Source organism: Taudactylus pleione, unplaced genomic scaffold (genome assembly GCF_031769625.1).
Source record: "Taudactylus pleione unplaced genomic scaffold, aTauple2 ptg001095l, whole genome shotgun sequence".
Taxonomy (NCBI): domain Eukaryota; kingdom Metazoa; phylum Chordata; class Amphibia; order Anura; family Myobatrachidae; genus Taudactylus; species Taudactylus pleione.
The window spans coordinates 1,628,356-1,700,444 of NW_028285496.1; positions in this window are offsets into that span (position 1 = coordinate 1,628,356).

Genomic DNA, 72,089 nt, shown 5'->3' on the forward strand with positions numbered 1-72,089 from the left:
ACACACACACGTACATACACACCAGGGCCGTAGCTAGGGTAGTGCAGCCGGTGCCATCGCACAGGGCACCACAGGGCAGGGGGCGCTGTTTGGACCTGTCAAATTTCTGTTTATTATCATTCTTGCTTGTAGCGTCCTCTTATGTCATCCCCAGCATCTCCTGGCCTCTCCTATCTCTTCCCTGGCCCTTCCCCATGAAGCCATGGCCCTCTCTCAGGTGCACTATATTATGTCCCTATTTATCCCCAGCATCTCCTGCCCTCCTCTATCTCTTCCCTGGCCCTTCCCCATGAGGCCATGGCCCTCTCTCAGATGCACTATATTATGTCCCTATTTATCCCCAGCATCTCCTGGCCTCCCCTATCTCTTCCCTGGCCCTTCCCCATGAGGCCATGGCCCTCTCTCAGGTGCACTATATTATGTCCCTATTTATCCCCAGCATCTCCTGGCCTCCCCTATCTCTTCCCTGGCCCTTCCCCATGAGGCCATGGCCCTCTCTCAGGTGCACTATATTATGTCCCTATTTATCCCCAGCATCTCCTGGCCTCCCCTATCTCTTCCCTGGCCCTTCCCCATGAGGCCATGGCCCTCTCTCAGGTGCACTATATTATGTCCCTATTTATCCCCAGCATCTCCTGGCCCCCCCTATATCTTCCCTGGCCCTTCCCCATGAGGCCATGGCCCTCTCTCAGGTGCACTATATTATGTCCCTATTTATCCCCAGCATCTCCTGGCCTCCCCTATCTCTTCCCTGGCCCTTCCCCATGAGGCCATGGCCCTCTCTCAGGTGCACTATATTATGTCCCTATTTATCCCCAGCATCTCCTGGCCTCCCCTATCTCTTCCCTGGCCCTTCCCCATGAGGCCATGGCCCTCTCTCAGGTGCAATATATTATGTCCCTATTTATCCCCAGCATCTCCTGGCCCCCCTATCTCTTCCCTGGCCCTTCCCCATGAGGCCATGGCCCTCTCTCAGGTGCACTATATTATGTCCCTATTTATCCCCAGCATCTCCTGGCCCCCCCTATATCTTCCCTGGCCCTTCCCCATGAGGCCATGGCCCTCTCTCAGGTGCACTATATTATGTCCCTATTTATCCCCAGCATCTCCTGGCCTCCCCTATCTCTTCCCTGGCCCTTCCCCATGAGGCCATGGCCCTCTCTCAGGTGCACTATATTATGTCCCTATTTATCCCCAGCATCTCCTGGCCTCCCCTATCTCTTCCCTGGCCCTTCCCCATGAGGCCATGGCCCTCTCTCAGGTGCACTATATTATGTCCCTATTTATCCCCAGCATCTCCTGGCCCCCCCTATCTCTTCCCTGGCCCTTCCCCATGTGGCCATGGCCCTCTCTCAGGTGCACTATATTATGTCCCTATTTATCCCCAGCATCTCCTGGCCTCCCCTATCTCTTCCCTGGCCCTTCCCCATGAGGCCATGGCCCTCTCTCAGGTGCACTATATTATGTCCCTATTTATCCCCAGCATCTCCTGGCCTCCCCTATCTCTTCCCTGGCCCTTCCCCATGAGGCCATGGCCCTCTCTCAGGTGCACTATATTATGTCCCTATTTATCCCCAGCATCTCCTGGCCTCCCCTATCTCTTCCCTGGCCCTTCCCCATGAGGCCATGGCCCTCTCTCAGGTGCACTATATTATGTCCCTATTTATCCCCAGCATCTCCTGGCCTACCCTATCTCTTCCCTGGCCCTTCCCCATGAGGCCATGGCCCTCTCTCAGGTGCACTATATTATGTCCCTATTTATCCCCAGCATCTCCTGGCCTCCCCTATCTCTTCCCTGGCCCTTCCCCATGAAACCTTAGCCCTTTTTGGGGTGCATTATGTCCCTTTGAAAAATGAGGGGGGCGCCAGTGCTCTTTCTGGCACAGGGCACCAAAAAGTCTAGTTACGGCTCTGATACACACCCACATATACAGACAGGTTTGGGATAGGGTCACAGGAGATTGTTTATCATATCAGCATGTAAGTAGTAAGGAAGCTACTCAAAGACAATTACATTCCAGTTTCTGGACATTCTAATCTATTGTTCTATAAGTATTAGAAGAGTAGTCTGGATATGAGCAGCATCAGTCTGTGTCCTGATACAGTAATTGAGGGAAAGTGCTGCCTATTATTAGTCTATATGAGGAGGAGGATTTCAATGTAAAATATCGAGCGACCGCACAGTGATGAGAGTAATGTAGTAATGATATCACCATTAAACTGAAACACCACCAACAAATGATTTTTAGGTCTGCGGGAAATGAAAGGTCAATTAGATATTACTAAATATATTACGAGATAAAATGTCATTTTGATTATTTCCTTATATAGTAACTAACAGTTTAAGCCCATTTCACCACTGAACACACATCTACTGTGTGAATTACAATCAATATGATGTCTGTGATTTCTTCTTTCTAATATGCGATGGGCGTGCAAGCATGAAGCTTCTACTTCCCTTGATATATATTGAAATAGATGAGTATATAATCTGAGCGAGCCCTACACTGTGCCCCTATAGTATGACCCCCCCTCTCTTCTCATGCCAGCAAAATCTGATGGCTAGGTGATTGCTCATAATATAAAACCTAGTGGGCAGAGGGTGGCATGTGATAGTAACATCTGGTGGGCAGAGGGTGGCATGTGATAGTAGTAACATCTGGTGGGCAGAGGGTGGCATGTGATAGTAACACCTGGTGGGCAGAGGGTGGCATGTGATAGTAACATCTGGTTGGCAGAAGGTGGCATGTGATAGTAACATCTTGTGGGCAGAGGGTGGCATGTGATAGTAACATCTTGTGGGCAGAGGGTGGCATGTGATAGTAACATCTGGTGGGCAGAGGGTGGCATGTGATAGTAACATCTGGTTGGCAGAAGGTGGCATGTGATAGTAACATCTGGTGGGCAGAAGGTGGCATGTGATAGTAACATCCTGTGGGCAGAGGGTGGCATGTGATAGTAACATGTGGTGGGTAGAGGGTGGCATGTGATAGTAACATCTGGTTGGCAGAAGGTGGCATGTGATAGTAACATCTGGTGGGCAGAAGGTGGCATGTGATAGTAACATCTGGTGGGCAGAGGGTGGCATGTGATAGTAACATCTGGTTGGCAGAAGGTGACATGTGATAGTAACATCTTGTGGGCAGAGGGTGGCATGTGATAGTAACATCTGGTTGGCAGAAGGTGGCATGTGATAGTAACATCCTGTGGGCAGAGGGTGGCATGTGATAGTAACATCTGGTGGGTAGAGGGTGGCATGTGATAGTAACATCTGGTTGGCAGAAGGTGGCATGTGATAGTAACATCTGGTGGGCAGAAGGTGGCATGTGATAGTAACATCTGGTGGGCAGAGGATGGCATGTGATAATAACATCTGGTGGGCAGAGGGTGGCATGTGATAGTAACATCTGGTGGGCAGAGGGTGGCATGTGATAGTAACATCTGGTGGGCAGAGGGTGGCAGGTGATAGCTGTTGGAAGAAGTGTGCCCCTACGCTGCCTCCCTCCAGCATCCTGTTAGTTACAGTTAGTGGGCAGTCACGAGGACCCACCAGAGCTCATTCAGAAGGCATCTGATCTAAAACATCTCTACAACCCATGAGGACAGGATGGACTCTGAGACTCTCACACCAGACAGTCACTGATATATAGAAGGACACCAGGGCTACCATCAATATGTGCATTTACCCAACTCATGCCCAGCCCACTACAACGCCCAGCATTACCCAAACCTCCAGACTGCTATATACCACACAGATTACATACCACTGTTACACCTGTGACATCCCTATGTCATTTGTTACTTGCTGTTCTACCTGAATACAGAGCTGTACCACGTGTGGTCTACCTGCCACCAGCTCCAACACCCGCATTACACACACAGTAGAATCAGTACCTTGGCCAATACATGTGTACATGGGTTTATCTACTTATCTTGTGGACTACTGCACAAAACACATTCCACATCTGCATATCTGTGACAGCTTTACTCTGTTACTACTATCTGCTGTTACTATAGTACTCTGCTACTGCTATCTGCTGTCACTATAGTACTCTGCTACTGTTATCTGCTGTCACCATACTACTCTGCTACTACTATCACCATACTACTCTGCTACTATCTGCTGTCACCATACTACTCTGCTACTATCTGCTGTCACCCTACTACTCTGCTACTACTATCTACTGTCACCATACTACTCTGCTACTATCTGCTGTCACCATACTACTCTGCTACTACTATCTGCTGTCACCATACTACTCTGCTACTATTATCTGCTGTCACCAAACTACTCTGCTACTACTATCTGCTGTCACCGTACTACTCTGCTACTATTATCTGCTGTCACCCTACTACTCTGCTACTACTATCTGCTGTCACCCTACTAATCTGCTACTACTATCTGCTGTCATCCTACTACTCTGCTACTACTAACTGCTGTCACCATACTACTCTGCTACCACTATCTGCCCTACTACTCTGCTACTACTATCTGCTGTCACCCTACTACTCTGCTACTACTATCTGCTGTCACCATACTACTCTGCTACTATTATCTGCTGTCACCCTACTACTCTGCTACTATTATCTGCTGTCACCATACTACTCTGCTACTATTATCTGCTGTCACCCTACTACTCTGCTACTATTATCTGCTGTCATCCTACTACGCTGCTACTATTATCTGCTGTCACTATACTACTCTACTACTACTATCTGCTGTCACCCTACTACTCTGCTACTATTATCTGCTGTCACCCTACTACTCTGCTACTACTATCTGCTGTCACCCTACTACTCTCCTACTACTATCTGCTGTTACCATACTACTCTGCTACTATAATCTGCTGTTACCCTACTACTCTTCTACTATTATCTGCTGTCACCCTACTACTCTGCTACTATTATCTGCTGTCACCCTACTACTCTGCTACTACTATCTGCTATCACCCTACTACTCTGCTACTGCTATCTGCTGTCACCCTACTACTCTGCTACTACTATCTGCTATCACCCTACTACTCTGCTACTATTATCTGCTGTCACCCGACTACTCTGCTACTACTATCTGCTGTCACCCGACTACTCTGCTACTATTATCTGCTGTTACCATACTACTCTTCTACTATTATCTGCTGTCACCATGCTACTCTGCTACTACTATCTGCTGTAACCCTACTACTCTTCTACTATTATCTGCTGTCACCCTACTACTCTGCTACTATTATCTGCTGTCACCCTACTACTCTGCTACTATAATCTGCTGTTACCATACTACTCTGCTACTATTATCTGCTGTCACCCTACTACTCTGCTACTACTATCTGCTGTCACCCTACTACTCTGCTACTATATTCTGCTGTTACCCTACTACTCTGCTACTATTATCTGCTGTCACCCTACTACTCTCCTAATATTATCTGCTGTCACCATGCTACTCTGCTACTTCTATCTGCTGTCACCCTACTACTCTGCTACTATAAACTGCTGCTACTATACTACTCTGCTACTATAATCTGCTGCCACCCTACTACTCTGCTACTGCTAACTGCTGTCACCCTACTACTCTACTACTGCTATCTGCTGTCACCATACTACTCTGCTACTTCTATCTGCTGTCACCCTACTACTCTTCTACTATTATCTGCTGTTACCATAGTACTCTGCTACTTCTATCTGCTGTCACCATACTACTCTTCTACTATTATCTGCTGTTACCATACTACTCTGCTACTATAATCTGCTGTTAACATACTACTCTGCTACTATAATCTGCTGTCACCCTACTACTCTGCTATCTGCTGTCACCCTACTACTCTGCTACTGCTATCTGCTGTCACCCTACTACTCTGCTACTATTATCTGCTATCACCATACTACTATGCTACTACTATCTGCTGTCACCTTACTACTCTGCTACTACTATCTGCTGTCACCCTACTACTCTGCTACTACTATCTGCTGTCACCCTACTACTCTGCTACTACTATCTGCTGTCACCCTACTACTCTGCTACTACTATCTGCTGTTACCATACTACTCTGCTACTATAATCTGCTGTTACCATACTACTCTTCTACTATTATCTGCTGTCACCCTACTACTCTGCTACTATTATCTGCTGTCACCCTACTACTCTGCTACTGCTATCTGCTGTCACCCTACTACTCTGCTACTGCTATCTGCTGTCACCATACTACTCTGCTACTGCTATCTGCTGTCACCCTACTACTCTGCTACTATTATCTGCTGTCACCCGACTACTCTGCTACTACTATCTGCTGTCACCCTACTACTCTCCTACTGCTATCTGCTATCACCATACTACTCTGTTACTACTACCTGCCGTCACCACACTACTCTGCTACTACCATCTGCTGTCACCCTACTACTCTGCTACTACTATCTGCTGTCACCCTACTACTCTGCTGCTATTACTATCTGCTTTCACCCTACTACTCTGCTACTATTATCTGCTGCCATCCTACTACTCTGCTACTTCTATCACCATAATACTCTGCTACTATAATCTGCTGTCACCATACTACTCTGCTACTACAATCTGCTGTCACCATACTACTTTGCTTCTACTAACTGCTCTCACCATACTACTCGCTACTACTATATGCTGTCACCCTAGTACTCTGCTACTACTAACTGCTGTCACCACTCTACTGTTACCATTGTCTACTGTCACCATACTACTCTGCTACTGCTATCACCCTACTACTCTCCTACTTCTATCTGCTGTTAGCATACTACTCTGCTGCTACTACTACCTGCTGTCACCCGACTACTCTGCTACTACTGTCTGCTGTAACCATACTACTCTGCTACTTCTAGCTGTTGTCACCCTACTACTATGCTACTACTATCTGCTATCACCATACTACTCTGCTACTACTATCTGCCATCACCACACTACTCTGCTACTTCTTTCTGCTGTCACCATCCTACTCTGCTACTACAATCTGCTGTCACCATACTACTTTGCTACTACTAACTGCTGTCACCATACTACTCTGCTACTACTAACTGCTGTCACCCTACTACTCTGCTACTACTAACTGCTGTAACCCTACTACTCTGCTGCTACTATCTGCTGCCACCCTGCTACTCTGCTACTGCTATCTGATGTCACCCTACTACTCTGCTACTACTATCTGATGTCACCCTACTACTCTGCTACTACTACCTGCTGTCACACTACTACTCTGCTACTACTGTCTGCCGTAACCATACTACTCTGCTACTTCTAACAGTTCTCCCCCTATACTATGCTACTACTATCTGCTGTCACCATACTACGCTGCTACTACTGTAACCATACTACTCTGCTCCTTCTACCTGTTGTCACCCTTCTACTATGCTACTACTATCTGCTGTCACCCTACTACTCTGTTAATACTTCCTGCTGTCACCATACTACTATTCTACTACTATCTGCTGTCACAATACTACTCTAGTACTACTATCTGCTGTCACCCTACTACTCTGCTACTACTGTCTGCTGTAACCATACTATTACGCTACTATTATCTGCTGTAACCATACTACTCTGCTACTATTATCTGCTGTAACCATATTACTCTGCTGTTACTATCTGCTGTCACCATACTACTCTGCTACCACTATCTGCTGTAACCATACTACTCTGCTACTACTATCTGCTGTCACCCTACTACTCTGCTACTACTGTCTGCTGTAACCATACTACTCTGCTACTATTATCTGCTGTAACCATATTACTCTGCTTTTACTATCTGCTGTCACCATGCTACTCTGCTACTACTATCTGCTGTCACCCTACTACCCTGCTACTACTATCTGCTGTAACCATACTACTCTGCTACTATTATCTGCTGTAACCATATTACTCTGCTGTTACTATCTGCTATCACCATACTACTCTGCTACCACTATCTGCTGTAACCATACTACTCTGCTACTATTATCTGCTGTAACCATATTACTCTGCTGTTACTATCTGCTGTCACCATGCTACTCTGCTACTACTATCTGCTCTCACCCTACAACTCTGCTACCACAATCTGCTGTCACCATACTACTCTGCTGTTACTATCTGCTGTCACCATACTACTCTGCTACTATTATCTGCTGTCACCATACTACTCTGCTGTTACTTTCTGCTGTCACCATACTTCTGTGCTACCACAATCTGCTGTCACCATACTACTCTGCTGTTACTATCTGCTGTCACCATGCTTCTCTGCTACCACAATCTACTGTCACCATACTACTCTGCTGTTACTATCTGCTGTCACCCTACTACTCTGCTACTACTATCTGCTGTCACCATATTACTCTGCTACCACAGTCTGCTGTCACCATACTACTTTGCTGTTACTATCTGCTGTCACCATTCTACTCCGCTAATATTATCTGCTGTCACCATACTACTCTGCTGTTACTATCTGCTGTCACCACTAATGATACTGGATTAGGACCTCTATACACTCCTTCCTATACCTTCTAATATCCTGCCTATACCTTCTTAGGATGACGCTAATTTGCATACGCAGTTTATACAGTAAAGAAAGACTCCAGACTTGGAACGTGTGGTTCCGAAGCACAAAGTATTATTCAAGTAAAAGTACAGTCAGTTACACGCTATTGATCCATACACAATTCGGCGCAAAGGAATTATACAGACCCAAGTACAGTATACATACAAAGCGCTTCTGGACCGGATGTTAGGCATCAGCAAGAAACCCCCGTCTATCAGCATTCAGCACAAAGACTAAAGACCCAGCGTTGGAGGACACATATTTATACCCCCCAGAAATAGACAACACAATAGAGAAGTTTGTTGCTGATGCCATTGGTCCTCAAGGGGGATGCATCTGTTACAGAGCATTTAACAGGCTGATTCAAATAGACAACCCAGCCTCCAACAACTGAGGGTCTCTGGTTTCCCGCCCCATGCAACATTCTAACAGTTGTTCATATAATATACATTTTGTTGCTTGAAGTCTCTGCGGTCCATAAGTTGAGAATGCATGATGCGATCTCCACACCGATAATACCGGAATTCTGTTGAAAGAGTACGCATCAGTACAAAACCAAACATGGCTTACTTAGCATGTATAAAACCTTAGTTACCAAATAATCTTTATTTTACAGCATTTATACTAAATGCACAAACTTAAATCTTATACCTTAAAGCTTATGGAACCTTGTATGTGAATATGTAATGTGTGAGTATGCGGGGTTTGATGTAAAGACGCTAGTTAACTTGTAGCAGATGTGTGCGCATAAAGCTAATGAACAGTGTTTTCATATAGGATCTTATGCATTCGCTAATATGCGATTAGTTACCAGCGCAATTGTGCGTATTAATGTGTGTATGAGAAATGGTGCACTTAGATCTCACTTAAACCAAGTGAACACCTAGCAGTGTGGAATGCTGAGCCTTATAGTTCCACACGCCCCCCTCTCTCAGCAGCCCCCACCCTTCCCAGGCTCAAAAGTAAAGTCCTTTGTTCTCCCAGGCTCTTGTGTAGATGCTAATTAGCCCAGCTACAAGACCCAAACCTAAGATAACACTCTTGGCTTTGAAGGTATTTTATTGCAGGAAGCCTGCTAATGTAAGGTGTGTATTCGAGCAGGGCCACCTGGAGTGAGAGCAGACATTATATTCAGGAAGCTTGTCTACACCGGCTAGTTGTCACGTGGCCATTTGCTCTGTTTAGCTAATGCAATATATCCTTTAGGGGAATTATAATAATATACACTTTATCCAGAGCACCCAAACTACGTAAAGTCATGAAATGGGCTTTTGGTGAATCGCCGTAACTTATGGCGATGGTCACAGATGCAATCGCATGATGCTAATTTTATTATCGCCACATGTACTAAAGTGTGAGTTTATCTAAAATGGCGCTTAGGCGGCCATTCGCAAAATGGCGTCTTGCGGCCAGTCGTAAGATGGTGTCGCTGCAATTCAATTTTAAACTGATCTTGTCTCAGCCAATAATCCAGCTTCGACACCATACTACTACATCTGCTGTTACCCTACTACTCTGCTACTGCTATCACCGTACTTCTCTACTACTGCCATCTGCTATCATCCTACTAATCTGCTATCTGCTGTCACCATACTATACTACTACTGCTATTTGCTACACAGACTCCAGAATCCCGACAGCAAATATTAGGGTTATGGTTAGCTGCGGGAAGGGACAGTTAAGGTTAGGCTGTGGGATAGGTGGATTAAGGTTAGGGGGAGGGTTAAGGTAAGGGTTACAATACTCACCAACATGCGTCAGGATGCTGACATTTGGGTTTCTGGAGCCAGCATTGTCATCATCAGGATTCTGACCCCCTGGGATCGTGTATCCAACCCCACCTGTGAGTGGGTAACTGGGCTGTAATAAGGAGTTTTCACATAAACAATGTTGAGTAAGGACGTTTCCATGCAACTGCGGGCTAAGCTTAACTGGACGGAAGTGTAAATAGTATACGCATAATTCAATGTACAGATAGCGGGCTGGTCCTGTCAACACTGCATGGGGGGAATTTTACACATTTACTTAAACATTACATGCTAGCTATCTGGTCAAGCATGGATATCCTTAAAACCTGGTCTGTTAGGGTGCTTTGAGGACTGCGGGGCCTATCCCACATCTGTATGGCCTCCGATGATAAAGTATTCCTCACAGCGAGATCAATACTTTAAGTATCCAACTCGCAGCGGGGTGAAATGTGACACAGGAACAATTCATCATTACTCCGGTGAGGGGACAGCTGCTCAGAAAAGCAGCTGTCCCCTCGGTTAGTATCGCAGCTACAGAAGTAGCTGCGTTACTTACCTCCTACCAGTCGGCCTGGCTACGCATGTGTGACCCGAGGTCAGGCATGCGCAAAGCCGCCGGGGAGGTAGTGAGGTGGCGGCGGAGGGATCTGCTCAGATCCCTCTTCACAACCCCGGAACTCCTTCCCACGTGAAGGAGCCGGGATCCGAGAACAAGCGTCGTCTGAAGATGGCGCTTGTTCTCGCTTGCAAACTCCGAAAACTGAAAGTTTTTGGAGTTTGCTGAATAGCAGGGGTCCCTGATGATGAATAGGGCGATAACTAAAATATATGGAAACTAGCGTTTCCGCATGGTTACCGGGCCATTTATAGATGATGAGTAGGCCCCTGACTTTGGGAACCTCTGCTCTATACTCTGTACCACTTTATAAATGTACAAAGCCAGTAAGAAATGACTGTACAGTATGTAAGGACAGAATAATCATTGTCACAGAGAGGAGTAGTGAGGATCAGGAGTGAAGGGACCTTTGATGGAAGGGAGACGCTTAGTCAGCTCTAAGGCCGAGTGACATCTGACCTCATAAATCCAGTAAATTGAAAATGTCTGGCATAGGCTGAATCAATCCAAATGAAATACTTGTTGTCAGTGAATTTATCATCAACATCTTCAATATATCAGAACAAAGGAAGAACGTGAGCTCTTATGATGCAGTTTACAGTCCAGACGCGGATTCTTAAAGGGGTACACGCCTCCAATGGTGACAGCGTCCTGGCCAAACACTTACATTGTATCATGTTTTGTGTTTGTGCTTTTCAGTAATATAAGATCATGGTGACGATGCCTGTCTTATGGAGCATACACACGGTCAGATTTGTCAGATTTAACGATTTTACCAAAGTTTTGAACGATTGAACGATTTTTGACTGCATTAAAATGAATGGAATCGTCCAAGTCTGACTGCAAACACATCAGATGTCAGATATCGTTATCTGACCATCGGGAATGCGCATCGTTCAAATCGTTCATCTGACAGATCTGACAAATCTATCAGATATGTCAGATTTTCCTTCAGATATGAACGACTGAACGATTTTTAAATCATTATCGTTCAGATCTGAAGGAAAAATCTGACCGTGTGTACGCACCATTAGTTTGCCCAGTTGCATAGACACGGAATTTGGCATGTTGCAGGAGGCGGCAGAAGCTCAGGAATTACATTGTGCACATGTCAGTCTGTATGGCTCAGAGACACAAAGGGCTCTATTTGCTACAATCCGCATTTTGAATGCAGATTGTAGTGTGATATTACCGGCAATATCACAGGGATTTACTGAAAATCCCTTGCAGGGACAGAGCTTGCGATACAGCTCTGACCCTGCCAATCCCCTCCGCACACTTATCATGGTTTTTTCGCAAAAAATACAGTGACAAGTGCCCGCACATGCGCCGACCGGCTGCCGTTAGTCCCCCGTAGCTAAGCCCCACAACCGCGACCCCCCTTCACTTAATTGCACTTACCTGCAGTGATCAGGGCTCCAGTGATGTCCTCCATGGCACCGGTCAGCAGACATCCCATCCTGCACTGGGACCCAGTCACCTGATGACCGGGTCCCAGTGCATGATGGGAGACCAGCTGACCGGAGGGAGGACATCACCGGAGCCCTGATCTCCGGTCCCTGGATTCAGGTCGTTTTTTTTCACTATATTTTTTTTTTTTTCTAGCAGTGATCAGCGTGTGATGTGTTTAGACCACACAGCTGATCACTGGGGCCGGCTCCAAGCTCTGATCTGCCTGTTAGAGCGGAGAAGGAGTCCAGTAATCGGGGGAGACCGTGGATAACACCATCATTATTATCAGAGGGCTTCCCCCGGTATTTTTTTTAAAAATAGTTTTTAGCAACTACCAGGTAGATTGTGTTTCCCATTACAATGATGGGAAATGTGATCTGATTACTAAAAATAAGTGATAATTAGGGCTTGGAGTAGAATTTTATGAATTCTACTCCAATTGTCCTTTAGTAACTTTAGGTGAAACTAAAATAATGTGAAAAGGGTGTGAAAACACAAAACAGCCTTTATCTCTTTATTCTAGGGGTGTGCACCGGCCACTTTTCGTGTTTTGGTTTTGGATCTGGATCTTTCTTCGTGTTTTGGATCTGAATTGGTTTTCCCAAACCACCCTTCCGTGTTTTGGGTTCTGGGTTTTGTGTTTTGGATCTGTATTTTTTTTTAAAAAAGCATAAAAACAGCTAAAATCACAGAATTTGTGGGTTTTCTGCTCCTATGCTATTATTAACCTCAATAACTTTAATTTCCACTCATTTCCAGTCTATTCTGAACACCTCACACCTCACAATAGTGTTTTAATGTCCAAAAGGTTGCACCGAGGTAGCTGGATGACTATGCTAAGCGACACGAGTGGGCGGCACAAACACGTGGCCCATCTAGGAGTGGCATTGCAGTGGCAGACAGGATGGCAGTTTGAAAAACTAGGCCGCAAACAGTACATAATTCAAAGAAAAAAAAGAGGTGCAAGATGGAATTGTCCTTGGGCCCTCCTACCCACCCTTATGTTGTATAAACAGGACATGCACACTTTAACAAACCAATCATTTCAGCACCAGGGTCTGCCACATGACTGTGGCTGAAATGATTGGTTCGTTTGGGCCCCCACAAAACAAGCTGGCAATTAATCTGGCCCTGCACAAACCAGCTCTACGGAGGCAAGATGTCATTCTCATCCTCTTCATTCACCGATTCCTCATCCTCTTCAGTGCTGTGTACATCCTCATCCTCACAGAGTATTAATTTGTCCCCGCTGGAATCCACAACCACAGGTCCCTCTGTACGTTCTGGAGGCTGGTCTCCCTGGAAGAGTTGATAATTCATTTTTATGAACATCATCTTCTCCACATTTTGTGGAAGCAACCTCCTACGCCTTTCGCTGACAAGATTCCCGGCTGCACTAAACACTCTTTCGGCGTACACACTGGAGGGGGGCAACTCAGGTAAAATAGAGCCAGTTTGTACAGGGGCCTCCAAATTGCCTCTTTTCCTGCCAGTACAGGTACGGACTGTCTGACATGCCTACTTGGATGCTGGCACCGATGTAATCCTTTAACAGACAGACGCACGCTTGTCGCTGCTGCTTTGAGGATGCAGGTGCGGCTACAGCCCACACAATTCACAAAGACAGAAAAAAAAGAAGAATTTTTTATTTTTTGTGGAGCACACTTTGAGGGTTACACCACCCTTTAACAGACAGACGCACGCTTGTCGCTGCTGCTTTGAGGATGCAGGTGCGGCTACAGCCCACACAATTCACAAAGACAGAAAATAAAAGAGGAATTTTTTATTTTTTGTGGAGCGCACTTTGGGGGTTGCACCACCCTTTAACAGACACACGCACGCTTGTCACTGCTGCTTTGAGGATGCAGGTGCGGCTACTGCACATACATTTCACACACAAACACAGAAAAAAAGACGTTTATTTTATTTTGGTTGGTGCCCACTTTGGGGGTTACACCACCCTTTAACAGACAGACGCACCCTTGTCGCTGCTGCTTTGAGGATGCAGGTGCGGCTACAGCCCACACAATTCACAAAGACAGAAAAAAAAAGGAGAATTTTTTATATTTTGTGGAGCGCACTTTGAGGGTTACACCAACCTTTAATGAACAAGCCAGCCGGCCTTTTACTTATGACACAGGCGCACGCTTGGTGCTGCTCCTTTGTTGATGCACGTGCAGCCACAGTGCACACAATTCACAAACACAGAAAATAATTCCTCCACCATTCTGTCAGTGGTGACAGTATCATATGCAGTGACAGTAGACATGTCAGAAATTGTTGGCACGTCCTTCAGTCCGGACCAGATGTCCAAACCGGCCCTTGACTTATGACACAGGCGCACGCTTGGCGCTGCTGCTGTGTTGATGCACGTGCGGCTACTGCACATACATTTCTCACACAAACACAGAAAAAACATTTGTTTATTTTTTGTGGAGTGCACTTTGGGGGTTACACCAACCTTTAACAGACTTATGGGACACAGGCGCATGCTTGGCGCTGCTCCTTTGTTGATGCACGTGTAGCCACAGTGCACACAGGGCCTGATTCAGAGCCGAACGCTCTGACCAGAGCGCTCGCTCTGAATCAGGGCCCTCCTCCCTCAACTTGGAGCGGCCTCATGGACGCTCGCATAGCTGTGGGTTACCACCCACAGCTATAGCGAGTGTCCATGATGATGGTCGCGATGGTCAAGACCATCCCGACCATCGGGCTTGCGACGAGACCCTGCGGTAGGGTCTCGGTGACTGCAAGCCCTGGAGTGATTCAAAATCACTCCCACTGACATCACTACTGACATCACCATGGGAACGCCTCCGTCTGGCAGCCACGCCCCCGGCACGCCCACCGGCACGCCCACCAAAGGGCTCCCTCCGTCATGCGCATTCGCAATTCGCCACCATCGACCCGCTTGCGAGCGTCCTGCGCTCGCAAGCGGGTCTGAATCAGCCCCACAATTCACAAACACAGAAAATATTTTTTTATTTTGTTTGGAGTGCACTTTGAGGTTTACAGCACCCTTTAACGGTCAAGCCAGCCGGCCCTTTACTTATGACACAGGCGCACGCTTGGCGCTACTTTTTTCATGCACGTGCGGCTACTGCGCACACAATTCACAAACACAAAAAAATATATTTTTTTATTTTTTTTGGAGTGCACTTTGGGGGTTACAGCACCCTTTAACGGTCAAGCCAGCCGACCCTTTACTTATGACACAGGCGCACGCTTGGCACTGCACACACAATTCACAAACACAGGACAGAGCACCCCCTGGACAACACTACAGCACCCCTTTAGGACTGGGACACTGCACAGGACTTTGGAGTGGACACAGCACCTATGGACAACTGACTGCACAACACAGTCCAGCCAGCCCCTATGGACTTTGGAGGAGTGGACACAGCCCCTATGGACAACAGCAGCACAGCTAAACACAGCCAGCCCCTATGGACTTTGGAGGAGTAGACACAGCCCCTATGGACAACAGCAGCACATTACTACACTGCACTACACTACACTACACAGCCCAGCCAGCCCTAACTCCCACCCTCCCTCTTCACTGTCCACAGCCGAGTGAGAAAATGGCGCCGACGTGGGTACCTGATATAGAATCCAAAACCCGCGAGACCCGGAAGGTGGGATGATGACGTTTTGCCTCAATTTCAGATCCGAGTCAGGCGTGAAAAGTCGAGCCTGACTCGGATCGACCTTGGATCGGGGGGGTTCGGATTTCAGAAATCCGAACCCACTCACCCCTACTTTATTCTAGTAAAAATATTGATAATAAATAGAGCCCTAAGTGAAAATGTGCACAGACCCTTGTGTTTATGGTTTTGGTTCTAAATTAAATTAGGGGTGTGCACCGGCCACTTTTCGTGTTTTGTGTTTTGGATCTGGATCTTTCTTCGTGTTTTGGATCTGGATTGGTTTTGCCAAAACCAGCCTTCCGTGTTTTGGGTTCTGGGTTTTGTGTTTTGGATCTGTATTTTTTTGAAAAAAAGCATAAAAACAGCTTAAATCACATAATTTGTGGGTTTTTCTGCTCCTATGCTATTATTAACCTCAATAACCTTCATTTCCAGTCTATTCTGAACACCTCACACCTCACAATATTGTTTTTATGGCCAAAAGATTGCACTGAGGTAGCTGGATGACTATGCTAAGCGACACGAGTGGGCGGCACAAACACGTGGCCCATCTAGGAGTGACACTGCAGTGGCAGACAGGATGGCAGTTTGAAAAACTAGGCCGCAAACAGTACATAATGCAAAGAAAAAAAAAGGTGCAAGATGGAATTGTCCTTGGGCCCTCCCACCCACCCTTATGTTGTATAAACAGGACATGCACACTTTAACAAACCAATCATTTCAGCGCCAGGGTCTGCCACACGACTGTGGCTGAAATGATTGGTTCGTTTGGGCCCCCACAAAACAAGCTGGCAATTAATGTGTCCCTGCACAAACTGGCTCTACGGAGGCCAGATGTCGTCCTCATCCTCCTCATCCACCGATTCCTTGGATAAAACAGGAAAAAGGGATTTAGGTGTCCCTGGACTGCTTACGGTCTTAGCCAAAGTTTCTGAACTTGACAGTAACTTTTTATGAACGTGCTGCAGGTGCCGTATAAGGGAGGATGTTCCTAGGTGGTTAACGTCCCTACCCCTACTTATTTCACCTTTACATATGGTACATATGGCAAGACAGTTGTTGTCCGGATTTGGATAGAAATATTGCCAGACCAAAGAGGTGGAATGTTTGGTCTTCTGCCCAGGCATGACCGTGATGGGCTTTTTCATCCCACGGACAACAACTGTCTCCCCCGGAGCCTGATTTAAACAAACCACATCACCATCAGAATCCTCCTCGCCAACTTCCTCCTCAGTGCCAGCTACACCAGTATCCTCATCCTGTTGTACTTCAACAGTGACATCTTCAATTTGCATATCAGCAAGTGGACTGTGGGTGCTCCTTTCAGCACTTGCAGGGGGCGTGCAAATGGTGGAAAGAGCCACCTCTTCCCGTCCAGTGCCGGGAAGGTCAGGCATCGCAACCGCCACCACACTTGGACTCTCCTTGGGGATTTGTGATATCTTCTTAGAACGCACAGTTCTTCGCTGTGCTTTTGCCAGCTTAACTCTTTTGATTTTTTTAGTGGGAGGAGGGCTTCCATCGTCATGTGAAGCTGAACCACTAGTCATGAACATAGGGAAAGACCTTAGCCGTTCCTTGCCACTCCGTGTCGTAAATGGCATATTGGCAAGTTTCCGTTTCTCTTCAGATGATTTAAATGTTTTTTTCAAGGTCATTTTCCTGAACTTTGTCATTTGGGATTGTATGTGCCCTCTACTATGACATTGGGCATCGGCCTTGGCAGACGACGTTGATGGCATGCTATCGTCTATGTCATGACTAGTGGCAGCAGCTTCAGCACTAGGAGGAAGTGGTTCTTGATCGTTCCCTATTTTATTTTTATCTGAGAAAGTTTGGTCCTCCATTTATGTTATATTGATATATACGTGCGGCTAAGGCGCACACAAACACAGAAAATATTTTTTTATTTTTGCTGGAGAGTAGTGCACTTTGTGGGTTACACCACCCTTTAAGAAATGAGCCAGCCGGCTCTTAACTTATGGGACACAGGCGCACGCTTGGCGCTGCTCCTTTGTTGATGCACGTGCATCCACAGTGCACACAATTCACAAACACAGAAAATATTTTTTATTTTGTTTGGAGTGTACTTTGGGGGTTACAGCACCCTTTAACGGTCAAGCCAGCCGGCCCTTTACTTATGACACAGGTGCACGCTTGGCACTACTTTGTTGATTCACGTGCGGCTACTGCGCACACAATTCACAAACACAGAAAATATTTTTTTATTTGGTTTGGAGTGTACTTTGGGGTTACAGCACCCTTTAACGGTCAAGCCAGCCGGCCCTTTACTTATGACACAGGCGCACGCTTGGCACTACTTTGTTGATGCACGTGCGGCTACTGCGCACACAATTCACAAACACAGAAAATATTTTTTTATTTGGTTTGGACTGGAATGTACTTTGGGGGTTACAGCACCCTTTAACGGTCAAGCCAGCCGGCCCTTTACTTATGACACAGGCGCACACTTGGCACTACTTTGTTGATGCACGTGCGGCTACTGCGCACACAATTCACAAACACAGAAAATATTTTTTTATTTGGTTTGGAGTGTACTTTGGGGGTTACAGCACCCTTTAACGGTCAAGCCAGCCGGCCCTTTACTTATGATACAGGCGCACGCTTGGCACTACTTTGTTGATGCACGTGCGGTTACTGCGCACACAATTCACAAACACAGAAATTTTTTTTTTTTTTTTAGCACTTGGGGGGAGCACCCCTGACGGACAGAGCACCCCCTGGACAACACTACAGCACCCCTTTAGGACTGGTACACTGCACAGGACTTTGGAGTGGACACAGCCCCTATGGACAACTGACCGCACAACACAGTCCAGCCAGCCCCTATGGACTTTGAAGTAGTGGACACAGCCCCTATTAACAACAGCAGCACAGCACAACACAGCCAGCCCCTATGGACTTTGAAGTAGTGGACACAGCCCCTATGGACAACAGCAGCACAGCGCAGCACAGCACAGCACAACACTACTCTGCACTACACTACACTACACAGCCCAGCCAGCCCTAACTCCCACTCTCCCTCTTCACTGTCCACAGCCGAGTGAGAAAATGGCGCCAACGCGGGTACCTTATATAGGATCCAAAACCCGCGAGACCCGGAAGGCGGGGTGATGACGTTTTGCCTCGATTTCAGATCCGAGTCAGGCGGGAAAGGTCGAGCCTGACTCGGATCGGCCTCGGATCGGGGGGGCTCGGGGGGGTTCGGATTTCAGAAATCCGAACCCGCTCACCCCTAATTTAAATCATCGTTGGGATTTGGTTTTGGTAAAACCACCCTCAAGTGCTTTTGTTCGGTTTCACATTTGGTTTTGGATCTTTTAAGAAAAAAAACTACAAAAAAAGCTGCAATTCCGTATTTGGATCTTTTTGTTTTTGTACCTACAGTGTTTGCTCTGGATTGCAGGTGCTGCTAGCATCTAACAAGGGGCGGGATGTAGCAAAGTTAGAAATGCAGTCAAACCCCCGAAAAATGCTATTTTCGGGTTTCTGACCGCATTTCTCTTATGCCCTGAGCTTGGGTATGCAATACATTCTGGGGCATGGATGCAGTGGGTAACGCCATCTTCAAATGGCGTTACCCTATAGAAGCCTATGGCTTACCCTATAGAAGCCTATGGCTTCAGTTTTCAGCAAAACTAAACCGTTCATCTTTACATTAAATCACTATGGCCGGGATGTACTAAGGTTGCGGTGACCATTCCGCCAGTCACCGCAACCTTACTAATCGCATGTGTACTAATATATGCGATTAGTATCGCAAAGGACAACCCTTGCGATAAGAGCTGCCCTTTGCAAAATAGCCGACGCCGGGTAACGGGATCTCCGTGGGATCCCGCCCCCTCTGAGCCCGGGAGCTTCCTGCTGGTCACATGTGCAGGAAGCCCTGGGCTCCTCCTCCTCCTCCCTGCACCCGGAAGAAGATTAGGAGGAGGAGGCGGATGACCCAGGAGGAGCGCAGGCCGGCGACAATGGAGTGTAGGTGAGTGGGGGCCAGCGCTGGGTGACGGCGGGGCGGCAGTGAACCGTCGGCAGCGGGTGCGGTAAGAAGCCCATAGGTTTCTATAGGGTAACGCCAGATTTTTCTGGCATTACCCTCCGTGCTGAAAAAAGGCTGGACAGGGCTTAGTACATATGGAATTCCGGTAAAAACCACAAAAAAGGGGTTTATACCGCATTTTTCCTTTAGTACATCCCACCCTATGACATACTGTAGTACTAAACTAGCTACTAACAAATTGCCCCCCCCCCTTAAGGTGGGTATCCACTACCCGATTAAACAGTGATTGAACGATAACGACATTGTTAATTGGGCACAAATCGGGCATGCAAACGACCAGCGATGTGCACTCCTGCTGGTCGTTTCCGACATTTGTGAATACCATATGGTTCAGTGTAGGAACTGCGGGGGATGGGGAACGACGGTACGATTATGATGTCGTAATCATACTGTCTTCCCTGGGTCAGGTAGTGGATGTGCAGAATACAATTTTAACTTGTCAGATTCTTTTTATATTAAACGTAAGGAAATGTGGCACGAGGCACGAGGTGGGTCGCTCATATCGCTCCTCTGTCTTTAGCCTTTTTACCCAGGTTAGTTTCGCAGGGCCTGATTCAGTACGGAATGTAAGTCTGCGTATGCACGCTCCCGGCCGCTGCGAAAATTTGCTAATGAACCCAATCACCCAGCACTACATAAATGCCGCCCACTTACCTTTACTCACATGCGCAATACCTCACTAGACAGCGAGAACACCGGTAACATCGAGAACCATCGAACCCATGAGCAGTTGACCTGACGTCACTCAGGATTTGGGACGCTTCACCTAGAGCTCTGGCTGCTTCTTCCGTCGCAGGGGCTCAATTATGCACACCCCTGTAACGGCGTTCAAATGCACTGGCACGCCTGCGTCTCACCGATCACCCCCATACGGTCACTTTCTGTCAATCAATGTGTGCTGAGACTGCGTGCTCCCTGCAGTCGCTGCCCTATCGCTGCGGCCAGTTCGTGCAAGCGCACTGCGATTCATACGCAGAACACAAACATCGGCCGGGTGCGTGCAAAGTCACGGCTGCATTCCATGCTGAATCAGGCCTCGAGACCCACGCAGCAGCAGCAGGCGATAACAGCGCTGTTGTACTTTTGATGCATTAGTGACGCAAATGAGAAGCGTATTTTTGGAAAAATAGTCTGGCGGGAAACTCAGCGTGGTTACATCACACAGTCAGTGGTATGCCAAACAGCGATATGTGGTGAGATTGGTGAGGATAGGCATTATGTGAACAGATCTGTAGTTGTGTTTTTCAGATACAGAAAAGCTGATGAATTCCGCATTGTGGCCCTGATTCAGAGCCGGACGCTCTGACAGAGCGCTCGCTCTGAATCAGGGCCGGGCTATTTTTTTTTTTAGAACAGCCTCCTGGCCACTCGCATAGCTGTGGGTGACCACCCACAGCTATAGCGAGCGGCCAGAAAGATGGTCGCGATGGTCAAGACCATCACGACCATCGGGCTTGCGACGAGACGCTTGTGGTAGGATCTCGTTGCCGCAAGCCCCAGAGAGATTTATGATGTCAGTGGGGCTGGCCCCAAACGGAGGCGTTCACATGGGAATGCCTCCGTTTGGGCAGCCACTCCCCCGGCCCGCCCACCACTCAACATCGACAGCACGCCCCCTTCGGTACGAGACCCGGAGCGACAGATTGCCCGTCGCTATCCGGGTCTCGCGCATGCACACGACGGAGCCGGCTCCGTAGTGCGCATGCGCAGTGGCCCACCATCGACCCGGTTGCAAGCGCACAGCGCTTGCGACCAGGTCAGAATCTGGCCCTGTGTCTGTTGCCCCTTCCAATAGCCCAGTATTAGATTTGTCTTCTAAAGTCATTTCTGGAGGCGAACACCTCCTGCCAACGCCTTGCGCGGGATTTGCGTCCATCAATGCAGCTTTCCCGGCATTCCCGCAGATACATGTAAGATTTCACCTCTAATCCTCTTCCTGATTATGCTGTAAAACAACTTCCAGACGCGGAATACATGGGGCTGAGACGCCTGAGTGTTGTTACTGGAAGTCTGGGCTTCAGCATAATTATCTCTGCCTGACCCACGTCACCCCATCAGCTCAGCTTCCTGGGGGGGACGATTTCAGTGGTAATCACATACTGTACTGAAGCACACTCAGCTGCTATTTATTCCCTATCCAGAGCCTGGAGCACTCACATAGCCTATCCCGGGTTTATTACCTTAAGATGCCGGAGAGGGGACGTATGATCTCAGCAGGTCCTGAGCCCCTGACTCCACTCCTACACAATTATACAGCTGATTACATAAAAGTGTGTCTGATAGATGTCCTCTGCTCTCCTCACTTATACAGTAAGTGATGTTTCTTGTTATAGAAAATACACTGTGTCATTTCCAGCTGTACTATTGGTTGGAGCAACATGATCTTGGGGCATATTCAGCAGAACATTGGCCCTCATTCAGAGCCGCTCGTTAGCGGCAGTACGCTCGTTCCGAGCGATGTTTGCACATCTGCGCATGCGTACGGTTTTTAGTACGCATGCGCGAACCAGTCAGTGCGGCCAAAAATCGTTGGTACGCAATATAGCGAGTGCCTGCTATTTTGAATGACAGAATGAGGCGTATGTGGGTGGTAACAGGGGAAGGTGCTTGAAAACGGGGAGTGGAGATCCGAACGCAGGCGTGCTTAAAGGTCAAAACGGGCGTTTTATGGGTGTGTATATTTAAAACAGCAGCGTCATTGTTCACGTCACTGGGTTATTTTATAGCCAGAACTGCTCACAAATTTGTGGTAGCAAACACCAACCACAAGAATAGCGAGCAGTTCATACGCTGGTCGATGTACTCGATTAATCTAATAAATAGCGGACATGACGTAGGATGCGAGCGGCCAGGGGGCGTTTTTAACAAATAAACGAGCGTATGTTTTGCTCGCTCGTTCAGACTTAGAGGTGTGAACAGACTACAATGTGCGTACGGATCATTTGAATAGCCACCCCTTGTTTTTAAACGAACGACCGCAAATAGCGAACGGCTCTGAATGAGGGCCATTGTTCTGAATTGTGCCCATTTACCAATCACTTCTCTCACTGAGATCTGTAATATGATTTGAGAAAAATTGTTCCCCCCCAGCACATTGCAAAAGACCAGCAGAAAGACTTGGATACTACGTGATAATAGAAATCCAGAGATCTTTGTTGCATATATTTAAAAGGTATGTTTTAACACCGGAACACGTCAAGGCGTCTCTGTACCGGTGTCCCTAATGCTACATGATAATAGCACCCAGTTTGGGTCATATAATTGCACACTGTTATGCCACATAATAATAGCACAGACATTCATATATCTAAGTTGAGAGCCAAAATCATCTGCCGGTACCCCAGAGACCTCCAAATAGAACTACAGGAACCAGCTCACCCTTCCAATGCTGGTCCCAATGATGCATCTCAGAACAGAGTAATATAAAATAATGGCTGCTCAGATCTTTCAGCGCATATTATGTCATCGCCCCCCGCTACGGGGGTGTGGGGGAGGGTCTAGGGGAAGACAAGTATCCGTTACTATACGCATCATCACAGCCCCGCCCCTTTTGATGGTTTACTGTCATTAATGTATTTTCAACGCTGGGGACGGGGCCAGGATGACAGGATTTATAGCGAATTACATCGTTATCACCTGCATCCCGTCCACGTCATATTTGTCCGTCAGGATGCGGGAGATTTACTCACATTACTGGGAGCCAGGAGCCTCTTCCCCAAGTTCGGGAGTCTCCCGTAACTTCTGGGTGGGTGGGCAATTATGTTGTTATTTATGGGCAAGGCAAAGCACTACACCAAAATCCAATATTTATTATGTTGCTGTAATAAATCTACTAGAGCGCTCCCTCTTTATAACACCGGCTTAAAATTATATGTTAAACTGTCATGGTAAGAGTGGTGCTATAAACAGGGTGATATATACAGTAATAATAGTAATAACTCAAAGCACATAATCGGCTATTTGCCCCCTGACTAATAACGTTCAGGAATTTAAACTGTAATCTCCAAATGGGCAGTGACTGATGCACGTGACTAATATGCTCTGCACAGCACTGCCTGAATAGTGGAACAATACAATATAAACAAACAGTAACAATAAAACACTTGAATGCACTCCTGTGTATAGAATTGACATTGGTAAAGGAGGGTAGTGTTCTAACTTCTAAAGGGGGGTGGAAGCGCATCTGTGAATTAAAATTCATACACTTGGAGCATACTTGCCGGCAATCTGGCTGCTCCTTCCGGGAGGGAGCAGCCAGATCGGCAACACAGGGGGCGTGGCCGGCAAAAGGGGGCGGTCCAAATGAGGTGAGGTCAGTTTGCGGGCGTGACAGGGGCGGGGCCACGCGATTGCATCATTTTAGCCCCGCCCCCGCTACACAATGCAGGAAAAATAGGCATTGCAAAGCAGGGGGCGGGGCCAAAACGACACGATTCGCGTCAGCGCCCCCCCCCCCGCTGCGGGGGTTTATCAGGTAATTCGGAGGGGGTTCGGGGGATCGGCGGCAGGCGGGAGGCTTGCCTGCCTTTCCGGGGGGGTGGGAGCTGCACCCGTTTATCGGGAGGCTCCCGCCCGAATCGGGAGGGTAGGCAACCCTGACTTGGAGGGGGGAGAAGTGACTCATAGTGGGTGGTGCGCTGGTAGGAGCAGGCCTCTGGACTGGCCTTTCACTCACTTTTAAGTTGAGATGAGCGGGTTCGGATCTAAGATAACCGAGCCCACACGAATTTGCAGATACGAGTCTGATCCACGCAGGCTCGATTTTTCCCGCCTGACTCGGAACTCGAAACCGAGGCAAAACCACAGAGTATGAAATCTCGCGGTTCGCGAGCTTACGTCTCTATGATCAATGTAGTATATAAGGGACCACGCGGCGGACGCCATTTCACTCCGGCTGTGGAGACTGAACAGGGAGGGTGAGTAGTGTAGGGCTGGGAGAGTGGTACTGAATACATCTGGGCTGGTGCTGCGTCCATCTGGGCCCAAGCTCTGGACTCCCCAAAAAATATATATATGTATTGTAGAAAAAAAAAAGTGTATTTTAGTGTAATATATTTCTGTGTGTGTGCGTGTGCATGCGTGTTAGGCTTAATCGCAGTACTTCACAAGCTCCAGCCAGCAACACAACTTGTTGCAAGCAACCAAGTGCTGCCCGAGTCCAGGTGTGCAAAAAATAAATAAACCATCAACACAAGTGTCTTTTATATTTTTCTGTGTGCGTGCATGCATGTTAGGCTTAACCGCAGTACTGCACAAGCTCCAGCCAGCAACGCAACTTGTTGAAAGCCACCTAGTGCTGCCCGACTCCAGTCCAAAGTTCCGGAACAGAAAAAAATCAAATAAACTTGTCTTTTTTTTCTAATAATTGTCTGTGTGTGTTAGGCTTAGCCGCACAAGATCTATCAAGTTGGCAACGCAAGCTAGAAGTGCTGCCCGACTCCAGTTGCATCAATCTGTGCTCTGGGCCCAAAGTTCTGGAGCAGAAAAAAAATATATATAGTCTTTTTTTTGTCAAATTTTTTTTGTGTGTGTGTCAGCCACACCTGGCTGTCACTGTCATCAGCGTAGGTGCGCAGGGGTGCTGTGCTGCTGTCTGTCAAGGGCATGCATGAATATTGCAATGAAAACTTTTTTTTAAGTTATTGGGTTACAAAAAGTTTTTTTTTTAATCTTAAACATAGCAGAAATGTTATCCTAACAGCTTATAAAGTTATATGCTCTAAAAAACTAAAGCCTATATTTATTTACAAACCTATATAGAGTAGACATCCTAAATTCTAAAACTGTTCTATTCAAAAACGTAAACAAAAGTCAGGAGAGGCCTCAGAGAACATAAAAAAACATGCTCTAAGTGCTGAACTTCAAGGGATTTCTCCATCATGTTCTGCAGTGTGGAAAGGTTTCATTCACATGTTTTCTATAAAGCAGTTCAAAGTTACAGCCTTCAAAGTGTCTGACTATAACACCCACCTTTGCCAGAAATGACCAAAAATTATTACAAGCAAAGGATTCATCTGTCCGGAATCTGTCTGGGAATTCATGGATCATATTTGGCCTGAATGCACTAAGATATACAGTGATTCTGTCACTGTGTTCTGTAGCCGACTTTGGCCCTCATTCAGAGCAGTACGCTCTGAGCAGAGCGCACGCTCTGAATGAGGGCCGCCCTCCATAATTCTGGAGCATCCCCCTGGACGCTCGTATAGCTGTGGGTCACCACCCACAGCCTATACGAGCGTGCAGTTTGATGGCTGCGATGGTCGTGACCATCGCGACCATCGAAACTGCGAGCCAGAGCCTGCGGTTGAGGTTTTCAACCGCAAGGCCCGGAGTGATGTTGGCTCTATCAGAGCCAAAATCACTCCCACTGACATCACTAGTGATGTCAGTGGGCCGGCTTCTGACGGTAGGCGTTCCCTTGGGAACGCCCCCGTCAGGGAGGCAAGCCCACCAAAGGGGGCATGCTGTCAATCAACATCGACAGCACGCCCCCTTTGATCAGACACAATGAGCGAAGGACTTTCCTTCTCTCGTCGCGTCTGGCGCATGCGCACGACGGAGCTCCCGCCGTCGTGCGCATGCGCAGTGCACAACATCGACCCACTTGCAAGCGGACAGCCGCTTGCGAGTGGGTCTGAATCAGGCCCTTTATTTCTACCTGAATCGCAAATTTAAATACGGAATAGTAAGCACAGACAACATGGAGGCCTTTGTTATACCGCTGCCTGCATGCCAACCAATACCTCCCAGACTACACCCACTGGGGGGACCAGGTCTTGATAAAGACCATACCCAACTGTTGCTAGGCCTTCTTCTTCCAAACCATCCATCCTGGACTTCCTGTCCAAAAAGGGTGAGCAGGGTACAGAAAGAGGAGCTAGATGTCCCCAATGACTTTATTTTTCTTCTATAATAGATGATGTGGAGACATAAGAGCTTCAGATGTTGGAACAGGGGCTCCCACCTATTTGGCTTCCCTCCAGAGAACAGAGCTATGTTCTTCAGGAAGTGTCTATACCTGAGCTGATAGGTAGGTAGTCTCTGTCTGTTGGTAAATAAACACCATTCAGGAGATGGCAACCCAAAATAAAAACAACTATAAATAATAATGTGTCCACTGATGATAACCAGCCTGATCCCTTAACAGCAACAAACCCCATATGGAAAAACTCATAACATGACACACAGTTTGCAGCCTCCTCTTCCTTATGACACTAATCCAGTCGCCATGGTTGATCAAACAGCCATGTGTGGTCCACCCAATTGGCCTTCTACATTCTAACATATTCATTATTCACATATCTAAGAAGTGGACAGTGGGAACAATGGCAATTTGAAGGCCACTAACTAACTCAGTTTTTTTTAATGTCCCTGTACAGGTTGGGAAATTCCGTTACAGAACAGAATGTTTGCAAAGGATTATTTAAGTCAATTGTTTATTCATTTTTGGAAAGCACGCTTCCTGGTCCCCTTCTGGGATGAAAAAAATCTACTCCCAGCAAGCACCAAGGCGCTCAAGAAAAACACAACGTAATACTTAAATCTTAAGTCTGAAATGTTGCATTTGCTGCTCTGTTCCGCTTGTTCACAATATCTCATATGGTAAAGTGGACAGTGGGAATAACGGCAGTTTGTAAGGCCACTAACTAACTATGTTTTTTTTGTATGTCCCTGTACAGGTTGGGAAAAGCCTTTTTAGAAAATTTGCAAAGCATTATTTAAGTCAATTGTTTATTTATTTTTGGAAAGCATACTTCCTGGTCCCCTACTGGGATGAAAAAAATCAACTCCCAGCAGCAGCAGACATGCTCAAGGATTCTTCTGTGGCAAGGACTGATGTAAATGTACTGTATCACATTTTTTTGTAAATGCCTCCTCCCCTCCCCTTCTTCCTCATAAATTTTCTTTGGAATAAAAAAACAAAATTAAATTTACTACCAATCAACCCTTCCTGTCCCTGCCCTACCTTCAACTACATACATACTCCAACTCCCTCCCTCGAATAATAAAAGTGTTTCCTGATGTGCCATGTTTGAAGTTGAACTGCCATGTGTTTGTGTCGCCCACTGCTGCAGCTTAGCTTATTCAGCCAGCTATCTTGGTGCAAATTTTGGGCCTAAACTAGATGAAGAAATCAATATTTTGAGCTGTGAGGTGGTAAAAAATGAATGGAAACGAGTGGAAATAAATGTTATTGAGGTTATTAATACTGTAGGAACAAACAAAAGGCCAATTTTATGTGATTTTAGCAGTTTTTTTTATTTTTTCTTTAAAAATCCAGATCCGAAAGCAAAACACGGAGGTGAGGTTTTGGCAAAACCAATCCAGATCCAAAACCAGGGGAGATCCAGATCCAAAACCAAAACACGGGGGTTGGCGCACATCTCTACTTTTAAGGGGATATTAGTAACGGGCAGCTGGATGGCCAGGTGGAGGGTGATACTAGGCTAGAAAATTCTACATACAGTATACCTTTCAGTAATGCCCAGGCCACTTACATTTTCCTGCCTACCACTGGGACTAAGACCATCAATGGTTTTCTAATGATGCTTTAAAACCATTGACCATTAATAGTACAGGCTTTGATGGACATCACTAGGGATCAATGATCGCTTACCTTCGGGGCTTGCAATCTTAGCCATGCATGCGTTACCACCTATCTCGCTCCGCCTTCTACCAATGCCGTGGCCGGACACTCGGGGGGCCTGCCCGCTCCTAGTACTAAGGGCTATATTTAGAATATGAGTGGTGCTTCAAATTTTTAGCGCCTCCAACCTGCTGAGAAGCGCGGCTTACAAATATAGCTCTAAGACTTATCTTATCTTGTTAGGAATGAAACATCCCCCAGAAACACTTGGATTTCCCCATCCAAATTGGGTCAAGTGTTCATGGCAAAATGTAGTAAGTGCTATATTAGTATTAAGGCTGCAGCCCCTCAGAAGCTAGGGAGTAGGGGTACGTGGTGGGACAAATGACCTCATTAAAACTAGAACTGACCACGAGGCCATTGCATTTGTCAATGGCAGATATATCATCCTTTATAGAGAACTAATAAATATTATGTTATTGCTAGATGCTATTTAGCAGAAAGCTTACATTTATAGACCTCCGTCCTTTAGTCTTTACTGTTACAGCGAAAGGGCAGGTTGAGGACAGACCCTCAGGGGTCTGCCCGGGTCTCCTGTTACAATGAAAACCACCCTGTGACCATATCACACTCCGAGACCTGCAGCGCACAGACAGACAGACTAGAATTGCTCCGCTCAGTGCACAAGTCTAGGGATCAGCATAATTATTTATTTCGTTCTTCCTCGTGTTTAAAATGTTAACTGTAAAAGTCGCACACAAGGACGCTGCAACGTCCAACTGAGAATCAGCCCCAAATTGCTGTTCTCTCACCATTTGTGCACTTACGGTTGTGAGTTTGCATCCATATACTGTATATTGGTATGTGCAGGGTTTATAGAGCGGGGTAAGATGATGCTCCCTCTAACAGGAAAAGCTGGGGCGATTCCTTTTTGAATGCAGTGTAATGCGTCCAGATGCACAACGGCAACTGAATATGCGCGGCGGTCGGTGACAGTACCCTATGCATCCGGTTTATGTCAGGCACACATCACGGACACTTACATCCTATTTACGCCAGTGTTTTAAGCCACTTATTTTATATACAACAAGTGGTACCACCGTCATCATCGGCATCTCTCGCTGCTGGCACCTGCCCTTGACCATACGCAAATAAAATGGATTTCGCAGATGCCTACGTGTCTTTGTCCCATATGTGTTCGCTATGGCCACTGCAGGTGGCCTTTGTTAGATTGACCCCTCTACCAGGATGCAAGCAGGTGTTTAGATGGCGGGATCAACCAAACTTGCATGGCCGCATATGCCTAAGCACACTGTTCTTCATGCGGGCAGAACTATTTCACGCACAATACGCTATGCCAACTAGCGCTGTGCTCACACCTTTGTGGAATTACCAGTTCTGCCACAAAATTACATTTGCACTTTGATGCAAGTCTGCTCATCTCTACTGCGCCCAATCAGAACTAATCCGCTCATGCTGCGCCCCTTGGTGACCCCCTAGTAGTGTGTATGGACTAGTGATGGTCATCAATGGCTCCACCATCGACAGGAAATCATCGATGGTTGAGCCATGGATTAATTACTGTTGAGCATACACAGAACTAAATATCGGGCTGCCGCTGCCGCTGCCTAATGTTTTCCCAACATCAGGCACCGCCATCAATGGTGCAGCATTGGCGGCCCGCCATCCATGGCAAAACCACTTGCCATTGGTCATAGGCCATCAATGGTTGCAAAACCATTGATGGTTGATATCCCTAGTATGGACGCATTCTTCTGACTTATCAGTATGTCGGAGTTACAACATTATCTATGACAAATTCTATAATAGCGTTATCACTGCTTTTGCCTTGAACTCTGTAGCGGCCCAAAACACTGATGGCCCTCGTGTGTCAGCGGCAGATTAGAATGGCTCTGCAGCTCTGCATTTAGGACCTCATTCAGAGTCGGTCGAAGCGGCTGCACGGTCATACGCCACCGTAAAGTTCGCAAGCTAGCCGCTACGATCAGAAATGTCTCTCTCCTTGAACACAGCCAGGTCGGTAGTCGGTAGTTTGAGTGACAGAATGAGGCGTTTGTGGGTGGTAACAGGGGAAGGTGCTTGAAAACGGGGGAGTGGAGATCCGAACGCAGGCGTGCCTAATTATGCGAACGGCATTTTATGGGAGTGCATACGGTTTATGGGAGTGCATAATTAGCAAAGTAGCGTCATGGCACATGTGATATGGGAGGTTTGTACACTGACATGATCGTAGAGCTTAAGAGAGGGTATGGTCAACCTTAAGCTCTACGACCAGTTCCGATGGTAACCGATGCTCGCGATTAATCCTTATATGCCCGGAGATGACGTGTAATGCGTACGAGAAGGGGGCGTATTTTTTATCATCCGACCGCTTCCTCCCCTTGGTCGGCCAGTAACGGATCCGAACTTAGGGACGCAACTTGTGAGGGAATCATTTGCATATCCGGCCCCTTTTCCCGTACGACCGTGCGGCCGCTTCGACCGACTCTGAATGAGGTCCTTATTCTCTAACATACAATGAAGTAATCTCAGTGGTAAGTACTTAGGGCCTGATTCAGCGAGGATCGAAGTAGCAAAGATGCACGCAATTGGTCAATTAATTCGCATTGCGCATGCATCGCAGTGTGCGTGCGCGAACTAGAAATTGCGATGGGAAATGCGTTTGCAGAGGTTACGCAGACCCAGAGCACATTGATTGACAGGAAGTGCCGTTTGTGGGTGGTGACGGGGAGTGGGAGGGGGTGGTCTAGCGAACGCAGGCGTGCCAGTGCGTTGGGATGGCGTTGCAGGGGCGTGCATAAATTATACGCCGCAATACCATACGCAGCCTGAGGCCTCATAGCATGCGCTGAAGTAAGCAGTTCCTGAGTGAGGTCTGACCTGCCTTATCTGTGCGTATTGTTCCGATGTTACTCGATGTTACCGATTGTTTCGCTATGTTGCCCAAGTATACAGATCTGAGTAAAGGGAAGTGGGCGTCCTTATGGTAAGCTGAGATCGCAATGCGATTGCAAACATTTGCATTTCATCGCCAATAGCGTTCTAGCAGAATAGCGATCCTTGCTGAATCAGGCCCTTAGATTGTTTTCCTTACAATGTCCTGTATTTCACCTTAGATGTATATAGACAGGATTATCGTAATGTGCTTAATTGTCATTATACAGTATGTTACATCATACTGCATTCCCAGTGTACTCACTACAGTGCATTGCTGTTATCAATCTGGGACATTATCATGCAGGGGTTAAAGTGGGCAGGAACGGGGTGGAACTGAGGGCCTGATTCAGACCTGCTTGCGAGCACAATACCCCGTAGAGAGTGAGAAATTCACTCGCTCCTGGGCTCGCTACAAACGGGCGGCTGTGTTGATCGACAGGCGGGGAGGGGGGATGGCCGGACAAATGGAGGCGTTCCTGAATGAATGCCTGCCGTTTAGGGGCGGCCATACTGACATCACTCTATCAGAGCAGATAGCTCACTGGGGCTTGCGGGAACGAGACCCTACCACAAGGGTCTCGTCGCAAGCCCGATGGTCGCGACCATCATCTGGCCGCCCGCTAAAGCTGTGGGTGGTCACCCACAGCTTAGTGAGCGGTCTGGATGCCGGGCAAAAAAAAAAAAGGCCGCCCTGATTCAGAGCGAGCACTCACAAAGAGCCCTGAATCAGGCCCTGAGTTCCGTCACCTCTAATGGTAGAGGTCACGGAACTCAGTCCCGCCTCCACCAAGTCCCTGCACAGAAGTCCGACAGACAGAGAGCCAGTCACCGTCTGCCTAGGGAGCCTCAATTTCTTCAGAACAACCAGCATATAGGTAAGGAAAGGATAAAGCAAAGGTAATACATAGAGGGTGCACAAAAATGTTGGGCAACCACGTGACATAGACTAGTTTGTGGGGACCACATAAAAAAACAGTTGTCCCACTTTTTTTGGCCTGTCAGAATAGCATGGCAGGGGGGAGGTGCTGGAGTAGGCGGCGGGAGAGATGAGTTCCACCACCTCTCCAGGACCACTTTAAGCCCTGTTATCATGTCATAATTGTGCAATCGGCTAGTGGATGGGCACCTTAAGCTTGCAAGCAGGTCCTTCCTACCTCTATGTCTGTCAGTTGTTACCCAGTTTTGTTCTATTAATGTTTCCAATTGTAAAGCACAACGGAATATGGTATGTTAATAAATAAATATGTGACCATTCTCTCTCTTATTGCTAGCCAAGCCTCTGTCAGCTGGCCACACTCCCTCTGGTGGCTGGCCAGACCCCCTAACCATGGCACCCTACCACCGCATTCCCACGATGAGTCCTTCATACCCTGCTCTGACACTTACCTTACACTATCTAGTAGTCATATCCATGTTCACCAATGTACATACCCTCATCCCGGGTATTGTGCTGCTGTTACCTTTAGGTATTATACTATAATCCAATGACACCAACAAAAGGGGGGATTTCCTCCCTGTCATGCATATATACATACATACAGTACATATATACAGTACATACATACAGTACATATGTACATACATACAAATATACATACATACAGTAAATACATATGTGCGTATGTACGTATGTACTAACGATACTGGATCAGAACCTCTATACACACCTTCCTATACCTTCTAATATCCTGCCTATACCTTCTAAGGATAACGCTAATTTGCGTACGCAGTCATACAGTAAATAAAGACTTAGACCTAGAATCTGTGGTTCCAAAGCACAAAGTATTATTCAAGTAAAAGCTCAGACAGTTACACGCAATTGATCCAGACACAATTTAGGTGCAAAAGGAATTATACAGACCCAAGTACAGTATACATACGCAGCGCTTCCGGTACCAGGTGTTAGGCATCAGCAAGAAACCCCTCGTCTATCAGCATTCGGCACGAAGACTAAAACCCAGTGTTGGAGCACACATATTTATACCCCCCAGGAATAGATCAAACAATAGAGACGTTTGTTGCTGATGCTATTGGTTCCCAAGGGGGATCCATCTGTTACGGAGCATTTAACAAGCTGGTTCAAATAGACTCTCCCTGCCTCTAACAGCTGGGGGTCTCTCCTTTCCCGCCTCCTGTAACATCCTAACAGTTAATACATTTTGTTGCTTGAAGTCTCTACGATCCATAACTCGAGAATGCATGATGCGATCTCCCCACCGGAATACTGTGGAAAGAGTACGCATCAGTACAAAACCAAACATGGCTTTCTTAGCATGTATAAAACCTTAGTTACCAAATATCTTTATTTCACAACATTTATATTAACCGAACAAACTTAAATCTTATATCTTAAAGCTAATGGAACCTTGTAAGTGAATATGTAATGTGTGAGTGTACGTGGTTTGATATGAAGACGCTAGTTAACTTGGTGTGGATGCGAGCGCATTTAGCTACTAAACGGTGCTTTCATTCGGGGTCTTGTGCATTCGCTAATTTGTGACTAGTTAACAGCGCTATTATGCGTATTATCGTGTATATGAGAAATGATGGGAGATGCAATCGCATGGTGCTAATAGTATTATCGCCACATGTACTAAAATGTGAGTTTATCTAAAATGGCGCTTAGGCGGCCATTCGCAAAATGGCGCCTTGCGATCCTCATTTTCAAGATGGCGTCTTGCGGCCAGTCGATTCAATTTTTAACAGATCTTGTCTCCGCCAATTATCCAGCTTCGACAGTCCACCCTTTGATAGCAAACAACATGCTATCACAATCTGTTATCAGAATTTTATTTTAGGCTTAAATTTACATATTATTTAGTGTTATTATGGGATGGCACAAGGTGGTTCTTAATCCATCAATAATGTGTCTCTGGGCGGGGACATAAAACTACTATTATACGCACACCGCGGATCTTGGAAGATCATGTGAAAGATTTGGGAATGCACCAGTCTTATAAAAGCAGTCTTGTAGGGGAATTGAGACTTGACATTACCTGAGGTGTTTTAAAAATAACATTTCAATAATACATTCTATGCATGTCTAAATATAATACATTAAATGATGGTATTTCCTAGCTCAGGGTTGTAATGCAGTTCTGTATTTACCTCGGTATTCATACTGGTTACCATCATAATTTAATTCTTTTGTTTTACTCTATTTTTACATTTTCCACACTTCAACACAATAGGAACACACCGGATGCATATGCCAATTATTATGATGACAATTAGTATAAGGATCAAGAATTTACCTGTGCTGGTGATCACTTCCTGGACCCATTCCCCTAGACCTGAGAACCATTTCACTGGGTTCAGCCATGAAACCCATCCTTCTATCTTCTCCCCAACTTCAGCCACTGAAGCGTTATGGTCCTTACGAAACTCCCATTTTAGCTGCAGAATTTCATCCATCTTTCGGTCTATCACCTCCTTGGGGTCGCTGGTGTCATTGGTGACATAGGTGCAACATTTTACTCCAAATTGGGTGGCCAATGTTACGCAATACCCTCCAGTAACAGCAGTTAAATAATTCAGCACTAGCCTGTGTTGCACCAGTTCTTTCTTGTACGCTTGCAATTCTCTCCCTGTATACGTGAATGTGTCATCGTACATCTTGGTGATATTATCTATCAATTTAGCAAGTTCCTGAATATATTTAAAATTTAATGTACCCCGAGCAATCCTGGTGGGAACCAATGCGACTAAAACTTGAAAGCCAGTTGTCTCACTGATTAACTGAGTGGCTTTATGTACGTCACCAGGTATCATGTTTCTTTTGCCTCTGTGTTCATATTGTGTGTGAAGATATGGTGACGGTGTGTTTTTATGTATACCCAGCATTTCAACATGTGTGAGGGTCATAACTTCTGGGACTGCTCTTCCCAGGTAACACAAACCTTCGGAACTCGGGGAGAGCCATTTATACGCTTTTCTTCAACAGATGAAATATATATTATCAGGGAGAACATAAGGAATGGTATGCATCATTATCATTAAGCACATTTCCCTTGCAAACAATCCTATATCTGGGTCTTCCATCTGGTACATGCAAGTTTCTGGCTGTATTATTTTAGCACAATAACCATTTGGCACCTTACCAATAATTTCTTTGGTGGAACTCAATGTATACCGATACCTAAAATGTTTCCCACCAGACTTAATGGAGCGTAACAGATCATGGTTTATGGACTCATTATCAGCTCTTTGTGAGAAGGTCATCGTCTGATTATTCCCCGTCACTTCCCAACTCCCGGGACTATTGGGGTTGGTTATGTTTAAGCACAAAAGTGATCTATCTACTTGGAATTGATGGAGTTTGAAATGAGGTGGTTTGGATGAGAGAAATTTTCCATCCAAGGTTTTCACTTTTTGCAATTCTAAAATTTCCGTGGTATTCAGGGGAAATGGCACCAACCCTACGTTATGCTGTCCCTGTGGCACATGTGAACACACCCAGCAATCAGTTTGATTGAACACTTTGCCTACCATGCTATGATAATCCTCTAGAGGATACCCACCCCAGTACAGATTATATTTAGGTTGGCACCATTGGATACAGTTCTCATCAACTAGGGACCCACAAAGCTCACAAATACAGGAATCTTCAGACGATAAACCTCCACACCTTCCCCGAGTATCCGGAATGACAGCTCTCTTAACAATAACAGTACTAAGATTGGTCAGACACTCCCCTGATTGGCATTGCACTCCACCTGACTCCACTCCATCAGCACTGCCATCAGCTTCCGTTTCCTCAATCGGTCCCCCATCACAGACACTGGATATCCCCGAACTGACCAGGATGGTGAACACTCTAAAAGAGGATATGAAAATGAACACAACAGGCCTGTCCATTGTCACAGCAAGATCTGCAAATTTCTCTCAGTTCAGGTATCTCACTACAACCTGTTCAATCCTCCCGGAACAAGCTCGCGATTGACAGGTTCACGCTATCAGCTTTGTCTCCAACTTGTTTCTCCACCGGTTGATTGACCTTTTTGCAGTGAGTGAAATGGACCCAGGTATCTCTCTCGGCCACCTTCAAAGATGTAGTACTCGTCAGCAGCACCTGGTATGGACCTTCCCACCGATCAGTCAAACAACCTGAATGCAAGAAACTTCTGATCATAACATATTCTCCTGGTTCAACATCATGACAGTAAGTTTCAGGCCTATCATTAGACAACAATTTCAGTTTCTGCTGCTGTTGCTTTAACTGCTTACTCATTGATATAAGATACTTTACAGTTTCCTCTTTGTTACCCTTCAGGCCTTCCTGTGGACTTATAATCAAATGAGGTTGTCTACCAAACAATATTTCAAATGGGGACAGATTCAAAGGAGGTCTAGGAGTGGTCCTTATGCTATGTAGGACCAAAGGTAACGCTTCTGGCCATCCTAGTCCAGTCTCTGCCATGATTTTACTTAACTTATTTTTAATAGTCCCGTTCATCCTCTCTACCTTGGCACTGGCTTGCGGTCGGGAGGGGGTATGAAGTCGGCTATTATTACCCATCAGCTTACACATATTTTGAAAAACATCACCTGTTTAATGAGTACCCCTATCACTCTCGATGATTTTAGGGATACCGTACCTGCATACAAATTCCTGAACTATTTTCTTGGCAGTAAACGCAGCAGTATTAGTGGCCGCTGGGTAGGCCTCAACCCAGTTAGAAAATACGTCTGTGCACACTAATACATACTTGTATTAAGGTTCCTGCAGGGTGGTAATTGGATGAAATCAATTTGTATCACCTGGAAAGGTCCATCAGTCGGTGAAATGTGGGACGGTTCGGTAGGGATCGCTTTCCCTATGTTCTTTCTCAAGCAGGTCAGACAGGACATTGCTATCTTTTCTGCTTGTGAAGAAAAACCTGGTGCGCACCAGTATGCCCTCACCAACTTGCACATACCCTGTTTACCCAGATGAGTCAGGCCGTGTGCTGCCTCAGCCAGGCTGGGGTAATATGCCTTGGGGGCTACTGGCTTACCATGTCCGTCCCTCCAGAGCCCAGAGGACTCTTGCCCACATCCCTTGGACTTCCAAATGGATTTTTCCTGAATTGAACACAAACTTTGCATCTCAATTAATTTCAGCATATCAATTGTTTGGAATTACATAATTGTTTCAGTTGGAGAAAACATTTTTAACCCTGCTGCCCATTTTGCAGCTTCATCAGCTCTGTTGTTGCCCAGTGACACCGGGTCATCCTCACATGTATGGGCTTTGCATTTAATTACTGCCACCATTTTGGGCAGTTGGATTGCTTCTAAAAGATGTTTTATGTGTTGGGAATGTGCAACTGGTGTGCCTGCTGCTGTCATAAAATTTCTCAGACGCCATAGAACCCCGAAATCGTGCACCACCCCGAACGCATACCTCGTGTCAGTTAGCTTCTATGATGTCTGTGTCATTTACAACAGCATAACCTGTAGATAATTCACCTGTGTCTGTTTGTCTATGACAACTCCCATCCGTATAAAAGGTCACATCCACATTCTCTAAAGGTGTGTCATGTATGTCAGGTCTAGCAGTAAAGGTCTGATTCAAATATGTCATACAATCATGCGTATCATTATGTCTGCCGAACTCACCTGCCGCCAGCAACTCCTCTCCTTCCACCCTTTGTACATCATGTTGTACATATGGTAGGTATGTTGCTGGATTCAGCGTACTGCAACGTTTAACAGTATTAGAGCTAGTTCCCATTTGGTGAACCTAGCCGAGGAGACGTGTCTGGTTTGAGCTGAGTTCAACAAAGCAGATACTGCATGGGGAGTGTAGACAATCATATCATGGCCCAATACTACGTCCTCACTTTTACTCACCAATAGAGCGGTAGCTCCTACACTTCTCAAACAGGTGGGGAGTGATCTTGCCACAGTGTCCAATTGGGCACTGTAGTATGCTACGGGCATACTGGCATCACCATGTTTTTGTGTAAGGACACCTGCAGCACAATCATCGGCTTCCGTACAATACAAATCAAAAGGTTTTTCATAATCAGGTATTCCCAATGCAGGAGCTCTTGTCAGACTATCCTTAAGATTAAGGAAAGCCTGTTCTGATTCCTCTGTGTGTATGACACGATCGGGCTTTGAGGAAGAGACTAATTCCTGTAAAGGTAAGGCCAAAATAGAAAAACCTGGTATCCACAGTCTACAGTATCCACACATTCCCAAGAAGGTACGAATTTGCTGTTGATTCTGCAGCAGTGTCATGTTTTGTATGGCCTGGATTCTATCTGTTGTAAGATGTCGTAACCCCTGGGTTAGGCAGTGTCCCAAATATTTTACTCTGGATTGGCACGGCTGTAGTTTGTCCTTAGCCACCTTGTGTCCTGTATGCGAGAGATGAAGTAACAAAAGTTTAGTATCATTCAAACATGACATAAACGAGTCAGAACATAGTAATAAATCGTCCACATATCGAATTAGAACAGATCCATTGGCAGGTTGAAAAGATTGTAAACAGTCGTGCAATGCCTGGGAGAAGATACTGGGGCTGTCTATGAAACCTTGGGGTAACCGTGTCCATGTGTATTGTAAACCTCTGTATGTAAATGCGAATAGATACTGACAGTCAGGATGGAGAGGCACAGAGAAGAAAGCAGAACAGAGGTCAATGACAGTGAAATGGGTTGCATGTGGTGGGATCTGCATCAAAATGACAGCTGGATTTGGCACTACAGGGAATTTGCTCTCTACTACGTTATTAACACCTCTAAGGTCTTGTACCAGCCTATAACCGCTCTCACCACTCTTCTTCACCGGGAAGATGGGACTGTTGGCTACACTAGCTGTATGAACTAAAATTCCCTGTTGCAATAATCGCTCAATTATTGGAAACCCCCTAATTCTACCTCCTGTTTTAGTGGGTACTGGGGAATTTTTGGAGCTTGCCTTCCGCTTTTTAAATTTACCATTACTGGGTTTACGTTTGCCATTAATCCAGTGTCCTGTCCATCTTTAGTCCAAAGGGAGTCTGGAATTAGGGACAACATTTCATTTATCTGAGATGGATTTTGAATTAAACTTGTAGAGTGATACATTATCCTTTGGGGAGTGTCCAACATATCCCGCACCTCGTGTGCCACTCTCTCTGGGATGTCTAAAAATACACCATCAGGGGTGCAATATATGACACATCCCATCTTACATAACAAGTCTCTACCCAGAAGGTTAGTAGGAGCTGCAGCAACCAGGAGAAAAGAATGCCTGGTATGCAACAGCCCAATAGTAACCTCTGTGGACTTTGTTAAAGGATACAGTTCCACTTTACCTGTTACCCCCATTGTTGGTACTGTCTCGTTGGTCACCTGTAAATTAACGGGAGATTTTATCACTGATCTGGTCGCCCCTGTGTCTACAAGAAAAGGATATTCAGTACCAGCTATATCAACCATCATGACCGGTTCTTCCCTAGTACTTCCCATTAACCTGACTATCTGTAGACTACAGGTATGATCTGACCCCTAGCGTTGGCTACCATTCTCCAATAAAGCATTTACGGCTACAATTGGAGCTCGTGCCTGCTAAACATTTGCTGGCCTCTGTGCATATCCCTTATGGGGATATCCAGGTCTTCCCTGATGTGGGGTCCCTACTCTTTTTACTGTATAGTTTCTACTTAAGTGTCCTGGTTGTTTACAGTTAAAACATGTTCGTGTATCGGGTGAAGACATGTGGTGTTGTGAGGTTTGCACAGAGGGTAAAGGTGGTGGATATGGATAAGGATAGGGAGGGTAAGGGTATTGAGGGGGATAAGAAGTTGGTGGGTAGTGTGGGACCTGTGGGTGCATCGGGTTTGCGGGATAGAGTTGTTTGTTGTTGCGTGGGGTTAGTGAGGGCACATACTTGTTCAGAAGTGAGTGTGTGTGCAAGTGTGTCTGTTGGCTGTGATGTTACCATCATTCCCTCCAGAGCTTGTATACTGACAGCCATTAGTTTTTCGCTCTGGGCTTCCTCTTCTTGGAGATGTTTTTATCATGTTCAATGGCGGTTTCTATGAGGGTATCTATTGTGAGTCCCCACCAGCCAGGCTGTGAGGTCTGAACCCGGGTTTTTAAACTCTCCTTCAGACCTTCCACGAGTATCGTGACTATCATTCCCCTGTGATGAGTGCTATCTTTAATATCTTCTATCCCAGTGTACTGGGTGATAGCCTGCAGAGCCCGGTCGCAATAATCTTCTGCAGATTCACTCTCCTTCTGCTTAATGGTGAAAATTTTGTTCCAGTTAACTACTACTGGAAAATATATACCCAATTGAGTTACAATGCGGGAAAAGTTACCTTGGTTTACTTGGTCTGTTAAGGTAACGTCACCATCCAATACACAATCCGTGATAAATTTTGTCACGTCGTTATTGCGTGGTAGACAGGCCCTTAACACCACACGCCAATCTTTATTAGTGGGTTCATGTGAACTACCCAAATTTCTCAAAAATCTTTGACATTTGGCTAATTCCTTTTTGGGATCGGGGAAATAATTTATGATGGAATTTAGTTCTGCTCTTGTCCGAGGACAATGCATTACTACTTCCCTTGTGGGCACTATACCATTTGCATCTGCTTTTCCATTTGGAACAGTTATTGTCCGAATGGGATGCAGACTGGTAGCACTGCTACCTTTGATCTGATTACCTGGCTGGGGGTTTAGTCTGCTGCTGCTACATATGGTATGAACAACTTCCTCTATGGGTGCAGAGGGCATTAACACTTCCCTTGCTGTTACCGATGGAGATGGCGGCACCACTCGTGATTGTGGTGATGCAGCATCTATCATCTGCACAGCATGGGAAATGGCAGACATTACAATAGGCTCATCATCCACATCATGAACATTTTCTTTATAGTTGCTTAAGAGAGGGTACAAGTTGCTTGTTAAATTTTTATGGGTATTTTTGGTAACTGTACTTGCACCTCCATCCACATAAGGTGGGGGAGGTGAGCGTGAACTGCTGGCAATACTCTCCACGACGCTACCTTACAGCACGGGCGTGCCATTTTGCGGCTCGCCCGTATTGCAATTCAGCATCACGGATGTATTTTCTGGCAATGTGCTCGCGACGCTAGTTTGCGTCGTTTGCACATTTTTAAGCCACGCATCCCCCTCATGCTGCCACAGTTTTAAACATTCAAAATATTTAACCTTTTTCTCTCGGGAGCGCATCAGACTGATGTGATCCCGGACATTATCTAACACATTTTTATCAAAACTACCAATTCTGGGAAACGGTCTAACACTCTTCATCGTCATATTAAACCATACATCACAATACCTTATCGCATAAGTACCGTACTTAGTATGCATAATATGATGAGCTGATCCGATCGGCGCCTCCATTAGCAGCAGATCATTGTCTAACATCTCTACTGTTTGCGCGGCTCCCATTCTGAGACAACTCCTACGCTTTTCAATAAAGATTTAAACTGGTGAAAGACAATCAAGATACTTTCACTTACCTGTGGACGATTTAAGTCTGCGGCGCCCACACACCTGGATAAGATTTGAAAAAGGCAACTTCCACACCCGGATAAGATTTAGTAAGGCAACTTCCACACCTATGGAAGTTTATATGTCGGCCACTTCCACGCACCTCTCTACAACAAAGACAACATGTACACCTGCTACTGTGTATAGAACGGTAAAGTTGCTTACCGAGCGACTAGCTAAGGTCATACGGTACCTTTAACTGTAGGGAACAAGTTACCCCTACCAACAAAACACTCACTGTTACACACTTTTTCCTGCGCAGAAAAATACACGTTAACCCAGATATTGGTAATAATTGAAAAATGTAAACCTCAACGGCTTTATCCAAAACACGTGGCAGCACAACCGGAAGTACGTATACGCTATTGTGCGACCAGTCGCATACACAATAATGCGACTACCACACAACCGTATGACAACCTTTAGCTGCGTACACAAAAGTGCATCTTTGCTGTCCGCAAACCTGTGACTTAGCCGCGTGCTCAATACTGCAGCACCCCTTTAAACGTAAGGTTCTATCAACAGAGGAAAACAAACTTTTTCCTCTCTTGTCCCTGGATTCTAGTCAGCTTCCTTGATTCACACGGAGATGGATAGCGATCATTCAGCACAAAGCGGTTGCAGGCAAACCCTGCATGTGGCCACTCCACCCTTTGCTGAAATATCGATAGCCGTATGTACCATGTGAGCAGGTAAGTGACTTCACTATGAGCCCCCAACTAACGATACTGGATCAGAACCTCTATACACACCTTCCTATACCTTCTAATATCCTGCCGATACCTTCTAAGTATAACGCTAATTTGCGTACGCAGTCATACAGTAAATAAAGACTTAGACCTGGAAACTGTGGTTCCAAAGCACAAAGTATTATTCAAGTAAAAGCTCAGACAGTTACACGCAATTGATCCAGACACAATTTAGGCGCAAAAGGAATTATACAGACCCAAGTACAGTATACATATGCAGCGCTTCCGGTACCAGATGTTAGGCATCAGCAAGAAACCCCTCGTCTATCAGCATTCGGCACGAAGACTAAAACCCAGTGTTGGAGCACACATATTTATACCCCCCAGGAATAGGTAAAACAATAGAGACGTTTGTTGCTGATGCTATTGGTTCCCAAGGGGGATCCATCTGTTACGGAGCATTTAACAAGCTGGTTCAAATAGACTCTCCCTGCCTCTAACAGCTGGGGGTCTCTCCCTTCCCGCCTCCTGTAACATCCTAACAGTTAATACATTTTGTTGCTTGAAGTCTCTGCGATCCATAACTCGAGAATGCATGATGCGATCTCCCCACCGATTACACCGGAATACTGTGGAAAGAGTACGCATCAGTACAAAACCAAACACGGCTTTCTTAGCATGTATAAAACCTTAGTTACCAAATATCTTTATTTCACAACATTTATATTAAGCGAACAAACTTAAATCTTATATCTTAAAGCTAATGGAACCTTGTAAGTGAATATGTAATGTGTGAGTGTACAGGGTTTGATTTGAAGACGCTAGTTAACTTGGTGCAGATGCGAGCGCATTTAGCTACTAAACGGTGTTTTCATTCGGGGTCTTGTGCATTCGCTAATATGCGACTAGTTAACAGCGCTATTATGCGTATTATCGTGTATATGAGAAATGATGGGAGATGCAATCGCATGGTGCTAATAGTATTATCGCCACATGTACTAAAATGTGAGTTTATCTAAAATGGCGCTTAGGCGGCCATTCGCAAAATGGCGTCTTGCAATCTCATTTTCAAGATGGCGTCTTGCGGCCAGTCGCAAGACGGCATCGCCGCGATTCAATTTTTAACAGGTCTTGTCTCAGCCAGTTATCCAGCTTCGACAGTACGAACTTACATATATATATATATATATATATATATATATACATACAGTACATACATACATACAGTACATACATATAAACATACATACAGTACCTTCTCATTGCATCACATGTCACTTTTGTAGCGCTCGTTATGGCAGGATTTTTATACGCTGAATGTAACCACTGACATATATGTTGCAGTAATGATGGGGATACTTGTAATACGTGTAATGGCATAAACACTACATATAACTGCGTGTTACAGTATTATCCTAGGGTGCCGCTAACCATACAGGAGAGCGTGGGACTGAGATATGAATGACTATAACATTATGTATATGATGGAATGACATGTAGATTACACAGCAGCGCAATGATGACATATAAAGGTTTACGGTAGCTCTCTGGATCTTCGCTTGTATTGTAAAATCCTGAGAGCAATCAATCTGAATTACTCTCCCATGTATATTAATATCGGGCCCTTTGTTCCAGTAATGAAGTCAGTCCCCAGATGCCAGGGATCATCTGCCGGCTGTTACCGGGAAGGGCTCAGTGTGTGTCATCTGTGCTGGTCAGTGGGGATGAGCCATTATCTGGCCATAGGCAGCCAGTGACTGGGGGAGCAGCAGCAAGCGTGACACATTCAGCAAGTTCGTGAATCATCACTGGAATCAACTGACAGAAGATTAAATATGATCCCTCGTTGTGAGAAGCGGTTTCTGGCAGGAACATTAAAGGATAAGAGGAAATAACAACTCACACATACTGAGGGAGATATATCTAACCTTGGAGGGAGATAAGGTTCCAAACAATCAGCTCCTAACTTTCATTTTTCAAACACGGCCTGTAACGTGACAGTTAGGAGCTGATTGGTTGGCACTTTATCTCTCTTCACTTTATTTCTCTCCACTTTATTTCTCTCCACTGTTTGATACATCTCCACCATTGTGTCTGCTTCTAAGTCGGACGCAGTGTCAATGCTGCATGCAAACAGCCAATGTTTTCAGTCTGCACATAAGTCTGAGTTGCCCAGTGCATGCTTCCTTATTGTCAGCGATCAGACACAATACAGAACCGGGCGCAGGGTCTGTGGGCCTTCCTGGGAGGTAGCGGGGGTGGTTAAGCAGACTCAGGTGTGTTGTTCTCTCTGTGACCACCATCGAGATTCAATGGCGGCACATGGGCAATGAGACTCAGACGCAAGGGGCGTTTCCCTGCCTCCTTTAGCCTGTTCTTTAAGGCCCCCATACACAGTGCGATATGCACCTAGCGATTCGACGGCCGACATATCGGGCAGTCCCCACACACGATCTGATGCCCGACCGCCCGATATGCCGGCTCCTCCCCCCTCCTCCTCGCATAGCGCTGCATGGGATCGATCCCCCAGAACAAGCAGAAAGATCTGGAGGAACGACAGACAACCCCACGGGAATGAGCACTGGCCGATATCATACCCACACACGGGACAATATAGCGGCGATATCGTGCCAGCCCATCGGATCGGCCGCTATATCGCTCCGTGTGTGGGGCCTTTAGTGATGAGGTGAGGGCGGATTAAGCTCACTGTTTTAACCCTCCACAGGTCATGAACTACGGCGGTAACACTGGGTTATGGCTGCTTGATTCTCGCAGGTAGATGTAAGTACACGGCCGGCCCTTTCCTCAGGGAGCCCTCAGCTGTATGTTTGTGTTACAGTGCTGATTACCTTTGTTACCCTTGTAATGGGTATATAGATGAGGAGGGGGCACAGTAATGGGTATACAGATGAGGAGGGGGCACAGTAATGGATGTACAGATGGGGAGAGGGCACAGTAATGGGTATATAGATGAGGGGGCACAGTAATGGGTATATAGATGAGGAGGGGGCACAGTAATGGATGAACAGATGGAGAAAGGGGCACAGTAATGGGTATATAGATGAGGGGGCACAGTAATGGGTATACATGTGGGAGGGGGCATAATAATGGGTATACAGATGGGAAGTGGGTGAAAAATGGGAATACAGATGGGAATACAGTATATATATATATACATACACAATGCCCATTTTGTTTCTGGATAAAGCTGGGCCCACCGCTCTGTGTTGCCCACCAGACTGAAAGTTGCCAGCCAGCCCCTGGCCGCAGCAGCCAATAACATCCTCAGTGTCTCCTCAGCCAGTCACCTTGGCAGCATCTCCTCATCCAATTTCCCCCTCCATCCTTCCCTCCCTCCCTGCCCGCCAGCATGCATCTCTGCAATGTAAATGTATCCAGCGCTCTGCAGGCTCTGCATTGAGCCAGGGCCGAAACTAGGATATCTGTCACCCAGTCCAAGGCAGCAATTTTGCGCCCCCTCCCTTCCCGTACCTGGATTTTGTCCTTGCTCCTCAATAAGGCAGTGCACTACTCAGACATCCCTGGTATAGTGACTTACATTATTCCACACATCATAATGCCCATTACACATTATGCCACACACTGCAATGCCTATTACCAAAGTGCCACTTACATATTTGCCCGACACCATTTTATGCCCCACAGTAATGCTTCTAATTACTTTAAAATTACCTGCTCGTTGCCAGGGGGTTTATGCTCGTTGCCAGGGGTTACATGCTCATTGCCATGGGGTTTCATGCTCGTTGCCAGGGGGTTTCATGCTTATTGTCAGGGTATTTATGCTTGTTACCAGGGGTTACATGCTCTTTGCCATGGGGTTTCATGCTCATTGCCAGGAGTTACATGCTCGTTGCCATGGGGTTTATGCTCGTTGCAATGGGGTTTATGCTCGTTGCCATGGGGTTTATGCTCGTTGCCAGGGGTTTCATGCTTGTTGTCAGGGGATTTCATGCTTGTTACCAGGGGTTCCATGCTCGTTGCCAGGGGTTTCATGCTCGTTGCCAGGAGTTACATGCTCGTTGCCATGGGGTTTATGCTCGTTTCCAGGGGGGTTTGAAGGGAGAAGATGCAGCTCTCGGCATCCTCTCCCTGCAGCGCCAGCGTTCCCGGCACTTCCGAGAACGCTGTGTGCATTGCGCTCTGCTAACAGACACTAGAGGTCCAGTAGGACCTCTAGCATCTGTCTCTTCTTTGGCGGCGGCCATTTTTGGATGGCTGTTTTCAGCAGAGTCCATGCGGACGGCTAGTCCGCATGGAATCTGCTGAAAACGGCCATCCAAAAATGGCCGCCGCCAAGGAGGAGACAGACACTAGAGATCCAGTAAGGACCTCTAGCATTTGTCTTCTCTTTGGCGGCGGCCATTTTCAGATGGCCGAGTCAGATTTTTCACCCCCCCGCAATACCCACCCGGTGCACGTGCACCTCTAGCCCCCCCTAGTTGCGGCCCTGATTGAGCATCCTCATTGGCTGCTGCAGCAGCATTGTTGGTGGTGCTGGATCCCTCCAGCAGCCTGCGCTCCATCCCGACTCCTTCATCTAGCTCTCTGAATGCAGGTGGCTGGGAAGGGGGACACTGCCGGGGACAGAAGGGAAGCTGGAGGCCTACACATGGCTGCTGATGGACAAGCCGGGCTGCAGCTCAAGCTAGAGGAGGACAACAGTGACCCAGCCAGGGGATCCCAGCAGATGGAAAGAGGTAACCACTGCCCCAACCACTAACTACCCTAACCAACCCCCTACTCCCAGTAGTGCCCCAGCTGTTATCCTGACCTCCTCCCAACCCCCAGCACTGCCCCCAGTATTGCCTGCCCCTAACCCCTCCAGTACTGTCTTAGCTGCTATCTACTGCCTGCCCCTAACCGCTTACTTATCCCCCAGTACTTTCCCTCTGCTATCTGCCGTTGCACCCTCCCTTCCTCCAGTACTGCCTGCCCCTAACCACCTCCTTGCCCCCAGTACTTTCCCTCGGCTATCTACCCTTACACCCTCCCTTCCTCCAGTGCTGCCTGCCCCTAACCACCTCCTTGCCCCCAGTAGTGCCCCAGCTGCTATCTACCCTTACATCCTCCCTTCCTCCAGTACTGCCTGCCCCAAACCACTTACTTGTCCCCCAGTACTTTCCCTCTGCTATCTACCCTTACACCCTCCCTTCCTCCAGTGCTGCCTGCCCCTAACCACCTCCTTGCCCCCAGTAGTGCCCCAGCTGCTATCTACCCTTACATCCTCCCTTCCTCCAGTACTGCCTGCCCCAAACCGCTTACTTGTCCCCCAGTACTTTCCCTCTGCTATCTACCCTTACACCCTCCCTTCCTCCAGTACTGCCTGCCCCTAACCACCTCCTTGCCCCCAGTAGTGCCCCAGCTGCTATCTACCCTTACATCCTCCCTTCCTCCAGTACTGCCTGCCCCAAACCGCTTACTTGTCCCCCAGTACTTTCCCTCTGCTATCTACCATTACACCCTCCCTTCCTCCAGTACTGCCTGCCCCTAACCACCTCCTTGCCCCCAGTACTTCCCGAGCTGCTATCTACCCTTACATCCTCCCTTTCTCCAGTACTGCCTGCCCCTAACCACCTCCTTGCCCCCAGTACTGCCCCAGCTGCTATCTACCCTTACCCTCCCTACCCCCAGTACTGCCTGCCTCTATCCCCCTCTTGCCCCCCAGTACTGTCGCATCTGCTATCTACCTTTACCCCCTACCTACCCCCAGGACTGCCTGCCCCAGCCCCCTCCTTGCCCCCCAGCACTGTCCCAATGCTGTCTGCACTTACCCTCTTCCTACCCCCAGCACTGCATGGCCTTACGCCCCTCTACCCCCAGCTCTACCCCAATTGCTACCTATCCCCAACACTGCCCAAACTTCCACCTGCTCCCACCACCAGCACTGTTCCACCTGCTGCCTGCCCTTAGCCTCGTCTCTGCCCCCAGCACTGCACCTGTTGGCTATGTGAGATCAAGGCAATGTATTTATAAGCATTATTTGTACTGAAGATATGAGTGTGACTTTCCATAGTGTACATACAGTAAGTTTAGGGCATGTGGGGTGGTCTCATGGCATGTGGCGTGGTCTCATGACATGTGGGGTGGTCTCATGGCATGTGGGGAGCTCAAAAGAATAAATTGTGATGGAAGCCTGAAACTGTGGAGGAGGATCCCAATTTTTTAAAGTGAGGGGTGACTTGGACTCACATTTATTTTTGCTCAGAGCAATCATTGATAATATTCTCACTTTATGGCTTTAGTATCTAGGATGGTGCCATGAAGGCTACTTACACAGTATAGGTCTATGATTTACTTTCACTTCCACCAAATTCCTTTAGCAGTCCAGCCTTAAGGGGCCTATCCATTACACGACTTTTAGAATGATGCGATCAAAACCAGGAGGCTTTGGTCACATTGTTCACAAAGTCATGTAATCAATAGCCGGCAAGGACCAGCGATGCGCGTGCACACTGGGTCCTTGCCGACCCCGACTATCTACTGAACATGCCTGTCAACCTCACGACGCTCATTAGGTTCGGCATGTTCAGAGATAGGAGGTCAGACTCCTGCACTGAATAACGTACAGTGAACGTCGTTCATTGTGGGCACCGCACCTCGGCGACCTGAAGGTCTGAGCGCTAGTTGTTCAGTCTTTCAGGTCGCCTGGTGGATAGGCCCCTTTAGCTTTCTCGTCAAACTAATTGATGAGCTACAATCTCATTACAGTATGGAAGTTTGCTGATAGTCTGCACAGAGGGATAATACTGCATCTAGTACCAGGGGCGGATCTAGCCATTTCCTTAATTCCTTTAGGGGGGGGGGGAGGGGGGGCGGAATAAGAATCAATCTGATTATATATAAACACACAAATATATATATATATATAAATCCATATATATATACATACATACACTACCGTTCAAAAGTTTGGGGTCACTTAGAAATGTCCTTATTTTTGAAAGGAAAGCACTGTGTTTTTTTTAATGAAGATAATATTAAATTAATCAGAAATACACTCTATACATTGTTAATGTGATAAATGACTATACTAGCTGCAAACATCTGTTTTTTAAAGGAATATCTACTTAGGTGTATAGAGGCCCATTTCCAGTAACCATCACTCCAGTGTTCTAATGGTACATTGTGCTTGCTAAGCGCGTTAGAAGACTGATGGATGATTAGAAAACCCTTGTCCAATTATGTTAGCACAGCTGAAAATGGGTTTGCTCGTTGGAGAAGCTATATAACTGGCCTTCCTTTGAGCTAGTTGAGTATCTGGAGCATCACATTTGTGGGTTCGATTATACTCTCCAAAAGGCCAGAAAAAGACAAATTTCATATGAAACTCAACAGTCTATTCTTGTTCTTAGAAATGAAGGCTATTCCATGCGAGAGATTGCCAAGAAACTGAACATTTCCTACAACGGTGTGTACTACTCCCTTCAGAGAACAGCACAAACAGGCTCTAACCAGAGTAGAAAGAGAAGTGGGAGGTCCCGGTGCACAGCTGTGCAAGAAGGCGCATACATTAGAGTCTCTAGGCTGAGAAATAGACGCCTCACAAATCCTCAACTGGCAGCTTCATTGAATGGTACCCGCAAAACGCTAGTGTCAACGTCTACAGTGAGGAGGCGACTCCAGGATGCTGGCCTTCTAGGTAGAGTGGCAAAGAAAAACCCATATGTGAGACTGGCCAATAAAAGGAAAAGATTAATATGGGCAGAATAACACAGACATTGGACAGAGGAAGATTGGAAAAAAGTGTTATGGACAGATGAATCAAAGTTTGAGGTGTTTGGATCACACAGAAGAACATTTGTGAGACGCAGAACAAGTGAAAAGATGCTGGAAGAGTGCCAGACGCCATCTGTCAAGCATGGTGGAGGTAATGTGATGGTCTGGGGCTGCTTTGGTGCTGGTAAAGTGGGAGATTTGTACAAGGTAAATGGGATTTTGAATAAGGAAGGCTATCACTCCATTTTGCAATGCCATGCCATACCCTGTGGACTGCGCTTGATTGGAGCCAATTTCCTCCTCCAACAGGACAATGACCCAAAGAACACCTCCAAATTATGCAAGAACTATTTAGGGAAGAAGCAGGCAGCTGGTATTCTGTCTGTAATGGAGTGGCCAGCGCAGTCACCAGATCTCAACCCCATTGAGCTGTTGTGGGAGTAGCTTGACCGTATGGTACGCAAGAAGTGCCCATCAAACCAATCCAACTTGTGGGAGGTGCTTCAGGAAGCGTGGGGTGAAATGTTATCAGATTACCTCAACAAATTAACAGCTAGAATGCCAAAGGTCTGCAGCTGTGATTGCTGCAAAATGAGCATTCTTTGACGAAAGCAAAGTTTGAAGGCCAAAATTATTATTTCAAATAAAAATTATTATTTCTAACCTTGAAGATGTCTTCACTAAGAGGCCTATTCATTAAACCTAAAAATTCTCTAGAGATAATTAGATTTAGAACTCGCATGGCGTTCTACCTAATTATAGGTGGAATTCATCATTCCACCTCTCCATAAGAATCTATTCTGAAAAGCTGTCATTTTTGCGATGACAGCTTTTCGGGAAATAGATACTTTTCCCTGTCTACACTAACTTTTCGCATCTGGAAACAGTACTGCGCATGCGCTGTTACATCTGTAAAACCAGCGCATGCGCAGCACTGCTTACAGATGCGTTAAGTTTGTGTACCCCCCCCTCCACCCCCCCCTCCCCCCCCCAACTTACCTGTCCGCGCAGCAGCCTCCGTCCTGCTGGTCTGTCATGTGGTTTCCCAGCAGACCACATGACAGATTAGAGAAAAAAAATACTTTTTTTTTTTTTTTCTAAACTTTCTTGTGCTCTGCTGGGGAGCACACATGTCCAACCAGCCACCGGAGCCTGAGGACGGAGCAGAGCGCCAGAGGGACTCGTCGGGGGACTGCACACGCGGATACAGGTAAGTCGATTCTGCTATTCACCACCTCACAGTGGCGAATAGTAACTGCATCAAATTCCGAAAATTCATAATTTTCAGAATTTGATGAATACCACAATTTCCACATACCCATACTAATGTACTAATGTACCCATACTAATATATTAATGTACTAATGTATGGGGAGTGTAGAAATTAACGCAGGGGAACTTAGCAAGGAGATATCTGTGATATCTACTGTGCTAAGTCTGTTCATGAATACCAAAATAACGTTATTTAAGGAAAATGTCCTTAAAAACGTTATTTTAGTGTTGATGAATAGGCCCCTATATGTTCTATTCATATTGCAACTCATTTGATAAATAAAAGTCAGTTTTCATGAAAAACACAAAATTGTCTGGGTGACCCCAAACTTTTGAACGGTAGTGTGTGTGTGTGCGTGTATATATATATATATATATATATATATATATACATACTGTGATAGGATCACTGGTAAAGTGGTCTGTGACAGGGACATTTATCCCAGATTCCTGTCTTATGTGTTTTAAAACCCCCAGGAGAAAGTCTGCAGTGTAGCAGGCTTGAGTTTCGGCTTTTTGAAAAGCCAGTTTGGGACCTGGGGGTTGTGGGTGAGAGGAGAGGGAGGGCTCCACCCACGGCCACTCCAGGTTTTGGTTCTCGCAGCCTGGTAACAGGCTTGTTAGTTTTCCATCTGAGAGTGGCCAATATAAGCCTCGTGTGTTTAGGGCTGATTGTCTCACCTGGGAGAGCAGACAGGGAGTTTGCGCAGAGACACTTGAAAACCTATCTGTGAGTGTTGTGCTGTGCTTTTGTTGCTGGTGAGGGCATTAGGCCCTGCCAGGTTCTGGTAGTGAGGGAACTACCTGTGAAGTTAGTGCCCCGACAGGGCTAGGATTATTGTTTATGTTTTCTTTATGTTATTTCTGACATTGTGGCGCCGACCAGCTTATACTTGCATCCAGACTGGTGTGCTGCTTCCTGCTGCTGTGTGTGTGTGTGTAAGGAAGGAGTCCTCTACCCAGGAGAGGGACCCCCTAACCTAACTGTGTCACAATACATACAAGCAGCTGCATAAAATGTTACAGCATCATTTGCAGATCATTCGATTGATGCAGCCCTAAGTGAGTCTGTGGTCCAGCAGAATGGACGTGGGAAAAGACGCGCAGGAAGTTTTTCAGAAAAAAAGATTATTTCACGTTCAATATTCTTAAAACACTCTGCTCCACTCTATGTATTGCTCCGCACTTTCCCCCTCCCTTCACCTCTAAGGCACTGTATGTCACTTACCTCCATTACTCTCTAAAGCACTACTGACATTGTTTTATACACTTTACCTGGAGCAAAGTTGCACAGGTAATATTTAGGGGTGAGCGGGTTCGGATTTCTGAAATCCGAACCCCCCGAGCCCCCCGATACGAGGCCGATCCGAGTCAGGCTCAACTTTTCCCGCCTGACTTGGATCTGAAATCGAGGCAAAACGTCATCATCCCGCCTTCCGGGTCTCGCGGGTTTTGGATCCTATATAAGGTACCCGCGTCGGCGCCATTTTGTCACTCGGCTGTGGACAGTGAAGAGGGAGGGTGGGAGTTAGGGCTGGCTGGGCTGTGTAGTGTAGTGTAGTGCAGAGTAGTGTTGTGCTGTGCTGTGCTGCGCTGTGTTGCTATTGTCCATAGGGGCTGTGTCCACTACTTCAAAGTCCATAGGGGCTGGCTGTGTTGTGCTGTGCTGCTGTTGTCCATAGGGGCTGGGTCCACTACTTCAAAGTCCATAGGGGCTGGCTGGACTGTGTTGTGCAGTCAGTTGTCCATAGGGGCTGTGTCCACTCCAAAGTCCTGTGCAGTGTCCCAGTCCTAAAGGGGTGCTGTAGTGTTGTCCAGGGGGTGCTCTGTCCATCAGGGGTGCTCCCCCCAAGTGCTAAAAAAAAAAATTTTTTTCTGTGTTTGTGAATTGTGTGCACTGTGGCTGCACGTGCATCAACAAAGGAGCAGCGCCAAGCGTGCGCCTGTGTCCCATTAGTAAAGGGCCGGCTGGCTTGTCCGTTAAAGGGTGCTGTAACCCCCAAAGTACACTCCAAACAAAAAAAATATATATTTTCTGTGTTTGTGAATTGTGTGCACAGTAGCCGCACGTGCATCAACAAAGTAGTGCCAAGCGTGCGCCTGTGTCATAAGTAAAGGGCCGGCTGGCTTGACCGCTAAAGGGTGCTGTAACCCCCAAAGTACACTCCAAACCAAATAAAAAAATATTTTCTGTGTTTGTGAATTGTGTGCGCAGTAGCCGCACGTGCATCAACAAAGTAGTGCCAAGCGTGCGCCTGTGCCCCATAAATAAAGGGCCAGCTGGATTGACCGCTAAAGGGTGCTGTAACCCCCAAAAGGCACTCCAAACAAAATAAAAAAATATTTTCTGTGTTTGTGAATTGTGTGCGCAGTAGCCGCACGTGCATCAACAAAGTAGTGGCAAGCGTGCGCCTGTGTCATAAGTAAAGGGCCGGCTGGATTGACCGTTAAAGGGTGCTGTAACCCCCAAAGGGCACTACAAACAAAATAAAAAAAAAATTTCTGTGTTTGTGAATTGTGTGCACTGTGGCTGCACGTGCATCAACGAAGGAGCAGCGCCAAGCGTGCGCCTGTGTCCCATAAGTAAAAGGCCGGCTGGCTTGTCCGTTAAAGGGTGCTGTAACCCCCAAAGGGCACTCCAAACAAAATAAAAAAAAATATTTTTTTGTGTTTGTGAATTGTGTGCGCAGTAGCCGTACGTGCATCAACAAAGTAGTGCCAAGCGTGCGCCTGTGTCCCATAAATAAAGGGCCAGCTGGATTGACCGCTAAAGGGTGCTGCAACCCCCAAAGGGCACTCCAAACAAAAGAAAAAAATATATTTTTTTGTGTTTGTGAATTGTGTGCGCAGTAGCCGCACGTGCATCAACAAAGTAGTGGCAAGCGTGCGCCTGTGCCCCATAAATAAAGGGCCGGCTGGATTGACCGCTAAAGGGTGCTGTAACCCCCAAAGGGCACTCCAAACAAAATAAAAAAATATTTTCTGTGTTTGTGAATTGTGTGCGCAGTAGCCGCACGTGCATCAACAAAGTAGTGCCAAGCGTGCGCCTGTGTCATAAGTAAAGGGCCGGCTGGCTTGACCATTAAAGGGTGCTGTAACCCCCAAAGTACACTCCAAACAAAATTAAAAAATGTTTTCTGTGTTTGTGAATTGTGTGCACTGTGGCTGCACGTGCATCAACAAAGGAGCAGCGCCAAGCGTGCGCCTGTGTCCCATAAGTAAAGGGCCGGCTGGCTCATTTCTTAAAGGGTGGTGTAACCCACAAAGTGCACTAGTCTCCAACAAAAATAAAAAATTATTTTCTGTGTTTGTGTGCGCCTTAGCCGCACGTATTTATCAATATAACATAAATGGAGGACCAAACGTTCTCCGATAAAAAAAAAATAGGGAAAGATCAAGAACCACTTCCTCCTAGTGCTGAAGCTGCTGCCACTAGTGATGACATAGACGATAACATGCCATCAACGTCGTCTGCCAAGGATGATGCCCAATGTCATAGTAGAGGGCACATACAATCCCAAATGGCAAAGTTCAGGAAAATGACATTGAAAAAAACATTTAAATCATCTGAAGAGAAACGTAAACTTGCCAATATGCCATTTACGACACGGAGTGGCAAGGAATGGCTAAGGTCTTTCCCTATGTTCATGACTAGTGGTTCAGCTTCACATGACGATGGAAGCCCTCCTCCCACTAAAAAAATCAAAGAGTTAAGCTGGCAAAAGCACAGCGAAGAACTGTGCATTCTAAGAAGATATCAAGAGTCCAAGTGTGGTGGTGGTTGCGATGCCTGACCTTCCCAGCACTGGACGGGAAGAGGTGGCTCTTTCCACCATTTGCACGCCCCCTGCAAGTGCTGAAAGGAGCACCCACAGTCCACTTGCTGATATGCAAATTGAAGATGTCACTGTTCAAGTACAACAGGATGAGGATACTGGTGTAGCTGGCGCTGAGGATGAAGTTGGCGAGGAGGATTCTGATGGTGATGTGGTTTGTTTAAATCAGGCTCCGGGTGAGACAGTTGTTGTCCGTGGGATGAAAAAGCCCATCACGGTCATGCCTGGCCAGAAGACCAAACATTCCACCTCTTTGGTCTGGCAATATTTCTATCCAAATCCGGAGAACAACTGTCTTGCCATATGTACCATATGTAAAGGTGAAATAAGTAGGAGTAGGGACGTTAACCACCTAGGAACATCCTCCCTTATACGGCACCTGCAGCGCGTTCATAAAAAGTTACTGTCAAGTTCAGAAACTTTGGCTAAGACCGTAAGCAGTCCAGGGACACCTAAATCCCGTTGCCCTGTTGTATCCAAGCACCTGCAAACCACACCGTCAACTCCCTCCTCGTCAATTTCCTCCTTAGTCAGGATCGGAAGTAGTCCTGCAGGCCATGTCACTGGCATGACTGACTCTCCTATCCGGGATTCCTCTGGAGGATCCTGCATTGCTACGCCTACTGCTGCCGCTGCTGCTGTTGCTGCTGCTGGGAGTCGTTCATCATCCCAGAGAGGAAGTAGGAACACCACTACTTTTACTAAACAATTGACCCTCCAACAGTCCTTAGCGAGGAGGATGAAGTACGACAGCAGTCATCCTGAAGCAAAACGTATAACTGAGGCCTTGACTGCTATGTTGGTGTTAGACGTGCGTCCGGTATCCGCCATTAGTGCAGTGGGATTTAGACAATTGATGGAGGTAGTGTGTCCCCGGTTCCAAATCCCGTCTAGATTCCACTTCACTAGGCAGGCGATACCGAGACTGTACAGAAACGTCAGAAAAAGTGTCCTCAGTGTCCTGAAAAATGCCGTTGTACCCAATGTCCACTTAACCACGGACATGTGGACAAGTGGAACAGGGCAGACTAAGGACTATATGACTGTGACAGCCCACTGGGTAGATGTATCACCTTACGCAGCAACAGAAGCAGCGTCACCAGTAGCAGCATCTCAGAAATGCCAGCTCGTTCCAAGGCAGGCTACGCTGTGTATCACCGGTTTCAGTAAGAGGCACACCGCCGACAACCTCTTAGAGAAACTGAGGGAAATCATTGCCCAGTGGCTTACCCCACTTAGACTCTCCTGGGGATTTGTGATATCTGACAACGCCACCAATATTGTGCAGGCATTACATCTGGGCAAATTCCAGCACGTCCCATGTTTTGCTCACACAATAAACTTGGTGGTGCAGAATTTTCTGAAAAGCGACAGGGGCGTGCAGGAGACGCTTTGGGTGGCCCGAAAAATTTCTGGCCACTTTCGCCATTCAGCGACTGCGTGCCGAAGACTGGAGCGCCAGCAAACACTCTTGAACCTGCCCCACCATCACCTGAAGCAGGAGGTTGTGACGCGGTGGAACGCAACCCTCTATATGCTTCAGAGGATGGAGCAGCAGCAAAAGGCCATTCAAGCCTATACATCCACCTATGACATAGGCAAAGGAGGGGGTTTGCACCTGACTCAAGCGCAGTGGAGAATGATTTCCGTGTTGTGCAAGGTTCTCCAGCCGTTCGAACTTGCCACACGTGAAGTCAGTTCAGACACTGCCAGCTTGAGTCAGGTCTTTCCCCTCATCAGGCTTTTGCAGAAGCAGCTGGAGAAATTGAAGGAGGAGCTAAGACGGAGCGATTCCGCTCGGCATGTGGGACTTGTGGATGAAGCCCTTCATTCGCTTTGCCAGGATTCCAGGGTGGTCAATCTGTTGAAATCAGACCACTACATTTTGGCCACCGTGCTCGATCCTAGGTTTAAAGCCTATGTGGTGTCTCTCTTTCCGGCCGACACAAGCCTGCAGAGGTGCAAAGACCTGCTGGTGAAAACACTGTCAGCTGAAGCAGAACGTGACATGTCAACAGCTCCTTCTTCATTTTCTCCCGCAACTGGGGCTGCCAGGAAAAAACTTAGGTATCCTAAGCAACCCGCTGGCGGTGATGCAGGGCAGGCAGGACCAAGTTTGGACATCTGGTCTGGACTGAAGGACCTGGCAACAATTTCTGACATGTCTACTGTCACTACATATGATACTGTCACCATTGACAGAATGGTGGAGGATTACATCGGTGACAGCATCCAAGTAGGCATGTCAGACAGTCCATACCAGTACTGGCAGGAAAAAGAGGCAATTTGGAGGCCCCTGTACAAACTGGCTCTATTTTACCTGAGATGCCCCCCCTCCAGTGTGTACTCCGAAAGAGTGTTTAGTGCAGCCGGGAACCTTGTCAGCGAAAGGCGTAGGAGGTTGCTTCCACAAAATATGGAGAAGATGATGTTCATAAAAATGAATTATCAACTCTTCCAGGGAGACCAGCCTCCTGAACGTACAGAGGGACCTGTGGTGGTGGATTCCAGTGGGGACGAGTTAATACTCTGTGAGGATGAGGATGTACACAACACTGAAGAGGGTGAGGAATCGGTAGATGAGGAGGATGAGGAGGACATCTTGCCTCCGTAGAGCCAGTTTGTGCAGGGACAGATTAAATGCCAGCTTGTTTTGTGGGGGCCCAAACGAACCAATCATTTCAGCCACAGTTGTGTGGCAGACCCTGGCGCTGAAATGATTGATTTGTTAAAGTGTGCATGTCCTGTTTATACAACATAAGGGTGGGTGGGAGGGCCCAAGGACAATTCCATCTTGCACCTCTTTTTTTTCTTTGCATTGTGTACAGTTTGGGGCCTAGTTTTTCAAACTGCCATCCTGTATGCCACTGCAGTATCACTCCTAGATGGGCCACGTGTTTGTGTCGCCCACTCGTGTTGCTTAACATAGTCATCCAGCTACCTCGGTGCAACCTTTTGGACATAAAAACACTATTGTGAGGTGTGAGGTGTTCAGAATAGACTGGACATTAGTAGAAATTAAGGTTATTGAGGTTAATAATAGCATAGGAGCAGAAAAACCAACACATTCTGTGATTTTAGCTGTTTTTATGCTTTTTTAAAAAAAAATACAGATCCAAAACACAAAACCCAGAACCAAAAACACAGAAGGGTGGTTTTGGCAAAACCAATCCAGATCCAAAACACGAAGAAAGATCCAGATCCAAAACCAAAACACGAAAAGTAGCCGGTGCACACCCCTAGTAATATTACATACACAACAGGTGTGGCTGCTGATGGGCACGCTATGGGGGTGTCGTGGGCACATCGTAGGAATGGCTGCGGACTCAAGGCCAGATTCAGAGTTGTGACCTAATCCTGTCGCAGCTGCAAATTTGTACGCAGCTGCTATGCGAATATATGCAAATATCGCAGCTGCCGGGAGATGTACTGAGACGGCCATCTGCGGCTTGGCAAATCCAAGCAGCTGCGTAAAATGTTGCAGCGTCCATTGCAGATTATTTGATTGATGCAGCCCTAAGTGAGTCTGTGGTCCAGCAGAATGGAAGTAGGAATTGAGACAGCGGAGACATAACTTTGCATATGAAATCGCAGTTGCAGGGTGTGACGTGCCCCCGAAAAGGATCATTATACGTTCTTTGACGCCACTACTTGACTGTCAATCGCACTGCGAGTGAATAGTTGCTGTGAGCGACTACAGTAATGTAGCTTGATGCATGCGAATTATGGCCCTGATTCAGAGGCACACGCTATTTGCGTGCGCTCGCTCTGAATCAGGGCGTCCCTATATTTTTTTTAACCGCCCTCCAGGCCGCTGTCGATCAACAGCTGCCCCAATTTCTCACTCCCCCCGGGGCTCGTGCACGCTGCGTGTGCGCAATGGTCCACTATCTACCTGCTTGCGAGCGCTATGCGCTCACGAGCTGGTCTGAATCAGGCCCTATGATCGGTTTACTGATAATCGCTCAACTATGTAAAAATCGGAATAACGTACGATTCTGAATCACATCCTCAGGCTGCTGTTTTTTCGCCCTCTTTCGCACAGATATTATGGGCGAGAATTAAGCTAATTAATGCTATTAATTAAGAGAATTAAGCTAATTAATGCTATTCTCTGAACAGAGGGCCTGATTCAGATCTGGTCGCAAGCGCTGAGCGCTCGCAACCGGGTCGATGGTGGCCCAGAGCGTATACACACGACGGAGCCGGCTCCGTTGTGCGCAAGTGCGAGACCCGGATAGCGACGGGCAATGCGTCGCTCCGGGTCTTGCACCAAAGGGGGCATGCTGTCGAGTGACAGCACGCCCCCTTTGGTGGGCGGGCCAGAGGGGTGGCTGCCCAGACGGAGGCGTTCCCATGTGAATGCCTACCGTCTGGGGGCGGCCCCACTGACATCACGAGTGATGTCAGTGGAGAGATTCCGGCTCTGATAGAGACGAAATCTCTCTGGGGCTTTCGGCAACGAGACTCTACCACAAGGGTCTCGTCGCAAGCCCGTTGGTCGCGATGGTCTTGACCATCGCGACCATCTTCCTGGCCGCTCGCTATAGCTGTGGGTGGTCACCCACAGCTATGCGAGCGGCCAGGAGGCCGTTCTAAAAAAAAAAAGACCGGCCCTGATTCAGAGCGAGCGCTCTGTCAGAGCGACCGGCTCTGAATCAGGACCAGACTTCCAAAATCAAAGTAATGATTTGTATGGGAATTGCCTAAAGAAAAACACAGATATTGATGTCACAAAGTGACCAGCCCAGAAATGACAGAACAGTTTCAGCATCGGGGTGAGAAAAGCCCCTCAGCAGTGAAAAAGCAGGGCCGGATTAACAATGGGACAGGTGGAGCTAAAGCTCCAGGCCCCCCCATGATAATAGGCCCAGAGCATCTGCTGTAGACTGCCCAGTGTTCACAGATAAAAAAAAAAATGCTGTTAACAACCATCGGTATTGGTGAGCCCTGCCTTTTCATTTCCTGGCCATCTAAAGCCCGGACCATTCACTTCCCTCCCCGCCCACCCGCGGCCATCCGAAGCCCCGCCCACTCGCCTGTCCCTCACTAGGCAACTGGAATCCAGACTCCAGCTACTGAGTTACATAGACAATTAGGGTCAGAAGAAATACAGACCTGAGGAACACAGGGACAGAGGACATCTATCACCGTCCATGAGGTGAAACCTACATGCATCCTACAAGTCAGTGTAATAACTAGTGCTGCTCTATGTGTGTTACATCTCACCCAGGGCATATATGTGTGGTGTGTGTTATGTTATCCAGGGGCAGTGTGTGTATGAGTCTATATATAAATATATGTTATATATATATATATATATATACACACACACACACAAAGACATATTTACCTACTCTATCTCAGAGTTGCCTACCTTTGAAGATCTCTTCCCGGGAGAAGCCCGGGTAAGAGAAGCAGGAGGGAGGCAATGGGGGTCGGGGCCTGACGATTCACGCCATTAAGCCCCGCCCCCTCATGGTAAAATTGCCGCGATTGGCTAGAATTTGCATAGGGGGCGAGGCCAAATGACGTGATTCATGTAGAATCACATTTTAAGCCCCGCCCCCTACCGGGAGACCCGCGATCGCCGCGGGTATTCTCCTCATTCTGCCCACTTCACTAGGAAGTGGGCAGAATGCGGGAGAAATGCCTACCCTTCCGGGGTTGCGGGGGGTTACCCGAAAAATCGGGAGCCTCCCTCGAAAACCGGGAGGGTAGGCATGTATGCTCTATCTGTAACATCCGGGAGGCTCCTGTTTTTTTAGGTGGTCCCCCAGAAGACTGAGAGGATCTCCCGCATCCCGGCCACTTTCTAGTGAAGTGGGCAGGATGGGGAGGAATTGCGATTGCTTAGTTGCAAACATTGCCCACCCCCTCAGTGGCCAGCAGCTGCAAATTAAAGGAGTTGAAGGAAGCAGGCAAGCATGCATATGTGTGTGTGTCAATGTATGTATTTGTATACATATATCCGCATGAATAAAGGATCCTGGCACCTCTTCCCACCGTCCACCCATCCCACTCTCTGCTCTATCCCACCTTCTCTCTATCCACTACTCTGCTATTGGGGTTTGGGGGAGGGTTAGGGGAGGTTAGGGTTAGGCACTAGGGGGTGGGTTAGGCTGCAGGGGGGTTAGGTTTAGGCTGCGGTGAGGTAGCATTAGGTTCAGGATGCGGGGGGAGGGAGGATTTGGTTTAAGCTGAATGGGGGAGGGTTAGGTTTAGGCTGCGGGGAGGGAGGGGTAGGGAGAGGAGGATGTCAGGATGCCAGCATTGGGATTCTGACCGCTGGGATCATGAGTGCCTGGCATTCCGTACCCAACCGGGTTAGGGATCTGGGATGAACACTTAAAGAAATATGGTAATAATCAGTGAACAATTTTACATTTTTTTACACTCAAGGAAAGGCAGACTATACAGTACACACACTTTCACAAAAAAAAACAACTTTTTTTTTAATCACACCACTGCCTCAGCTTTAGTCACATCCCCTGCAGTGGCATAAAATAGGCCCTTCGCAAATTTCAGCTCCAGGCCCACGTGGACCTTAATCTGGCACTGGTGAAAAGGTTAAACAGGCTTTTCCCCTTAGGAAGGTACAGAGAACCCGTCACCGGTGCAAGCTAGCAACATGTTCTGCAGAGTAAGGCGTCCATAACTTTATTGCAATTAAAAACAATATATAACAGCTTAAACTAACTTATACTAAAATAAAGACAGGACACAGACTGCTTTGGTTAAATGGTCATAACTTTCTTTATTATACTGAATTATACTTAAAATTATTGAATTTACTTTATTGGGAGGCAAAGAAGGATGCTACAACCAGCTCCAGCCATATGATCTTAGCCAATATTAGGGGACGACTGATACGCCCCCCCCTGTGGCCATTGTGACCAATATTAGGGAGCGACTGAAACGCCCACCCCCTGTGGTCATTGTAAACTAAGCTGCGAAGACTCACAACCCCTATGATATTGCATAGTACGAGCGTGTCCGCAGAGACTGACTCCCAAAGTCCTCCCGCAGAGGTAGGCCATACTACGACCATTTAAAGGATATGTGCTCCACAACGAATACTCTTACACTTTACGTGGCCGCTGGATTGTAGCACCTTCCCGCCGAGACACAACAATAAAAATGTTAGTAAAAACATACACAACAAATGCACAGTAAAGAAATAGGGAAGGGAGGGAGGGACAAACACCGTCCAGAAAAGGAAGTTGCTGGGCGTACACCAGTCCTATAAAGTCCCCCAAGCCACTCCCACGAGCTCCCACATGGTCAGCGACCAACCAACCATGATTACCCCCCCAAACTACTCTACCTAGCAACTACTGACAAATTCCAACCAATTACAAAAAACTAAGGACTCATATAGATTCAAACTTAATCAGTTCTCATCTCTTCTTATCGCTGGTGGAAACCCATTTCATGTATTCCGTGAAGCGTACAGTAAAATGCATCGCGGCAAATAGACTTTCACCCGTTCATAAATATTCCCCATTAAAGCAAAAATCATTCCACCTTCAATATAATTTTAGAGCAGTTTCAAACTATCTATAATTAGGGGTGAGCGGGTTCGGATTTCTGAAATCCGAACCCCCCCGAGCCCCCCCGATCCGAGTCCGATCCGAATCAGGCTCGACTTTTCCCGCCTGACTCGGATCTGAAATCGAGGCAAAACGTCATCATCCCGCCTTCCGAGTCTCGCGGGTTTTGGATCCTATATAAGGTACCCACGTCGGCGCCATTTTCTCACTCGGCTGTGGACAGTGAAGAGGGAGGGTGGGAGTTAGGGCTGTGTAGTGTAGTGTAGTGTAGTGCTGCTGTTGTCCACTACTTCAAAGTCCATAGGGGCTGGCTGTGTTGTGCTGTGCTGCTGTTGTTAATAGGGGCTGTGTCCACTACTTCAAAGTCCATAGGGGCTGGCTGGACTGTGTTGTGCAGTCAGTTCTCCATAGGGGCTGTGTCCACTCCAAAGTCCTGTGCAGTGTCCCAGTCCTAAAGAGGTGCTGTAGTGTTGTCCAGGGGGTGCTCTGTCCATCAGGGGTGCTCCCCCCAAGTGCTAAAAAAATAATATATTTTCTGTGTTTGTGAATTGTGTGTGCAGTAGCCGCACGTGCATCAACAAAGTAGTGCCAAGCGTGCGCCTGTGTCATAAGTAAAGGGCCGGCTGGCTTGACCGTTAAAGGGTGCTGTAACCCCCGAAAGTACACTCCAGTCCAAACCAAAAAAAAATTATTTTCTGTGTTTGTGAATTGTGTGCGCAGTAGCCGCACGTGCATCAACAAAGTAGTGCCAAGCGTGCGCCTGTGTCATAAGTAAAGGGCCGGCTGGCTTGACCGTTAAGGGTGCTGTAACCCCCGAAAGTACACTCCAGTCCAAACCAAAAAAAAAATTATTTTCTGTGTTTGTGAATTGTGTGCGCAGTAGCCGCACGTGCATCAACAAAGTAGTGCCAAGCGTGCGCCTGTGTCATAAGTAAAGGGCCGGCTGGCTTGACCGTTAAGGGTGCTGTAACCCCCGAAAGTACACTCCAGTCCAAACCGAAAAAAAAATTATTTTCTGTGTTTGTGAATTGTGTGCGCAGTAGCCGCACGTGCATCAACAAAGTAGTGCCAAGCGTGCGCCTGTGTCATAAGTAAAGGGCCGGCTGGCTTGACCGTTAAAGGGTGCTGTAACCCCCAAAGTACACTCCAGTCCAAACCAAAAAAAAATTTATTTTCTGTGTTTGTGAATTGTGTGCGCAGTAGCCGCACGTGCATCAACAAAGTAGTGCCAAGCGTGCGCCTGTGTCATAAGTAAAGGGCCGGCTGGCTTGACCGTTAAAGGGTGCTGTAACCCCCAAAGTACACTCCAGTCCAAACCAAAAAAAAATTTATTTTCTGTGTTTGTGAATTGTGTGCGCAGTAGCCGCACGTGCATCAACAAAGTAGTGCCAAGCGTGCGCCTGTGTCATAAGTAAAGGGCCGGCTGGCTTGACCGTTAAAGGGTGCTGTAACCCCCGAAAGTACACTCCAGTCCAAACCAAAAAAAAAATTATTTTCTGTGTTTGTGAATTGTGTGCGCAGTAGCCGCACGTGCATCAACAAAGTAGTGCCAAGCGTGCGCCTGTGTCATAAGTAAAGGGCCGGCTGGCTTGACCGTTAAGGGTGCTGTAACCCCCGAAAGTACACTCCAGTCCAAACCAAAAAAAAAATAATTTTCTGTGTTTGTGAATTGTGTGCGCAGTAGCCGCACGTGCATCAACAAAGTAGTGCCAAGCGTGCGCCTGTGTCATAAGTAAAGGGCCGGCTGGCTTGACCGTTAAAGGGTGCTGTAACCCCCAAAGTACACTCCAGTCCAAACCAAAAAAAAATTTATTTTCTGTGTTTGTGAATTGTGTGCGCAGTAGCCGCACGTGCATCAACAAAGTAGTGCCAAGCGTGCGCCTGTGTCATAAGTAAAGGGCCAGCTGGCTTGACCGTTAAAGGGTGCTGTAACCCCCAAAGTACACTCCAGTCCAAACCAAAAAAAAAATTATTTTCTGTGTTTGTGAATTGTGTGCGCAGTAGCCGCACGTGCATCAACAAAGTAGTGCCAAGCGTGCGCCTGTGTCATAAGTAAAGGGCCGGCTGGCTTGACCGTTAAGGGGTGCTGTAACCCCCGAAAGTACACTCCAGTCCAAACCAAAAAAAAAATTATTTTCTGTGTTTGTGAATTGTGTGCGCAGTAGCCGCACGTGCATCAACAAAGTAGTGCCAAGCGTGCGCCTGTGTCATAAGTAAAGGGCCGGCTGGCTTGACCGTTAAAGGGTTCTGTAACCCCCAAAGTACACTCCAAACCAAAAAAATATATATTTTCTGTGTTTGTGACTTGTGTGCACTGTGGCTGCACGTGCATCAACAAAGGAGCAGCGCCAAGCGTGCGCCTGTGTCCCATAAGTAAAGAGCCGGCTGGCTCATTTCTTAAAGGGTGGTGTAACCCACAAAGTGCACTACTCTCCAGCAAAAATAAAAAAATATTTTCTGTGTTTGTGTGCGCTTTAGCCGCACGTATATATATCAATATAACATAAATGGAGGACCAAACTTTCTCTGATAAAAATAAAATAGGGAAAGATCAAGAACCACTTCCTACTAGTGCTGTTGCTGCTGCTGGGAGTTGTTCATCATCCCAGAGAGGAAGTAGGAACATCACTACTTTTACTAAACAATTGACCCTCCAACAGTCCCTAGCGATGAGGATGAAGTACGACAGCAGTCATCCTGAAGCAAAACGTATAACTGAGGCCTTGACTGCTATGTTGGTGTTAGACGTGCGTCCGGTATCCGCCATTAGTGCAGTGGGATTTAGACAATTGATGGAGGTAGTGTGTCCTCGGTTCCAAATCCCGTCTAGATTCCACCTGCATCCTCAAAGCAGCAGCGACAAGCGTGCGTCTGTCTGTTAAAGGGTGGTGACACCCTCAAAGTGTGCTACACAAACAATTAAAATATTGTTCTTTTTTTTTCTGTCTTTGTGAAATGTGTGGGCTGTAGCCGCACCTGCATCCTTAAAGCAGCAGCGACAAGCGTGCGTCTGTCTGTTAAAGGGTGGTGACACCCTCAAAGTGTGCTACACAAACAATTAAAATATTGTTCTTTTTTTTTCTGTCTTTGTGAATTGTGTGGGCTGTAGCCGCACTTGCATCCTCAAAGCAGCAGCGACAAGCGTGTGTCTGTCTGTTAAAGGGTGTTGTAACTCTCAAAGTGCTCCAAAAAATCAAAAATTTTTTTTTAATGTGTTTGTGACTTGTGTGCGATGTAGCCACACTTGCATCCTCAAAGCAGCAGCGACAAGCGTGCGTCTGTCTGTTAAAGGGTGGTGACACCCTCAAAGTGTGCTACACAAACAATAAAAATATTCTTCTTCTTTTTTCTGTCTTTGTGAATTGTGTGGGCTGTAGCCGCACCTGCATCCTTAAAGCAGCAGCGACAAGCGTGCGTCTGTCTGTTAAAGGGTGGTGACACCCTCAAAGTGTGCTACACAAAGAATAAAAATATTCTTCTTCTTTTATCTGTCTATGTGAATTGTGTGGGCTGTAGCCGCACCTGCATCCTTAAAGCAGCAGCGACAAGCGTGCGTCTGTCTGTTAAAGGGTGGTGACACCCTCAAAGTGTTCTACACAAACAATTAAAATATTGTTCTTTTTTTTCGGTCTTTGTGAAATGTGTGGGCTGTAGCCGCACCTGCATCCTTAAAGCAGCAGCGACAAGCGTGCGTCTGTCTGTTAAAGGGTGGTGTAACTCTCAAAGTGCTCCAAAAAATAAAAAACTATTTTTTTTATGTGTTTGTGACTTGTGTGCGATGTAGCCGCACTTGCATCCTCAAAGCAGCAGCGACAAGCGTGCGTCTGTCTGTTAAAGGGTGGTGACACCCTCAAAGTGTGCTACACAAAGAATAAAAATATTCTTCTTTTTTCTGTCTTTGTGAATTGTGTGGGCTGTAGCCGCACCTGCATCCTTAAAGCAGCAGCGACAAGCGTGCGTCTGTCTGTTAAAGGGTGGTGACACCCTCAAAGTGTGCTACACAAACAATTAAAATATTGTTCTTTTTTTTTCGGTCTTTGTGAAATGTGTGGGCTGTAGCCGCACCTGCATCCTTAAAGCAGCAGCGACAAGCGTGCGTCTGTCTGTTAAAGGGTGGTGACACCCTCAAAGTGTGCTACACAAAGAATAAAAATATTCTTCTTCTTTTTTCTGTCTTTGTGAATTGTGTGGGCTGTAGCCGCACTTGCATCCTCAAAGCAGCAGCGACAAGCGTGCGTCTGTCTGTTAGAGGGTGGTGTAACCCTCAAAGTGTGCTCCACAAACAATAAAAATATTCTTTTTTTTTTTCTGTCTTTGTGAATTGTGTGGGCTGTAGCCGCACTTGAATCCTCAAAGCAGCAGCGACAAGCGTGCGTCTGTCTGTTAAAGGATTACATCGGTGACAGCATCCAAGTAGGCATGTCAGACAGTCCGTACCTGTACTGGCAGGAAAAAGAAGCAATTTGGAGGTCCCTGTACAAACTGGCTCTATTTTACCTGAGTTGCCCCCCCTCCAGTGTGTACTCCGAAAGAGTGTTTAGTGCAGCCGGGAACCTTGTTAGCGAAAGGCGTAGGAGGTTGCTTCCACAAAATGTGGAGAAGATGATGTTCATAAAATGAATGATCAACTCTTCCAGGGAGACCAGCCTCCAGAACGTACAGAGGGACCTGTGGTTCCAGCAGGGACGAATTAATACTCTGTGAGGATGAGGATGTACATAACACTGAAGAGGGTGAGGAATCTGTGGATGAGGAGGATGAGGACGACTTCTTGCCTCCGTAGAGCCAGTTTGTGCAGGGACAGATTAATTGCCAGCTTGTTTTGTGGGGGCCCAAACGAACCAATCATTTCAGCCACAGTTGTGTGGCAGACCCTGGCGCTGAAATGATTGGTTTGTTAAAGTGTGCATGTCCTGTTTATACAACATAAGGGTGGGTGGGAGGGCCCAAGGACAATTCCATCTTGCACCTCTTTTTTTTCTTTGCATTATGTACAGTTTGGGGCCTAGTTTTTCAATGCCATCCTGTCTGCCACTGCAGTTTCACGCCTAGATGGGTCACGTGTTTGTGCCGCCCACTCGTGTCGCTTAGCATAGTCATCCAGCTACCTCGGTGCAACCTTTTGGACATAAAAACACTATTGTGAGGTGTGAGGTATTCAGAATAGACTGGAAATGAGTGGAAATTAAGGTTATTGAGGTTAATAATAGCATAGGAGCAGAAAAACCTACAAATTCTGTGATTTTAGCTGTTTTTATGCTTTTTTTCAAAAAAATACAGATCCAAAACACAAAACCCAGAACCCAAAACACGGAAGGGTGGTTTTGGCAAAACCAATCCAGATCCAAAACACGAAGAAAGATCCAGATCCAAAACCAAAACACAAAACACGAAAAGTGGCCGGTGCACACCCCTATCTATAATACACCCGATTGCATAGTAAAGTGTTCGTTTTTCTGTTTCTGTATTTGGTTCTTAATTACATTCTCTCTAAAAATTGAAGAGCAGTTTTGACTTTTCAATACAACGTTGGTGACTGCAAGTTACTATATACTGTACTCTTATTCTTCAGATGACAATTTTTAAAATCCTTCACTGACAGCGGCACCCTGTCTCTTTTCTGTGTATAAAACTTTGGGCCTGATTCAGAGCCGCTCGTTCGCTCCGAGCGATGTTCGCACAACTGCGCATGTGTATTGGTTGTAATACTCATGCGCGAACCAATGAATGCGGTCGGAAATTGTGTGCTCGCAAAATAGCGAATGCCTGCTAATTTGAGTGACAGAATGAGGCGTTTGTGGGTGGTAACAGCGGAAGGTGCTTGAAAACGGGGAGTGGAGATCCGAACGCAGGCGTGCCAAACGGTCAAAACGGGCGTTTTAAGGGTGTGCATAATTAGCAAAGCAGCGTCATCAACCACGTCACCTGGTTGTTTCTTACCCTGAACTGTTCGCATGATTGCGGTAGGAAAATCCTACCACAACCACTGCGAGCAGTTCAGACGCCTTTCGATGTACTCGATTAATCAAATAAATAGCGGAGATGACGTAAGATGCGAGCGGCCAGGGGGCGTTTTAAAAAAAAAAGCGAGCGCATGTTTCGTTCACTCGTTCAGACATAGAGGCATCAACAGACCGCAAAGAGCGAGCGCTCTATTTAAATATCCGGCCCCTTTTTCTGAACGAGCCAGTGCAAATAGCATCCGGCTCTGAATCAGGCCCTTTATTCTGCTACAGAGGCCCGTATCCAATTTGAGCAGACCCGCGATACTTTTTCGCCTCCCGGACTTTTCGCCTACTTCACCTGTTTTGCAAGCGGAAAAGTATCGCGCACGTGCCCGTGTATCGCCATATTCAATTTGAAAGTAGGCGAAAACGGGACCCGGCGAAACTTAAACAAGCGGAAAGTACTGGCAGATTTGGGGAAATCAGCCTGACACCCCCCAAAAGATGCTTTGACATGGGAGTTCCCTATGGTACCCCCCGATTTGGCTTGCTGAAGGTATTTGGTGTTTTTAAACGGGCTCAATAAATGCAATATAGTGTTTTTGTATACGTGGTGCAGAATAGTATTCAGGAGGTTTTTTTGCAGAAAATAACTTATTCCAGCAAATTTGGGGTACTTGACAATGGGGGTCAGCATATTTGAAAGTTGCTAAAGTTAAGTTTAAAAAATCGTGAAAAATCCACCTGCCGCAAGCCCCTGCAATGAAAAAAACACTTGGGGCATACTTGGGGACCCCCCCAGAGTCAGGTTCGCTAGTTTTTAACTTTGTCCCCCAACATTTTTTTTTTTCGTCCCCAAATTCAAAGTGATTTTTTTGGGGTGTTCTTAAGTCTTTTTTTAAAAAATGTTGGCACAGTTTACCTTTGGGGGACTGTCTGAAGGCTGCCGGGGGGTTCCCGCAACGTTGCACCCCAAAACCCCAATTCTGCACTTTTTTCCGCCTGCTATTCATTGGCGAAACTTTTCCGCCTATTACATTGCACTGACTTTCCACCTAGGCGGAAAGTCTTTCAAATTGAATCCGGAGTAAAATCAAAACTGGCGAAACTGAAGTCATCGGCGAAAAGTTTCCGCCAAAAATACGCGAAAACGGGTTTTCGCCTCAAATTGAATATGGCCCTGAGTGTCAAAAAAAAGTCCCTGTACGTGCTCATTAGGAATGGGAACAAATCCACACACAGGGCCTGATTCAGACCCGTTCTCTATATTCATGCACTCGCAAGCGCCCCAATGTTCTGCGTACGCACATGCACACGCTTCGTTCTGCGCGTGTGCGAACTCCTCACTGCGATCACATACCGCTCGCTCGCCCAGCAAAGGCACCCCAGGGTAATGAGTGACATCGCTGTTTGTGGGTGGTAACAGGGGCAGGACACTAATAACGGGGGGTTGGAGATGAGAACGCAGGCGTGCCCGGGTGTTTCAATGCCGTTTTAGGGGCATGCATAATTAACAGGCAGCATCATAGTACACGTCACGCCATTTTTTTACACTGATTTCCTCGCAATGCTTGCGGTAGGGTAAAGCTACCTCAAGCACTGCGTTCACATCCGATGGTGCTCGATGCACCAATGTTTTAATACACTTCCTGGAGACGACGTGTTGCTGGTGGGCGGCTCTGCCTGTGCGATTAGGCGTACGCATACACAAAGTGGCCGCACGCTAACACATGGTGGGCGTGCTTATGCCTTGGCGAGAGTCCGCTTCCCTTGGCGTCACTTTGAAAAATGTGCATACGCATCTAGCGAGCGTGCGCAGATAGCGAACGGGTCTGAATCAGGCCCACTGTACAGATTATGCTAAGGCTCTCTTTTCTTAGTTATAAAAAGTGGACAGTAAATATCGATATCTGATTTGGGCGTATTAACGCCTGAGGGACCCTGTGTGCAGCGGACCCCATCCTTGTGCTGGCAAGTGGGTTCCTCCTCCTCCTCCGTGGCCCCATCTTCCCAGTGATATTCAGGAAGATGTTATATGCACACCTGACTGTGTGCCGAGTAGCATCAGAGAAGCAGAAGAAAAAAGAAGAAGACTCTTTTTTGGGGGCACTTACTTATTGTGAAATTTGTCAACATTAAGATGGGTATTCAATATGAAAGGTTAACTTCCCTGGCGAAGTTAACGTTTCATATCGGATTTTTATTCTGCGTAAAAGTATGGTGCGCGCTCCCGCTTATCCCCGTATTCAAAATAAAATTAACGAAAACGGGAAACTTCGAAGTTGGATTTGCGTAAAGTTACGAATTTTTCCTTAAAATAATTGTAAGACCCCAATAAAGTTGTAAAAACATGGGGGATCACTATGGGTACCCCCGTTTTAGCCTTTAATTGAAAGTCGGGGATTTAAATAGCCGCAGCAGGTGTTTTTTTTTTCGACATTGAAGAAGTGATGCAGAAGAGCACTTAGGTTATTTTTTTCGTTTTTTTAAGTGGTCCCATCAAATTTGGGGTACATGAAAATGGGTACTAGCATATTTTTAAGTCCCTAAAGTAAGTTTTTAAAATTCTGCATTTGTGCACCTGCCGCTATAATTCTATTCTAGAAAACATCTGCCGCATACTTGCAGAGTTTTTTCCCTTTTTTTTTTTGCACCCCAATTTTTAAATTCCTTTTTTTTAGGTGTACCTATTTTTGAAAAAAACTTTTTTTGACACAGTTCTTTTTTACATGTCAATCTCAGGGGTGCAGGCTATTTTTTTTAAGCCTGCACCCCTAAACCCCAATTCTGAACTTTTTTTCGACACATATTCAATGGTGAAAAGTTATCACCGTTTTTTATCAAAGACTTTTCAAAACTGCGATAAGTCTTTGATATTGAATACGGTGTAAAACTAAAACCAGTGATATTAACGCAAAAAAGTTAAAAAGTGCGATAT